The sequence below is a fragment of the Phocoena phocoena genome, chromosome 1 (genome assembly GCF_963924675.1).
Source record: "Phocoena phocoena chromosome 1, mPhoPho1.1, whole genome shotgun sequence".
NCBI classification, from domain to species: Eukaryota; Metazoa; Chordata; class Mammalia; order Artiodactyla; family Phocoenidae; genus Phocoena; species Phocoena phocoena.
Window position 1 is genome coordinate 154,253,112 of NC_089219.1, and position 72,089 is coordinate 154,325,200.

At 39.9% G+C, this 72,089-nt stretch overlaps 1 pseudogene; it reads left to right on the forward strand.

The window, feature by feature from the left end:
• The first annotated feature begins 12,865 nt into the window (after nucleotides 1-12,865).
• LOC136118175 (centrosomal protein of 78 kDa-like) lies at nucleotides 12,866-33,222 on the forward strand (annotated as a pseudogene).
• The last annotated feature ends 38,867 nt before the right edge of the window (nucleotides 33,223-72,089 follow it).

Below are 72,089 nucleotides of genomic sequence, written 5' to 3' on the forward strand. Positions count from 1 at the left end.
GTATTCAGTATTAGGATTATATAGACTTCATAAGATGAATAAAGGAGCATTCTTCCTTTGCTACTCTCTAGAAGTTTTTCTTTGTTAATATTGATGTTATCTGTTGAATAGAAGTTTGATAGAATTCACCTCCCAAATGATCTGGCCGGGTCTGGTAGTTTCTTGGTGAAAGACTGTAAACTATTGACTTAATTCCTTTACTGGTGAAAGAACTCCAGCTATAAATTTCCTCTTGTGTCAGTTTTGGTAAACTTTAGGAGCTAGGAAATTGTCCACTTTACAGAAATGTTCAAATTTACTGGCATTTCATATATTCTCTGTTTGTACTCTCTGCTATAACATTGTCCTGATTCTTTCTGTATATTATTTACTTATGTTTTTGTTTTGCTTAATCAAAGTATGTTTTTAAAATCTTATCAAAGAATATTCTTTTGACTTACTAAATCACCTCAATTTTATACTTTTTTCTGTTTTATTAAGTTCTGCTCATATCTTTATTGTCTATTTTTCTATGTTCTCAGGGTTTATTGTTTTCTCTTCTGATGTCAATTAAAACACTTGGTTATTAATTTTAATAAATCTTTTTAGTTATAAATAGTTGAACCTTTTTGAAGATTCCAGCTTAGTTGTACGTATCTAAGGGTCAGCTCCTCCTCATAGTTGCTGGCCTAAGGCTTAGTTCACCCTATAGCAATGTATATATTGACATTTTTTCCCCTTGACTTTCTGTGTTTTGCTACTTCTCACTTATCTTTGCAGAGAAGCCCTTTGAAATACCCTTAACTTATTTTACAGTCAATAAGTCTTTAAAATAATGTATTTTTAAAGATAAATCTACTTATATAATTAGGCAGAATATCTGATCTGCCATATTTTAAAAAACAGCATAATTTCACTCTTCTCCACGATTAATCTGCTGTATTACACGACCTTCGAGTTTTTAGCTTTATCAATGACATGTGCTTTAAAAATGTTTGAAAGATCCTACCCAGTCTTTTAAAACATCTTTGCTCCTTGTTTCAGTTCTAGTTTCATGTATATTTTCTGCCTGGCACCTGATTATTCCAACATCTGATGGCTGGCCTTGGGAATTTAATTCTGGTATTGATTGTTTTTGCTGATTCTCTCCACTTGTAGCTGATTTCTTCATTATTGTGTAAATTTAGATCATGAGCTCATGTTTAGCTAAACTTTATCTGTGGGAACGCTATAGGCCTGTGTTGAAGGTCTACCTCTCCAGAAAGGGTTTAGTTTTGTGTTTGGAATATCACCGATTTGGGAGCATTTTAAGTTAATTTCTTGGCTTCTGTTTGCAAGACCGCAACTAAATTTGCAACCCAAACACTGTGAACACAGATCGGCGGTTCAGAATTCTCAAGATTTCCTACCTGTTTCCTACCCAGAGCAGAGGCCAAGAGAATTTGGTCTTAGTCTCCCTTTGCCAGCAGATACTTTTTTCTCCTGGCACACCCTTTCATTAAAGGTGAAGCTAGGCATAGATAGGTTTAGTTCTAACTTCCCATCTAGTAGGGATGGAGTCTTACCTCCTGCCTCCCATGTGGTCATGGCCACTTAAAAACAAGTCTCTATACCAGGTGTGTCATTCAACTACGGCCTGTATTCCAAATCCAGACAGCTGCCTATTTTTTATGGCCTATGAGCTAGGAATAATTTTCACGTTTTAACTGGTAACATTTTAAATGGTTACCTAAGTACCTAAATAATATCCTCAATTTTGCCTCTTTGGTCTACAAAGCCTAAAATATTTGCCATTTGGCTCCATAAAAACAGGATTTCCAGCTTCTGTTCTAAGCTATCAAGATCTTCAATCCACTCTTCATAGAGCTATAACTCTCACACATGTACCACCCTTCCTTCATGGGTCCTGGAAATTTCGACTGCATACTTCCAAAATCAACCACGCACTTAAAAATAACTTGTGTACATTTAACCTAGCATACCTAACCCTCTTCTTTTAGGAGAGTTTTTCAACTAATCTTGCCCACCGTATTCTTCAGAACTTCATTAATAATGGCAAAAAACTGGGCTTACCTGGTGGCGCAGTGGTTGAGAGTCCGCCTGCCGATGCAGGGGACACGGGTTCGTGCCCCGGTCTGGGAAGATCCCACATGCCGCGGAGCGGCTGGGCCCGTGAGCCATGGCCGCTGAGCCTGTGCGTCCGGAGCCTGTGCTCCGCAACGGGAGAGGCCGCAACAGTGAGAGGCCTACGTACCCAAAAAAAACCAACCAAAAAACAAAAAAAGGCAAAAAATTAAAACAACTTAACATTCAACAAAAATGGGAAATGTTCATAACAATTATAGAAGCACATACAGTAGAAAACTATAAACTGTTATTGAAACAGTGAGACATAACTTTTTATTCTTAGAGAACTATGTTTATTTAGGTCCCTTTTGTTTAAATTAGTATATTTCTGTGTATGTATGTATACAGTCATGTATTTATATACACATACATTATTTGTATGATATATTTATAAACATATGAAATACATACCTATACACATACCTTTGATTTATATTTGTATACATACACAGGAATATAATTATATATTTATATACATTGAACTGAAAACTGGTAGTATACATGTATATCTTGTATAAATGTGTGTCTACGTGCATGTGTAGAAAAGCCGGTTGAGAGATATGGAAGCATGAGTTAGACAGGGTTCAAGATTTTAAAAGTAGTTATGTGTAGGTAGTGAGGTTAAGGCCCATTTGATTGAAAATATTGCATATTTTTACATCAATTGTTATGATGAACAGATTCCTATGTAAATAAAATTATAAATAGCTATACATACTCGTATGTGTAATATATAATTAAAATATATATATAGGTTTATATATGTATTATATGTATATTATATAATACAATTGTCTTATACTAATACATTATATATTGTGTTATATAGAATATATTAACTATAGTGTATTATATCAGATAATAATAACTACATATTTATATATTATAATTGTTTTATAATCAATATTACAGGATATATCATGTTAATATTATGAACATATTAACCATATAAATACATTTCATTACTCATATATTTTGTATATAATATATGCTAAGCAAAAATATATATTAATATAATACATAATTGTTATACATTAATGTAAATATTAATATATTACATTTATACATGAATATAATATTTAATATTGGTATATTTATATTATATTTAAAATATACATAGCTAATGCTCTTTAAAGGCATCTGCTACAAGAAGTAGAATGAGACCAGGAGTATGGCCAAAGCAAATTCTAAAAATATTAGATTACTTATATTCATTTATATGTCATTTTCCTGGAATGTGCATCTGGCTATTAGAGAAGACGCACAGCAAAATCAACAAAAAGTGCCCAAGAGGACATAGGATCCATTATTTATTGGAACCTCAAAGGAAACACAGTGCTATTCAGTCCCCCATCAAAGAGCCAAGAGCAAACCTTGAAGCACCCAGTAAAAGCCAATTCAAACAAAAAAGCTTTTCCACTTAAACTGGAAAAAGTTAAGTTCCCAAGAGATCCCCTACATCAACTACTGAAGCTCATTTGGCAGTAAAAACAATAATGTTCACCGAACAACAAGAAACCCAAAACAATAGTTGTTTTACCAAAAACAAAAAAAAGCAGCTACTTAGTGTCTTTACTGTTTGAAAGAAGGGGGTGGGAAGTGGGTAGAAGACCTGACAGGAAAGATAAAAAGAAAAGGAAAAGGAAAATAAAAGTTTCCAGTTTGACACTCAAGCTGTCTTCTGCATCCATTTTGTCAAGACCACCAAGTCAACGTGGAGGCATTTCCTCCTTCCCTTTTCTTTTCATGAGACTGATCACAACCAGCACTACATGTGTGAATGAGCTGTGAGTAAAGTACTGAAGTAGAGGACACCTAAAGTGAAACGTCCTCATGAATGTCCATGTGGCTGAGCAGGAAGTTAACCTTTCATAGATGTGCTAAAGAAGAAGAGCTGGGTTTTATTTTATTTACTTTTCCCTGGACTCTGCTGAATGACTGTCATCTACAAGTTCAGGCTACTTTTTCCTGAGGAGTAATGCACTGGGAGATCTGAGAGAACACTGAACAGTAGAGCTGTCTTTTTCTTGACCAGTTCACCTTAGTTTCCCAAACTCTAAGTCTTTCCCTAATTCCTTCTCCTTTTTATTGTAGTAAAATGAACATAACACAAAATTCACCATTTTGATCACTTTACAATTCACTGTACCATTCCGTGGAATTTACTGCTGTCACAATGTTGTGCAACTATCACCACTGTCCAACTACAAAACATTTTCATCACCCCAAGAGGAAACATACACCCATTTTGAGGAGTCATTCCCTATTTCCCTCTCTTCCAAACCCCTGAAAACCACTAATGTATAACATTTTCCATGTGTATGGATTTGCCACTGCTGGACATTTCATAAATATGGAACCATACAACATAGAGCCTTTCGTGCCTGACTTCTTTCACTTAGTTTCATCCATGATGTAGCATGTATCAGTAATCCATTCACTTTTATGGCTGAATTCCCTGATCCTGTTTTCTTCATACTGTTTGAATACAAAATTTAAAATAAGTTGAGAGTGAAGCTCTCTTTTAAGGGCACATCTACGAGGCCAATTCTTTTAAAAAAGGTGAAAATGGAGATATTGTTGTGAAATGATAATCGTTGAGAAGCCGCAGCCAATTTGATAATGAAAAGTTTCGGAAATGTTGCAAAAAATTATCTGCTTTATATTAAAAGCCTTTTAAGCAAGGATTCAGGAGATTGTCTTTTTTTGCAAGTAACTTAAATGAGTCAGAAGGAAATAACTGCCCTTTAAAACAGATTTTGAAAGGATTCTATTTATTCTTAATAGACGAATGGGAGTACAGGTAGTTCACATCCAATATGGACTCCCTGTCCAAACACTGTTTATCGTTTTAGCCACCACTATCGAATTATACTTCTTGAGAGTAAGGCAGCTCAATTCCTGCATATCACTTTTTAAAATTCATCTATCAAATCCATTAATACAGTATAAACAAGAGATGTTCATGCTTCAGTGCAGTTCAAATATCAGGTATAAAGAACCCTCAGTAAGAATCCTATATCACTTACCAGAATGTGGTCAGCTCTGGGGTGCTTTGCTAGCTGAAAGACACTTTCATTGTTAAGAGGATGGAGGCTGTTTAAGAGGGATGAGAGCCAAAAAATGTTAACTACGTGTATGTGTTAAGAACAGTGCTAGGTTATCTCATATTTTATATCAGTCAAGGCTCACCATTTTACATATGTGAAAAGCAAAGTTAAAAGTGTTTTAGTAGGGCTTCCCTGGTGGCACAGTGGTTAAGAATCTGCCTGCCAGTACAGGGGACATGGGTTTGAGCCCTGGTCTGGGAAGATCCCACGTGCCACGGAGCAACTAAGACCATGCGCCACAACTACTGAGCCTGCGCTCTAGAGCCCATGAACCACAACTACTGAAGCCCACACACCTAGACTCTGCGCTCAGCAACAAAGAGAAGCCACCACAATGAGAAGACTGCGCACCTTAACAAAGAGTAGCTCCCACTCACGGCAACTAGAGAAAGCCCGCGCATAGCAAGGAAGAGCCATCTCAGCCAAAAATAAATAAATAAATCTATTTTTTTAAAAGTGTTTTATTAACTTACTAAAAGGCATGCAATCAGTAAATCTGAGCAAGAATTCAATCCCAAATCTGTCACATTGAAGTTTAAGCTAATACTTGAGATTAATAAAAACAGCACTAAATTAAAAGTTCAGAGATATATTTTTATTTCATACTCTTTCACTAACACTCTTCGGAGAGAAATCATTTCATTTATATGGGCCTTAGTTTTCACAACTATAATAGTTGGAAGCTTGACTAGATGATCTGTATGTAGTCTTCCAATTCTAAAATGTTCTACTCATTTGGATTCCTACAATAATTGCCCTTGCAATACATGCATGCTGCTACCAAGTAGACATAGAGACTATTAGTTCCTTTTATATCCCTAGTGGGGAGTGCATTTTGACATCAGACTTACCAGTCAATAGTACAACCTGTTAATATAACTATAAAATAACAAAATAATCTGGTATTATTTCCTGTAAAGCAGAAGCTTCACATTGTCTGTGAATCATATCAGAATCACCTGTAGGTTTGTTTTGTTGTGTTTTAACATATTTATTGGAGTATAATTGCTTTACAATGGTGTGTTAGTTTCTGCTTTAATAACACCTGTAGGTTTTTAAACATAGAGGAAATCCAGAACCCATTGAATGAGAATCTTCAGAGACAGGACATGGGCATCTGGATTTTTGGGCTCCCATCATCCGTATATTTTATTTTATTTTTGCCTATGTGCAATATTTGTCACATCCTCTTGAATCTTTAAAAGTTTCTTTTTGTTTTAAAATTTTAGAATATTCCATAATCTTCACCTACTTTTCATAAGGTGTTATCTGTTTTGTTTATTCGATCTTGTGCTTCTCCTGGTTAAGACTTCTTTTTTTTTTTCGGGGCCCTGCCTCATGGCTTGCAGGATCTTAGTTCCCTGACCGGGAATTGGACCCCAGGGCCCCAGCAGTGAAAGCGCCAAGTTCTAACCACTGGACCACCAGGGAAGTCCCAAGACTTCTGTTTTAAATGACTTTTTTTCCCACTCTAATTCATTCCTGGGATCAGTTTCATGTTTGAACATTAAACCAACCTTGCATTACTAGAATAAAGCTACTTTGATTGTGATATATGATTGTTTTACATACCATGGATACAGTTTGTGCTTCTGCTTACACATTTTGCATGCATGTTCAAAAGAGAAACTGGCCTGTGATTCTATTCTTGTAATATTCTTTTTAGTTTCGATCTGAAGCTTATGTTGGCCTTATAAATATTTTGAGCAATATATACTTTTCTGTTTCCTGGAAGATTTTTATGTAAGATTACCAATATTTCTTCCCTAAATATTTGGAAGAATTTACTTGGAAAGCCATTTATCCCTGGAAACCATTTTCTGTAAAGGTACTTAATTATACAAACAACTTTTGCAGTAGATATAGGGTTTTTAGATGTTTTTTCTTTCTTGGGTTAGTCTTGTTAGCTTGCATTTTTAAAGAATTTGTCATTTTTGATGAATTTTCAAATTTATAAATATAAAATTATCATAATTTTAACAGCTTTATTGGGATGTAATTTACATACCATAATTTCAACACTTTAATGTATACAATTCAGTGGTTCTCAGTGTAACCACTAAAAGACTTGTGTAAGCATCACAACAATCCAATTTTAGATTTCTGTCCCCCCACAAAAAACCCATTACACATTAACGAGCTTTTTTCAATCTCCTCAACCCTCTCAGCCCTAGGCAACCACTCATCTACTTCCTGTCTCTACAGATTTGCTATTCTGGGCATTTCATATAAATGGGACCGTACAATATGTGATCTTTTGTGAGTGGCTGCTTTTACTTTACATAATGCTTTCATGGTTCATCCATGTTGTAACATGGATCAATAGATCATTCCTTTCTCGAGCTGAATGCTATTCTATTGTATGGATAGTCCACATTTTGTTTATTCATTTATCCGACTGACATTTGAATTATTACCACCTTTTGTTTTTAGAAATATGCTTCTATGAACATTCACGTACAAGCTTTTGTGCAGACATAAGTTTTTATTTCTCTTAGGTATATATTTAGTAGTGGAACTGCTGGGTCACAGGGTCACTTGCAGGAACTCTCAAGCTGTTTTGTAAAATGGCCGCACCATTTTACATTCCCACCAGCAATGTATGTGGGTTTCAATCTCTTCTCTTACAGCCTAGCATGTCATCTATGCTGGAAAACATTTCGCATGTAGTTGAGCAGGATGAGTATTTTACTGTTTGGTTGAGTGTTCTGTAAACATTTATTAGGTCTTGTTAATTCATAGTCTTGTCCAAGTCTTCTATATCGTTGTTGATCTTCTGCCTAACTGTTCTATCCATTATTGACCGTGGAGCACTGAAGCCTCTACCTAATGTTGTATGCAATTATCTATTTCTTCCTTAAATTCTTCATGGATTTTGGTATTTTCCTCTTCATGTATTTTGGTTTTATCTTATTCAGGGAAAATATGTTAAAAATTTTTGTATCTTCCCTTTTTTTATCATAAAATGTCCCTTTTCATATCTAGTAACATTTTTGTTTGTTTTAAAGTCTATTTTTTCCGGTATTAGTATAGCCACTTCAGCAATGCTTACGGTTGCTATTTGCATGATGTATATTTTTTCATCCTTTTACTTTGTACACATTAGACTTTTGAATCCAAGCAGTGTCTCCTATAGAAAACATTTTTTAATACCCAGTTCGACAATATCTGCCTTTTGATTGCATTAATTCATTTACATTTAGTTTTTATTATTGACATGGTAGGATTTATTTATGTCTATCATTTTACCTTTGGTTTTCTACATGTCTCATGTTTTTGATTTTTTGTTATTGTTGTTCCTCCATTTTCCTTTTATAGTAAGTAGATATTTTCTACTGTAACATGTAATTCTTCAATGATTTTTAACCACATTGTTTGAGTAATGGCTGCCCTAGGGCTTATGTAATACATTTTCTCAGAATCTCTTCAGATTTTTACTAGGTTCATTCCAGATAGAAACAGAAACTGTACTTCTATAGAGCTGTATGCCTTCCCCTCTTTTTTGTTTTTATTACATTTATATATGTTACATACTTAACAACATATTATTATAATTATTACTTCACACGCTTATTTTTTAAAGGAGCTTAGAGAAGAAAGTGTAGCAAATAAATATTTTTGAGTTTGTTGTGTTAATCTGTTTACCATTTCTGGTTCTCTTCCTTTCTTCCTGCGGATTCAGCTTATGATCTACTGTCATTTTTATTCTAATACAGCTTTGTTCTCACTGCCTTCGTTGTGCCATATCATCAAATATATGATATTTCTTTATGTTATATACAGAACAATCCAAATATAGTCATATTGTTTAGGCACTTACTTTTTAAATTAGTTAAGAGAAGAAAGGAGAAGGAATTTGAAATTACATTATATTTTATAATTCCCTACACAACTGATCTAGTCAGCATTCTTTGTTTTGTTTTTATGGCTTGAGTTACTGTCTGCTATCATTTGAAGAACTTCCACTAGTATTGTTTGTGAAGCCCGTCTGCTAACAATGAACTCATTCAGTTTCTTTTTCTGTTTCTGAGTTATGGTGAAGTATTCATGATAAGTTGTGGAGTGGTAGGAAAAACTAAAATGCAGTAGTATGATGTATGTTTTACTGAAGTGTCTTGGTCAAATTCTAATGATTTATGATAGAAATCACATAAAGCAAGCATCACAATTCTCCAGGAATGTTCTGTAGAATGCTAATGTTAATGATGAATATGTGATCCCAAATCATTCACTTGTATTGACCTTATCTCATTAATTCTTCTCCCAACAATGCCATAACTAGAGTTGAGTTCTAAAGTGTACCTTCCTCTTTTCCAACAGAAATGGTCCCACAATTTCAAAAAGTTCTCAAAAGTGAAAAAGCGCACACGTTTATCACGTTTGCAAATGCCAATGAAAATGCTAAGGTAACACTGTCCAAAATGCAATATTCTTCTGTGAGAGCACCCAACTTTAAACAAATACACATATTCTAAATACAGCTTAGATCTGTGACATGTTTTGGCCAATGAAATGTGAGCAGACATGAAGGCCTTCAAAGAGCAGCAGAGGCCTTAAAAGGGCTTGTGCAGTTGGGCTCACCTCTTAGGTTTCAGTGAATTTTGTGAGAAGACAGGGCCTGGGAGCTGCGGCCTCACAATTGGGCTCCAGAGGAAGATGTGTGTTACAGACCTCAAACTGACCCAAAACACAGAGCAAAACCAGCCATCTAGAGGTCTAAAAGAGAGCCACTGCAGCTAGCCCATGGGTCCAAGAAAAATAAATTTTTGTTTGTGTAACTGAGTTTGGTGCAATTTGTTCCAAAGCATTATCAGAGCAAGAGCTTACTAACACAACATCCTCCAAATCATTATGTAAATGGATGCCACCATGCCTACCGGTACGGCAATTGTGTGCTCAAATTGCGAGAATTCTTGAACTCTTGGTGCCTCTCCAACACAATGTACATGGCTAAATTTCCACAAATAAGTTCACTAATATACCACAAAGATCTCCCTAAACTTGTATTAAATGTAATGCAAAGTTCTTCCTTTTCATTTTCTGCTTCTACATAATTAAAATGCTTTTTATCAACGTAAAATGGCTCTTGCCCTTTGGCTTCTGTCGTTAGTCTTTTGAACACCTTGGCTTTTCAGCTCCTAGGCTGTAAGATTTGAATCAGCAAATGCCCCAAGGAGAAAGTTGCGTCTGTGTTTCCCTTCTCTCCAGAACTTGGCCCACATGTCTTGGTGTCTCTCTAATATTCAGAGGCTAGCGAACAGATGTTTTCTTACTTTATCCAGGTTTCCTAAAATTTCTTTAGACTTCACCTGATCTTATGTTATTATTCAACTATCATCTCAATTACCCCTAGGAAGAAAATTTACAATTTATAGAGAAAAGGGAACCCTGGTACACTGTTGGTAGGAATGTAAACTGGTGCAGCCACTGTGGAAAACAGTATGGAAGGTCCTCAAAAACCTAAAATTAGAACTACCATATGACCTCGCAACTCTACTCCTGGTTGTAAATCCAAAAAGAACAAAAACACGTGCTTTCAAAAAGATGTATTTGAAAAGATACATGCACCCCAATGTTCGGAGCATCAGTATTTACAATTACCAAGATATGGAAGCAACCTAAGTGTCATCAAGAGATGAATGGATAAAGAAGATGCTGTACATATAACCAATGGCATACTACTCAGCCTTAAAACAGAACAAAATTTTGCTATTTGCAGCAACACAGATGGACTTGGAGGGCATCGTGGTAAGTGAAATAAGTCAAACAAAAACAAACACTGTAGGATATCACCTATATATGGAATCTAAAAAATACAACAATCTACCGAATATAACAAAAGAAAATGAGAGTCACCGATATAGAGAACAAACTAATGGTTGCCAGTGCAGAGGAGGAGGGGGCAATACAGGGGTGGGGAAGTGAGAGATATAAACTACTGGGTGTACGACAGGCTCAAGGATGTATTGTACAACACAGGGAATATAGCCAATATTTTGTAATAACTGTAAATGTAAAGTAACCTTTAAAAAGTATATAAAAATTGTTTAAAAAAGAAATCATACAGAAAATTGGAAACAATTTAAATGTCCATCAACAGGAAAATACACATAAATTATTGTATTTCCCTTCATGGGAATCCTACATGGTGAGGAAAGTACATGAACTAGACAGATCTTTACGTGTCAGCATGGATGAACCTAGCAAAGATAACACTACATAAAGCAAATAACAAGAGAAAACATAGTAGACTACTATATGCAGTTTAAGAATACTTAAACATGTAGCCTAAATAGAAAGACATCCATGCCAGTGATGGAGACCAAGTTCAGAGGAGTGGTTACCCAGGGTCAGCTGGGGAGAGGCTGTGTTTGGGAAAGTGGTCACACCAGAGACTCTTCAACAGGAATGGTAATGTTTCACTTCACACGCTGGCTGGAGGACGGAGGAGTGTCTGCTATCTTATAATGTGACCACGCTGCATGCAAAAGCCATTGCTGACCACATCTAGGGGAACTGATGCGTGGGAGCTGGTAGTGGGTGGAGGCATCCAGAAGGTGGTGGTAGAAGAGGAACGTTGTACACGTAATGCCTAAGGCCTGACCAGAGGACGACCACTGCTCTAGAAACTGGACACAAATCCAACTTCTACGGCCAATCTTAGAAGACAAACTGAGGCACATTTAAAATTTTAACACTTTATGTGCGCAAAAATAGATTCAATTCAGGCACAACAAAGCGGAAAAGGTGAGGAGCACTCCAGCCACAGGAGCTGCAGAGATATTTATTTTAAAAGGGCAGAAGCAAAGCAAGGAAACGAGTGATTTGCTATGGCTTTAACGCCTAGTTGGTGGTTTGTGACTGGGTGTCCTCAGCGCTGTTCGTCACCCTGAGGCGTTGACAGGCTTAGATTTTGGTTGGTTTAAGTAGGCGGCCGCATCGCTAGAGCCACCGCAGGCTAACGGCCTCCTTGCAGGCTTAATTTACTAACGCCAATTGTCTGAGCCCTTCCTCTTACTCAGTCACTTCACTTCCTACGCCTCAGTTTCTCTTCCGTAAAGTGGATATTCAGTAGTAAATTCTCTGTGGAGTTGTCAGTACAAAACAGTGATTATTAGTAACCACGATCATGTTCTGAATGCACGGAACACGTCACCATTTGCCAACCACCGTGTCAAGTCAGCAGCAACGACAGAAATTAAGAGCTCTCCGCAGAAATTCACACATCCGTGCACCAGGTAACGGACCACAGGCAGACGTTCACTCAGCCTTTCCTGTGTCCCTCAGAGAGTGCACGCTCTCGCCTGGGCGGGGCGAGCACAGACACTTATCGGGAGTTTACTTTTAAAATGAGTTGATACAACCATGTCTCACTTTTGTTTGGATGAGTCAGCAAACGGTTTTTGGAAATCCCAAATTCTCCACACCCCCTACCTTTCGCGCTGCCCTGGTCTCGAAGCTCCCGCCCCTGGTCCTCAGGCCGCGTCCCCATGGGAGGCGGAGTTGCGTGCAGACGTACGTCGTGCGGGCAGACGTCCTGTAGCCCCGCCCCCACGGGCCCGACCGGAGGCTTAAACCGCAGCCGGGCTGTGCGGGGGGCCTTGATGCACGCGCCAACACTGGGCCGTGCAGGCGCTCCGGAGCGCGGCATGGAGGGACCGGCCTATCTGGAGCCCGTGGCCCTATGTCTTCTGGCTGCGACACGGGTCCTGCGCACGCTACGGGGCCGCAGCTGCCGGGCGGTGGGCGCCCGAGGGTCCAAGAGGCGAGCCGGGGCCCCCAGGCGGCTGTGGGCATCGTGTCCGCAGCCAGCGTCCCCGAGGCCGCGTCCGGGCCATGATCACTCGGTGAAGCTGCGCCAGGACAGCGCGGCCGACTCCTTCTTGCGCTTTGAGGACCTGTGCGTGCTGCAGGGCTCGGTGCCTCTGCCCTCCGTGTGCGCTTCCCTGCAGGAGGGCCTGCTGGACCTCAGGCCGACCGCCTCCGGGGGGCGCACTGGGCGCTGCTCCTGACCACCCGCTGCCCCTGATCTGTATCCAGAGCTTCTTCCAGCCACGGCTTGTCAAGACAGGTTTGTACTTCCCGCTTCCAGGGGCCCTCGTGTGGGCGCTGAGAAGCGGGGTTTTAAATGGTTAAAGGTGGAGGGTGGGCACTAGAAGCGGTGCCCAGTGCCCGGGTGTGCGTGCACTAGATGGGGCGTGCGGCCTAGGACTCCTGCCAGCTCGGGGACCCCGGCCGAGTGCCTTAAGGCTTCAAGGTCTCAATGTTCCCATCTGCAGCATGGACTTACCAGGACCCAGCCTCTGTAGCGGTTACAAGGATGCACTGTGTTAATGCTTCTAGACTCTACAAAGTAGAACACTTAGCACAGTTTGGAGCATCGTTAATTGTTGCACAGATGTTAACTGGTCTGTTGAATGACTTTGCCTGGTACACACCAAAGCGATTAGGAAATGGATATATCCCAGCTTCATTTCCTTTCCATTCAAACAGGGCTCAGGAAAAAAAAAATTTTTTTCAATAGGTGTATCATATATAGTGGAAAGAGCACCGGTGTCAAGGCAGCTTAGGGTTTGAATTCCAGGGCTTATGCTCTCTGTGGCCTGGACAGGTTTCTTTTGCACTACAATCCCCACACTTGTAAAATGACATTAATAACCACTCTTTCTGTGGGTTCTTAGAATTAATTAAGCAGGTTATGTGTGTAAAGTAGCCTGGCACTTGAATGAGTTGTCAGAACCAAGGGCTGCTGGAGACAATGCTTCTGCCCTAGGTAATCTTCCCTTCTACTGGGCAGCAAGTAAACACAAGCACAGGAGTCAGTGCTCTGGAAGAAGTGAGTTCTGCTGCTACAGAGCACAGAATCTCTTTTTTCTTTAATTTTTATTTTATATTGGAGTATACTTGATTTACAATATTGTTTTAGTTTCAGGTGTACAGTAAAGTGATTCCATTATACATATATCCATTCCTTTTCAGATTCTTTTCCCATACAGTTTATTACAGGATATGGAGTAGAGTTCCCTGTGCTATGCAGTAGGTCCTTGTTGATTATCTATTTTATATATAGTCGTGTGTATATGTTAATGCCAAACTCCTAATTTATCCCTCCCCCCCAACTTTCCCCTTTGCAGAGCACAGAATCTTGGAAGGGAAAGTTCAGGGTAGGCTTCTTGGAGGAGGTGCCATCCTTTCTAAGGATATGTAGAAGCTCCTGGGGTAGCAGGAGGGAGCAGTGTGTGTCAGAGTTTGAGAAATATAAGAAAATTTGGCAAAACTAAGGTACAGGACTGGAACTCAGGGTTTGGGAAAGAAATGAGAGTTGATACTGGGAACTTAGTGGGGCCCAACAGAAAGGGGCCTTGTTTGTCATGTCAGAAGTTTGGATGTTTATCCTGAAGTCTGTGGGAAACACCAAAGAACAGTGAGATGGACTTCTGGTTTAGAGGCTCACTTGGACCTCCATGTGGAAGGCAGTTGATTGGGTGCAGGGTGAATTGTAATCTAAGGGTCCCACTTAAGTTATAAAAGGTGGGACTGGGTTTTGCAGATGTGAGAGAGAATGGGTGAGGCCTGGTGACCAGTTAGAAAAGGGTAGGCAGCAAGCGTGGGTGACAGTTTACAGCTGCATCTTTTTGAGAGATACAGAGCACAGGAGAAAGGGATTGGGGGTGGCGACAGGATATTACTTCATCTTCAGTGCTTTAGAGGGGCCTGGTAGATTGGTCTGGGCCCAAGGTACAGATCTGGGCTTTTTGGGAGGACAGGTGTTTGAAGGCATGGTAGAGACTTAGGTTACCCACAAGAAGATCCAAAGAATTATAGTTCTGAGAGTTTTTTTAAGTGGGTATATTTGAGGATGTTTATAAGCTGAGAGAAAGTAGCCAGCAGAGGAAGGGTGTAAAGATCTAGGAGAGGAAGTGATTGTTCATTTGTTTTTGAAAAGCTGAACACTTATCGTGTGCCTGGTCCTTTTCTAGGATCTGGGGTTCACACCATCTGTTATCTCTTCTGCAACGACAGTTCAGCTCATCCCCTGGTGAAGAGGAGTCAGATTATTCTTTGCATCCCATTCAGGTATAAGAACTGTTCTGTACCTCCAAAGGGACTTTACTTAACCAGAGTAATAAGTTAGAAATCAAAAGAAATTATAGCTGGAAGGGACCTGAAAGGCCACGGTACTTAATTTTGCCTAATATTTTACATTGAATGTAAGAAAAATTTATTGTAGAGCCCATTCTCTTCAGAGTTCCTTCACTGAACTTTCTTTATGTCTTGCATCCAGTGGGTCTAGTTTGTAGATTTTGGCCTCCTCCTAAATTTGCTTCTTCATCCATATTACATTTTGCCCAGACTGTGGCAGAAACTCCTGGGTGGTTTTGCGGCCCCTGGGTTCAGTTCCTCTAAGTTCATCTGCCTACTCATGTTGAGTGATCTTCTACCATAAAAAGATGTGCTTAAAATAATGCTGCTAATGGCTTGCCCACACAGAGTTAGTGCATACTAGCTGCCCAGCGTGTGCTCTGCACAGAGGCGTGTAGTCTGAACTGTGTTTGGCCAAGCCTCATAGGGCTCTTTGCCATGAAGAAGGGGAGCTTTTTGTGATCACTCCCTTAATCTAATTGGTCCTTCAGTAGCGGGGTGCCTTTTTCTAATCAGCAGAGGCACCTTTACTCAGCCAGTGGTAACCCCAGGCCTCATCACCTGTGGGATACAAGCCATGCTCTCTCCCAGGCTTGCTTCGGCCAACATCTCTATTTTCCTTTCTGTCTCTTCTCACACTTCGACCCCTAACCTTTAGTCATCCCCACCTGCAGTATTTACTGTGCCCAGCAGGTGTCAGGCTTGAGTATGTTTTCACAGATGTTCCCTCTGCAGTTAATGCACCTCCTACTCCAACTCTGCATAGCCTCATCTTTCTAGATTGTACTTCAGGGTTATCATGAAGCCATCACTTAGATATAACTTTTTGCCTCCATAGGAACCTCTGTGCCTAAAGCTTACGTTTATTTATCTCATGTGATTGAAATTTTGAGTTTATACATCTTCCTCCTTAATGAAGGCTTTAAGGGCAGGAGTCGTTTCTAATCCTTAGCACAGAGCAGATGCTTTTTTTTTTATTTAGATGCTTTTTAATGATGATAAAATGTATGGTTTAAGTCACTCATTTTACAATAATTTTGCTTTAGGTTGTGACAGAAATAAAGCTTACAGAAGTCGTGTTCCTGCAATAAGAAATAAAGATGTGACCTCCAGCTGTGTAAAGCTCTTAAATGCTGTGTAAGTGTGTTGGGTGCGCTAAGGAGCCTGGAGCTAAGTGGGCTAGTTGTGAGAGAGAGAGACTTAACTATGTTAACAAAGGTAAGCCTTCATTGTGTCCTGCCAACATTTGGTAGTTGCTTTTGGGGCAAATGAAACCAATAAAAGTTTAAACTGTTCCTCCCCATTAAAGGGATTGAATAATTGGCTTCTTTGGTGCACCTGTGTCTTGTGAATTGCCCAGTTGGAGATGGAGGTTTAGAAAGTGAGTTTCAGCCTTGTTTAAGTCTCTTCCCATTAGACTGGTCTCGTGATTTCCTACACACCATGTCTGTCTACCTTTTCCCGTCTACCTTTTCTTGGTGGTGTTCATACCTGGATTGTCTCCTGTACCTGCTCAAACCTTGGTCCATTCTCATTTGTACCATGGAAGTTTGTCATGCTGGATAGTGTCAGAATTAATCTTACTTTTGTGTTAAGCCACAAACCACATGTTTTGTATATTTTTTGTTTTTTCTGTTTGTTTATATTTTTATGGTTTCTCTTCAAGAAATATTATGGGAAGGGAAATAGCAAGATGTAAGAGCAAAAAAGTCATCATTCTCTTTAAATTGTTAGAACATCTATCTGCAATCATAATTATAATGCACTGTGGTATGTGTTAAAATAGGAAATATGTAACATCCCATAGGAGCAGCAAATTCAGTGGTGTTGGTGAGGGTGTGTCATGGAAGTAACCACAAAGCAGGTGACTCTCGATTAGGGTCCTGAAACATTAGTGTCCCTTCCCTGTATCCAGTAGTGGTCTGGAGGGGTCAGGAAGCCTGCCTTTCAATTTGAGGGAACAGAGGTTTTGAGGTCCTCTCTCTTCTCTTTAGGTTTTTCTTTTTTTTCCTTTGTCTCAAAAGTATGTAGTACTTTACTGAGTGGTTGGGAAGAAAGTTTGCGGTGTCTAGTGTATTCACTTTTAGTAGTGAATAGAATTAAACTGTTGCTGTAAACTGGAATAACACTTTGTTACTGACAAGCTTTAGAATGCATCAGTTCATCAATTACCTGTTTGGGAAGATTGTAGTTAATGATTTTAAGAATGTGGCTGTAAACCTCCAATTGACTCAAGAAAAGCAAATAAGTCAAGACTGACAAATGTATAGGCTCTTCATCTTATTGTGTGTGTGGTTTTTTTTTTTTCCTTTTAGTTACTTGTCAAGGTATAAAGAACTCTATCACTCTTAAGACAGTAAACTTCACGGGGTATAATTTGACATGGCAGGGAGCAGATTACATGGCCAAGATCTTAAAGGTGATTTTATGTTTAAACTTTCATGAAAACATATGTGATTGAAGCACATTAACATATTGATACAGATGTAAGTTAATTTTTGTCTTTTAATACATGTGAGTGCATCTTTTGTAGAAAGAATATGACCAAATGATGATGTGAATTGCTGTTGCATAAACTATAGTGTTGAATCCCCAGTCTTTGCACTTGAGTTTAACAACTCTGTGGTTTCCTAGCTTCTTCCTGAGACACTTAATCTCAGGTCCATCCTCCTCATACAGGGTGGTAAATTAGAGAATGATTAATATCACCATTTAAAGAAGTGAGACTGAAATCTCAAGCATCCTGAACATAGGAACTGAAGGGGCCTCTCAGCAGTTCAGAGAGTTATTACCAAGCCAGTCGGCTGAATTCTGTTCAGTTTTCTCCATAGCAGAGCCTTCCAGGTCCTTGTTTTGAGCTTATTTATTTTTATACACAATTCTATATGGATACTGTATGTAATACTAAATAGTTGTATTAACTGGGTTTAACTGGTGATGTATTTACATAAGATCTTTGTTTTGTTGATATCTTTTTAGGGGCTTTGCATTCATCAGAGCTCGTGTTGTACGTAATCAGTTGTTGGTGTGTAGCTATCATATTTATGATATAAAGGGCTTGAACTGGGAAAGGTGGATGGTCATTCTTATTGCTTTTTAAACTGACAGAGCCTTACAAGAAGCATTTCCCTCTCTGAAATAAATCATGTAAAACATGTTTGGCCGCTCTCCCAACGCAACGGTGTAGTTGTGTGGATTTGGCACACAACTGGCAGCCTTGTGGTTGTCTGTAAACAAGGAAGCCTGTTGTCCAGTCCGCAAATCAGCTGTTACCTGTGAAACGAACTTGACTGCCATTTCTGACCCCTCACATGGAGCTGTCATACTCAAGAACGTTCATATGTTTGCAAGAAACGTGGTTTGCGGGCTATGTGTACAAATTCCTGATCTGAAAGCCAATATAAAGCAAAATCTCCCAAACCTCTGCTCTCTCACCAAGGCCACACACATTCCCTAGCTTATGGCCTCATGGCAAGCTAATACTGTCAGTATCAGATTCTCCTTCCCAGTGGTTCTGGGAGACTGCATAGTTGCTCTGTGAAAGGCACCACTGCTGAGGTTGAGAGAAGAGCATCCTGGGTGTCAGTCCTGCCCTTGCATGCCCAGAGGGAGGGGTGTGCGCCTCGCTCTCCTGTTAGGGTTTTCCTGTGCTGCAGGGCTTGCTGCTTGTTGTCAGAATGATGTCCTGGTGACTTGTCTTCTGCGTGGTTATATAATCCCAGCACACTTCCTTATAATCTGTAGACTTTTATGGGGTTGTGGCCAGGTCAGGTTTTAAATGTTTGGAAATGTCCAGTTGAACAACATTGCAGTGGCAGTGAATCTTGATGGGAGAATTGTATTACTGTTACCCTAGTTTTGGCTTAAGGGTGATGAGAAGATGAAATTTCTGATGGGTCAGTTTTAGTTATGTATGTGTATGTGATTTACTTTTATGAATTCTAACATCTATTGTTCCCAGCTTAGATATGTTGACTTTCTGATTATTCTTCTGATTCTTTATCAGTCCCTTTACTGATGTATTTTCCTCCGAAAAACTACATTTTCTTCCAGACTGTTTTTGTCTGATGGTGAAAAATAAATTTTTCATTTGCAGTCTAAAGTTGATCTGAGAAAAAATGGTTACCTTGGATCTTCCCTTGGCTTCTGTGAAAGAAACTTAATAAAATAATATGGGCAATTCCCATTACTAATCCTAACTGTGTACAACAGAGGTCTGTACAGTAACATAGCAAAAATAAATTACTTAGTCATTGCCTGTTTTAGACTAAGGAGCAGTGAGAGACATTTATAAATAATGATACCTCAGATCACTTTTGTTAAATGTCCTCTAATATTTGCATATTTGGTATCTGGCTTGTGTTGTCTTTTATACAATCTTGTCTTCTTTCTTTGCACTTTAACAAGCCTATGGTTTCCTATCTCCTTCTTGTGACACTCAGGTCCATCAGAATTTCCTGTGACTGTAACAGTAGAGTCCTTCCCCCTCAGAAATCGAAGAGGTCGATGATTCCTCAGAAAGTGTTCGGGAAGAGCCAGAGAAAATCAGTTTGAAACAAGAAGCATTGCCGGTACACAGGTATCACTTTAAAGCTATAGAGAAGATTATTTTTCAAACGGAAGCCTGATTGCAACACGGCACAGCTTGTGTGAGGGTTCTGTTTTCTCCTCCCATCTGCGTTGTATCTCCTTGACTGGTTAAGCTTAGACCAAGGTGAATGGGGGACATTTGAGCTCTAAGAAATAAAAATCAAAACATGTCGTTAGTAATATATTTTCCTTTCTTTAGAACCTTAGTATATTAGATTTACGGAGAACCTTAGTGATCATAAGGTAAGGAAATTGAGTTCTGAATGAATATAGTCAGCTGATTCAGTGCTCTTGTTTTACAGATGAGAAAATTGACAGTTCTAGTTGAACTCTCTTTTTACAAGAGGAAAATATGGCCTCATTTTAAATAAAAGTAAAGTTGAAAAAAGTTTTGATGTTGATATTCTCCTTTCCTAAAATAAAAAATATCAAGAAGCTACATTCTATTACCAAATAAACCTGACCTCTAATGTCATTGCATACTTTTGTTTCTATGGACAGAAAAGAAAAATTGATTTTCATAAGAAACTTTTGCACCTCAAAAATAATATATTTATTTTATTTCAACTTTAATGCAGAGCTGAACATTTCTAGTAAATAAAGAAACAACATTTGGGGGGGACCTTGTCTTTGTGCTACAAAGTCCATGTTTAATTTTTAAAAATTATTTAATATGATTTTCTTTTCATATGAAACTTGACTGGTTTCAGAACTAATTATCCCATTATTATAGGACTATGGGAATTAACTCTTTGATTTTCAAAAGAGAAAGTTAGATTTTTATTTTTTTAATTAAAATTAATGATAATATAGAGAAATTTTAAGAAAAAACTTAGAAAATTATGAAATGTTAGAGTAGGAGAAATCTATATTTCATGTAGAGTTACCCCCTTTCATTTTATAAATGAGCACCTACAATTTGTAGCACGTAAGTGGTTTATTAGTAAATGGCAGAGTACGACAAGACCCTAGAGCATCTACCCGCATTCCTTGTCATTTTAGATGTGTTGTATTCATTTCCTTCATGAGTAGACCAAGAGATTGTATTTCTAATAGCAATGATAGATACTGGGGAAGACCAAGAAGTTTACACACTGGGACCACAGAATAGCAGATTCAGAATGCACTGAGAACCCTTTCAGCTCTTCTCCGTTTTGACAAGACACTACAAGGATGGTATCAAAGTGTTTAATTATATAAGCCCAAAACAATCAAGAGATTTCAACATAGTTTTGAAAGATGGAAGACAAGTGGAAGAGTGTGAAACTGAAGCAGTAGAACAGAGGAAAAGCATCACCTAGAATATGCACAGCGACCACCTGCAACTGAGGAGGATTCTGACCCCACCTGCAGAAGTAGCCCAATGCTCAGATGCGCATGTAGGAGAGAGGGTGGAGTTAGTTAAAAGTGTGACTGAAATAGGGGAGCTTATTGAAGGGTTGTGTTTGGAGGAGTGGACTCCCAGCCCCGCCCTCACGCTCCTGAAATGAGATGCTTTCATTTTGAAAACAGTGAAACTGGTGAGAACTAGGGCAGCTATTATGAGTTTTTACACCCTAGAAAATTGTGTTTGGGGGGGATCCTATTACAGTTACTCCCTGCTTCTTCCTGCATAAGAAGCCAATCAATCAATCGTTGACTTCAGGGAGCTTTCTGCACTCATTCTTAAATAGAAAATAACTGTCATTTGCCTGATAGTTGAGTAAACTTCCAACATGAGAGGGGGAAAAAGAGTGAAAACATATCCTGGTAGGACCAGGGACAATTGAGGGAACAAAATAATTTAAGAAAAAACCCTAATTAGTATCCTGAGAGAGGTTTAAAAAGAGCTAGCAACTATAAAATAAGACTAGGGTGTTAATCAAAAAGAGAATGGTCAGAAAGCAAGAGAGGTCTCTTGGAAATGAAAATATGGTTGCTGAAATAAATTCAGTAGGAATTTAAAAAATTTCTCAGTATATGAAAAAGAAAGACACAATGGAAAATGTGATAGCAATATGTTAGAGAGGCTGCATCTGGGAGATCCCACATGTTACTATTAGAAACTCCAGACCCAGAAAAAAAATGGAGGGAAGCTGTCAAAGGGCAACAAAATTCCTCACAGCTGAAAGTAGACATCAGACCTCAGATTGAAAATAGTTACACAAGATGAGCAAGAAGAGACTCATACCTAGGCACCCTTCATTGTGAAACTTTAAAATACTGAAAAAATAAAATAGAATAAAATACTGAGAGGATACATCCATTCCAGAGAGAAAAATACTGGCCACCTAAAAAAAAGAGTTAAAATCTGACTTTATCATACTTGTCATCAGCACCATGGATCCTGGAAGGCATTAGAAAGATACCTTCAAAGTTTTTCAGGCACATAATTTTCACCCTAGGGGTTTGTATCCAGCCAAACTATCAGTCATAAGTGGAGGCTGAAGAAGATACTTTGTACACAAAGATATTTGAAAAATTGACCTCCTGTGCTACACCTTAAGCTATTTATAGAAAGAATCCAGCAATATGAGGCAATAAACCAAGAAGTAGGGTACTAGGGGATTCAGTGCAGAGAGCAGCTAGTCTAGAGTGGAGAGGCTTCTGTTGATTGTGTGATTGAGAGCTTAGAAACACCTTGAGGCATATTGTACTTACTAGCTATTAGGCACTGTTGGAAGGGAGGAGGGAGAGGAAGAGGAGAAGGAACTTGAACTCCAGAGGAGAAAAGGCTATACTGACATAAACATGAAGCAAACTAAGCTATGGTTGATTTTTAACCTACTATTGGTGAGGAAGAGAAGAATCCACTTAAACTTGACACTATAGATGTCCCCCTTTTCAGCGACACACGGGGCTAATGACCACCTATCTAATTTGTTGTCCACACCAGAACACTTTAGTAGTGTAAGGAGGCGCTCTAATGCTGTAACATCAGGACAACAGGTATAAACTGGAACAGCCCAAGGCCGCTTGGGGTATGTGGTCACCCTGCACAAGGGCAGTGACACTGACACAGTATGGAACGAGGTGTAGTCTATACACAGAGACAGTACATCTGCAGTGGGCAATATTAATTTCATTGTAATAATGGCAATACTGTCTTGGTTTGCAGCTTTTATTGTCAACTTGCATGTAATAACAAATAACTAACCTAAACTATACTTAGTATGTATTTGTATTAACTTGGTATGTACTGAAATGTATTGTGTACTAGTATGTACTTAGTATGTATATATTAGGCTCTAAGTGTTTTTGCATATATTAACTCATTTAATCCTCTGAATAGCCTTATGAGGTTGGTGCTAATATCATTACCACTTTTTTTTTTTTTTTTTTTTTTGGTACGCGGGCCTCTCACTGTTGTGGCCTCTCCCTTTGCGGAGAACAGGCTCCGAATGCGCAGGCTCAGTGGCCATGGCTCACGGGCCCAAGCCGCTCCGCGGCAAGTAGGATCTTCCCGGACTGGGGCACAAACCCGTGTCCCCTGCATCAGCAGGCGGACTCTCAACCACTGCACCACCAGGGAAGCCCCATTCCCACTTCTGAGAAAAGGAAGCTAAGACAGGGAAGGAACTTGCCGAGGCTGTACCTAATTTAGGGTTGGATCGAGGCTTTGAGTTTAGGCTCTCTGCCTGTTCTCTTAAACCTTACTCCCTACTGACTCTCAAATAACAGAAGACTTAACTGCACATAGAACAGAATATAAATTTCAACTTTGACAACGTAACAGCTAGGTTTGGAAGGTAGACAGGAGGTACAAAAAAGGGAAGATGGTATGAATGTCCTCATTTTAGAAAGCGTGACGTTGAGAGAGGTTATAGTTGATCAACAATGTAGGTTTTTAAGTATATCACTACAAGTCAAAGAGATCCTGAGCAGTGGAATAACTAATGATGACATAACTTTACTAAGCAGTGTGGAAACAGTGTAAAGGAACTAAACCCTTACTTAGTAAAATAGAAAACGAACAGCTAATGCCTCCAATTTAGTGAGAAAATAGTCATGTAAGAGTATTACTTGGAAATGGAGAAGAATTCAAAATAACAATAGTTGGACCTCCCTGGTGGCACAGTGGTTAAGAATCTACCTGCCAAGGCAGGGGACGCGGGTTCGAGCCCTGGTCCGGGAAGATCCCACATGCCGCGGAGCAACGAAGCCCGTGCTCCACAACTACGGAGCCTGTGCTCTAGAGCCTGCAAGCCACAACTACTGAGCCCACGTGCCACAGCTACTGAAGCCCACGCTCCTAGATCCTGTACTCCACGACAAGAGAAGCCACTGCAATGAAGAGTAGCCCCTGCTCACTGAAACTAGAGAAAGCCTGCACGCAGCAACAAAGACCCAACACAGCCAAAAATAAATAAATAATAAAAATATAATAAAAAATAACAATAGTAAACGTCATACAAAAGGAAATCCAAACAGCCAGTAAACACAGAAAAGTTTACGACTTCATTAAGTAATAAAAGTGAGTCAAAACCAATGAAACTACATGCCAATCAGTTTGACAAATACATAAATAAAGTGTGGTAGTATCAGGTATTGTAGACCTGGAGTACTATGGGAATCTTCTACCCTGTTTATACTGGAGTATAAATCGACACAACTACTTTGGAAAGCATTTAGCACTCTCCATCAACTGAAGGTATATAAATAGCCTGTGAGCCAGCAGCCATCACCCCCGCCCTGTGTAAATGCACCAGAATAACCGGTACAGCAGGATCCCTGTCCATGATTTGCATTAGCACAAACTGAAAACAAACCAAATGTCCATTAAGAGTCAAAAATTAAATAAATTTTGTGTATTCGTACAGTGGGAAAACTATCAAGCGATAAAATTGAATGAACTAGAGCTACAGGCTGCAATGTGGATGAATTTTTTAAACCAATGTTGAGCGAAAGAAATAAGAAAAAACTTCATATACTATGATCCTCTACATAAAGTTAGATGTTGACAAAACTAAACTCTTTTGTTAGGGATGCATGCAGGTTAAAGGAAATGATTGTCAAGAAGTGAGGATGGTGTTTAACCTGGAAGAGGGAAGGAGATTGTGATGAGAAAAGGATATGGGGGGCGGGTTTGAGATGCTGACAAGTATCAATACTTTCAGATTCCAGTAGTGGTTATGTAAGTATTTCTTTTTATTTGTCACATTGACAATTTTGTCCTGAGCACTTCTCAGTACACATTATCGTATTTTACAATTAAAAGCCTGAGTAAAGAATCGGTCGCTTCTTGAGTGCTGGATGTGGGAGTGGGATGCGACCATTTCATTTTAAGCCCTTCACTACTGCTTGCGTTCACATGTTATTCATTCAGCGTTAATTGAACATATGCTGTGTACCAAGCACTCTTCTAATTTTATATGTGTTTTAACTCATGTAATCCTCACAAGAGCTCTGTGATGTGGGAGCTTATCTCCATTTTATAGATGAGGAGGTTGAGGCCTAGAGTTATAGAACTTGTCCAAGGTTATATAGCTAATGGGTAGTGCCAGGCCCATTTGCCTCAGACTCTGAATTTTTGCAATACAATCTAAAAGAGAAATTTAATTACTAATTATAAGCCAAAAAATTGCACATTAAAGATGACAAGTTTTCATCTATCCAGTTAGAGAAAAACACACAGTCTGTCTTTCACACACGTACATCTTGTATTGGCAGGGATTTTCCTTATTAAGCAATTATTTATTGACCGTCTACGTTGTGCTAGGCACAGGTGCTGGGAATAAACACTTAATAAAATACACCCCCTATCTTCAAATAACTTGGACTCTAAGTGAGGAAATAAGCCAACAGTTATAGTAGAGGTTATATACCAAGTGATACATCGCTGATGGATGGCAGTATAAAATCTCAGACATCTTTTGGAAAGAAGTTTGGAGATAGGTACCTCAAAGCCTTAAAAATGTTCATTTGCTTTGACCTCAAACTCATTTTTATGGATTTATTGCAAGAACGTTATTCTCAATACGGAAAAAAGCCTTCATGCATAAAAACGGTTATTGTCTGATAATATTGAAAAGTTGGAAAGAATTTAAATGTGTAAAATGGTTAACCAGTAAACCCACTCAGTGGAATATTTTGTAGCCCACACAAAAAAATCAAGGTTATGAATCCCCTGATTATATGAGAAATTATTGATTTCAATGTTAAATGGAGGAAAGGTGAACATAAAATTTGATATCCAATACGATGGGAGCTTTGTCCCAGAAAAATCACCCTAGCCGGTGTACAGAAGGGAGGAAGGAGAGCAGATGACAGGAAGGGAAATTATTCCAAAGCCTTATCATTAGTCTTACTTAAGTAATAGAATATCAAGCAATTTTACTTTCTAACTTTTTTGGTTCCATATTTCCATGTAAGGGAAATGAATTACGAATACTTTGTAGTAAGAGGACACAGTTTTTCACAAAAATGTAACACTGTTCTAATTCTCTCCACTAGAGGGAGAAACTATTCCAAGTAATTGCACTTTGATGTGCTATTTAGAACCAGTCAGGATGTTTTACTCTACTTTCCTCTGACTGTGGTGAGGGTTGGTTTGTTTGTTTGCTTATTCGTTTAGAATTTCTTTGAAATTGGTTTTAGAAGGTTTATTAAACCATTATATTGAAAGTAGAGGAATTTTTCCATTTTTTCCCCTTTTTCCCCATTGAAAACTTGGCTGGCTTTAGTAATGAAACATTAAAGAATTTGAAGTTCTTAGACTGTCAGTTTTTTAAACATGATCTGACTATAAAAATATATGTTCATTGAGCAAATTTTTGAAAAAATGGACAACTCATTGAAGGAAATAAAAGCCACCTCTGCATGTACACACACCTAATCTGCTCTTTTGTCTTAAAGAAGTATGAAAAATATTTTGTCATGTCACTAAATACTCTTCTACATCAGAGAATTTGGTTAAGCTTATGCACCGTTTCCCAGGAAAAACGCAGAGATATATTTTGAATGTAGAACTCCTGAAGCCCATTCATTAACTCTGGTTGAGACCTGTTGTCATTATTTTCTTAGTGACTTCATAGTGCATTCCTTCATACGGTGAGCTGTGTTTGTTTAAACCAATCCCAATTTGGAGGCTCTTAGCTTTCTTCTAGGGTTTGGTTATAAACAATCTTATGACATCATGTTGGTAGATAAATCTTTGCCCACATCTTTGATTTCCTTAGGGTAAACCCCTGATGTAGGATTGTTGTTAGGTACCAAAAGCTACTCTCCAGAAAGTGATACCAGCTCCTCTCCCAATGACGGCATATAACAGAGTTCCTCATTCTTTAAGTGATTGTTCAAAGCAGTTAAAAGGTATAAATATACCGTACTGTTTTCATAAGTATAGGAATTCTGATTGTTTATTGCTGCATAAGAAACCACCCCGAAACAGTGGCCTAAAACAATGACAGTCATTTATTTTGTTCATGAACCTGGAGGTTGAGTAGGATATTAATTCTTTTACTACACTCTTACAGACTGAAAACAGTACCTATTTGACTAGCTCACAGTTCTGCAGGTCAGAAGTCCAGGCACAGCGTGACTGGGTTTCCTGCTCAGATACACACGGGAACATGTGAGTTCCCTCCTGAGAGTGTTAAAGCACGTGAAATTTAAGTGTAAGACATTGAGCCCGAAACGTTGGATGTTCACCATAGTTTGTGTGGGTCACAGAGCTGAAATCTAGATGTCAGTCAGGCTGTGTTAGCACCCAGAGGCTCTGGGAAAGAATGGCTCCAGGCTTCTTTGGCTTGTTGGCATAATTCAGATTCTGCAGTTGCAGGACAGAGGTCCCCATTTCCTTGCTGGCTGTCAGTCGAGGGATAGTCTCAGGTCCTAGAGGCCTCTCGCTTGCCTTCCCTACCGCAGCATTGGACTTCTTCAGAGCCAGCAATGGAGAGCCTCCCTCTTGTCCCTTTTGTACTTCAATTCAGGAAGAGTTCAGGTCCTTTTCATGGGGTGCCTGAGTAGGCCACATCCACCTAGAATAATCTCCCTATCTTAAAAATTCAACTGATTTTGAACCTTAATTCCATCTGCAAAATCCCTTCACTACAGCTAGATTTAGAGTTTGTTTGGGTAAGTGGAAGGTTTGTGTACTTCAGTAAGTAGGAGTCTTAGGGGCTCTGTTAGAATTCTGCCTATTGCAAGCAGTGTACCCACTTCACGGACCGAAGTGTCTTATTTCCTGAAACTCCTAAGGGAGTTTATCAGTGTTCATTTTATTTCAGTGACCTTGGTGAATGGGAAGACTACCACCTCCGTGAGCAGGAATGGCACCCAGCTTCCTGAGTCCACAGTGTGGCTCTGCTACTTAGTGGTGTGACCTTGGCTGTGCTGCTCTACTTACTCTACTTCTCTGCCTCTGTTTCCCTCATCTGTAAAATAACATGGAGTTAGTGATCGTTTTTTCCTCGTAGGGTTTTTTGTTTTATAAATTTATTTTATTTATTTATTTTTGGCTGCGTTGGGTCTTCGTTGTTGCTCGTGGGCTTTCTCCAGTTGCGTCGAGCAGGGGGTTACTCTTTGTTGCGGTGCGGTGGCTTCTCTTGTTGCGGAGCACGGGCTCTAGGCACGCAGGCTTCAGTAGTTGTGGCACATGGGTTCTAGAGCATAGGCTCAGTAGTCGTGGCACACGGGCTTAGTTGCTCCGCGGCATGTGGGTTCTTCCCCAACTAGGGCTCGAACCTGTGTCCCCTGCACTGGCAGGCGGATTCTTAACCACTGTGCCAGCAGGGAAGCCCCCTCTTAGGGTTTTGATGGTTAGATTATCTAATACCCAGGGAACTCCAGGAACAGTGCTTGACTGTAAATTGCTTTAAAAGTGATTACTTTTTAAAAACATGCTTTTGAATCTGCAATTATGTAATTCAGGTATGTTAAGCATGTTCATTAATAGGACTTCCTGCTATAAAGAGACCCACAAATAAAAATAGAATTTTTCTTTCTTGGTCTTAACTTCTTATTTCTGACTTACTATGTTATACGCATATGTCTTTTATGGTGGGCTGCCACAAATTTATGTTGGAAAGAGTGGAATTTAAATAAATCTTACCTATGCTAATTTGATAGATTTTGATAATTCGTTTCACTAGCATTGTATGATATTACCAGTAGCAGACTAAAATCTGAGTTCACTTCTGGCTCTGCCCCTAAATCCTGATGAGACCAATAGCTGGAAAGGCTTTGGGATATTATACTATGAATTAGTTATAATATTGACTCTGTTTGTTTAGGATAACCTGGAGGAGTGCCTAAAGCAGTTAAAGGAGGAAAGAGTAATGAGACTGAAGGCTGATAAACGAGTCAGTGAGGTAAACAGATTTCTTATTCTGCTTTAGAGAGTGTTTTGGTTTTATTTTGATTTGATTTTAAGCCATATCCACATAATTTGTAAGCTTTAAAACTGTAATATGTTGCAAATTGGTTGTGTCATATGGACTTTTGCATTTACTGGTATTTAGTGATCATATGATCTATATTCCAGAAAGCATGTTTTTAAAAATGGGAAAATCTGCTTTTGTGTATGTGTGTGTGTGCGCGTGCGCGCGCACGTGTGCTTTTTTTTTTTTTTTTTTTTTTTCCGGTACGCGGGCCTCTCACTGTTGTGGCCTCTCCCGTTGCGGAGCACAGGCTCCGGACGCGCAGGCTCAGCGGCCATGGCTCACGGGCGCAGCCGCTCCGCGGCACGTGGGGTCTTCCCGGACCGGGGCACAAACCCGCGTCCCCTGCATCGGCAGGCGGACTCTCAACTACTGCGCCACCAGGGAAGCCCCGCACGTGTGCTTTTATATGACATTAGCTTATTTCCTGTTCATGATTCTTTGATTCAAGAAGGCACTTTTTGTGCATATACTGTATATACAGTAACATAAAAGACACGATGAGACTCTCCTGGCAATGAATTAGGAAAGTGAATCATTTAAATAAATTTAAGATATTGGAAAACTTCTAAGAATGCAATGAAAGATAAAAATATATACTATGAGAATTACATTAGGGAATGTGCATGAAAGCAGGGCATAATCTAAAAAGTTCTATCTAAATATAATTTATCACAGGGTGAGCGTAGGGAGGAATTTTTGAAAGTGCATCCATTGGATTGGCGGACACTCATTCAATAAATGTTGAGCACCTGTTCATGTAAGGCAAAAGGGGCATCATGAACATTAACGGCCTTTCTGAGAAATACTAGAGTTGAGCTTATAGGGGGTTTTAAGTGCATAGATGATGAGCGGAAGGGGAAGAGTGCACGGGGGGAGTATTTTCAAGAAGCCAAAGAAAACACTGGTGATTGTACATTTAATAAATTGGGTTGGGTATGATTTAGGACTTCTAAACGTAAGCATTAGATACTTTGCTCACTAAAGTTAATTCTTAACATTCAGCAGAGTTGTAATACGTTTTATTCAAATCAGATTCTATATTTCATTTTCTAATTTAAGAGAAACTTAAAGCAGGTCATTTTCTAATGTGGAATGAGGCTCCATTATGAATTGAACTAGTTTGAAATGTGATATTTTGTGAAAGATCATTAATAAAACGGTAACTTTGGTTTATTTATATACCACCTAAGTGTTATATAGGAAACTTTGTTGGGTGCCTGTGGGTTTTGGTTACTATGTGATATGGTCTCTGTCTTTACTGGTGGAGAATTAGGTTAATTACAAATTAATTACAGTTTGAGTGTTTTAGTTTTGTTCCTTGAAAATAGGCAAGACTACTTCTGATGACAATGAGAAAAAATCATGTCAGACATTTTTAGTCTTCTTTATACCTGGAACATGAAAATGCCCACTTAAGAAATATGAATTTCTCTTTGTCTGCAGCCCTTCATGCCCACTCATTGACAAGTATGATCCTGTATGATGCAGGTGTTTTGGGCAGCATTGAGAATTCTTTTCAGAAGTTCCATGCTTTCTTGGATCTCCTTAAAGATGCTGGGTTAGTTCATTTCTCTTCATGGCGTTCTTCTCTTTGCGACTATAGTGGTAGTTTGCTGAGGAAATGGAGCAGTTTTCATCACTTCCGTGGCCATATTTAGTGTAATTATAGGTAATATAGTTGACTTTTTAAAATAAGGAGTTAAATTTGTTAATAAATGCAAATAGGGAAGCCTGCTTTGGTAGAGTGGGGAGCTCATTATAAAAGAGTAACCTGTAAATAGAGTAACTAGTAGGTGTAGTTTTTTGTAAAGACTAAATTGAAGACAGTTTTCATTGAAAATACTCGGGAATGCATAAGAATTTTCCTATCTTTCACTTATTTTGCTTGTTTGATAAGTTTGAATTAAAGTTATTTTTGCCTTAGACATAAAAAATATTATTAATCTGCAGGGGAGATATAGGTTCGTGGTTCTCAACCATGAGCAATTTTGCTGAAAGAGGGAAGTAGAGATTGATAGTTGATGGAGTGGTGTTTTGTCAGTGAATGAATTGGTGTTGGTGTTGGGAAGGAAGGAACAAACACATTCTTGGAAACTGGAGGAAAGGTGGTAAAGAAGTGTGGGAATAGAGGTGTGACAGGCAGTGGACGACATGCATGGTACATGTTGAAGCTGCTAGTGAGACAGTGGGATGTGTCTTAGAGGATGAATCTGGAAAGGGCTGAGATTTTGGGGGAGAGAGAGGCTTGTAGTCTGGAGTAGGATGTTGGCTTTTAAGATTTTAGAAGTATTTCATGATTGTAGGTCTGGGGAAATCTAAACTGCTCTTCTGTGATTATAATAACCTTTGTCTTTTCTCCTTTCCTCCTCTGGTCCAGGCTTGGGCAGCTGGCCACAATGGCTGGTATAGATCAGTCAGATTTTCATTTACTAGGTCGTCCCCAGATGAATTCTACTGTTAGTAGTCCACGTAAAGAAGAAAAGAAGGGACTTGAAGAAGAAAAATCAGAATCAAAACAGGGTGCCCCAGGACAAATGCAAAATATCCAAGTAAGTGGACAGAATAGCACTTAATGATTCTAAGAGTGATTAGCAAAAAGGAAATGACCAAGTCAGGGAGAAAACAATAATGATCAGTCTCTAATAGTTCACATGCTCAGGAGCTAGAAGACTCTGGAATCCTTTCCAAATCTGAGATTAGTAAATGTGTGCCCATTTCATGATACTGTATTGTTGTAAATAAGGAGACTGGAAGTTCTTTCGAAAATTTATGAGTTAAAGAAAACTCTCCTTAATGAAGAAAGAAAACATTAGAGAAAATATTCCAGATTTTAAATTATATAAATGTCTATTCTATTCATATTTTACTTCAGTTTCTATTTGTATGCAGTCAGCTTACAATGAAGGAACACTAATGGAGGTACACATACTGATATAATTTTTAAAATAAGTAATCCAGACATAGCTAATAGGTAACATATGACAGTGAATCACTGGTTATGGGAATGGGAGGGGAAAACCTGTCAGCCTTTCCTCTAGCCTTACTTGGAGCCCCCATCAACCAATCTCAGACTGGTCTTGGGAACTGACAGCTTGAGAACACAGTCTGGTCACAAACTATATACTGTTTGCATGTGCCTGGAGGATAGAAAAGAAATTAATTATCTTACAGAATAGGGTTTTATTTTTAGTGAGGGAAAGGAAATGGATAATAACTACCCCAGTCACTAAAGTCTGAAAATGTAGCGGACATAGTCTTGGATATAGCTAGGTTAAGCTGAGAATCACTTGGCAAGATATCATTAGAAAAAAACTGGCTCTGAAATCTTCTGAATATTGACTGTTAATAATAAGATCACAGAGTAACATTGAAGTTTTGAACTCTACTTTTTAATGGTTGGCTTTGTTCATCACTGAATTTTTGTCTTGTCTTTTGTTTTTCCATCCAGTTTCAGAAAATTACAGGTGACACTGGGATTCCTTTGCCTCTCGACTCCTTCCATGTCCCAGTGTCTACTCAGGAGGCCTTAGAAACTTCCAAAGACAACCTGGAGGTTCCAGTCACAGAGTAGCAGCAGGAGTCTTTTGAAGATTGCATTGCTAGAACATGTTCTCCCTTCAGCAGACGTCATTTCTGGAACTGGAAGTCAAAGAAAAGAAGAGGAATTATCTAGAAATAGCAGGTCTTCTTCAGAGAAAATGAGCAAAGCAGGTGAATATACCAAAAAATACTCTGCTAGGAAACAACCTGGGAAGGACCTGCATTCCTGCTCTGACTCACCTGTAAAGCGGAAAAGCAAAGGAATTGGGCAAAATAATCTTTGGTTAATAAACCAATTAAAAGTGAGTCTTCGAAAAACCATTTCTATTAAGAAAGAGAGTAGAATAGTGACTTTCATCAAAGACAACTAAAAGTAAACTCAATCTACTAGAACATTCTGAAAGTGATACTCCTGGATCTGATTGTGAATTTCAAGAAAGCATCCATACTCTATCACGCCTAACATAGGTCTAAATCTTTTAAAATTATGTTTTTGCCTTCAAATTTTAATAAATTACTTATGTTTTTATTATAGCATATGGTGGTTTCAGTTACTTGACTGGAAACCATTACAGAAAGATTTATCTATACTTTTTTATTATAATGAAAGTTTTGGCGTACTTTTCCTTGTGACACTTTGCACCATTCATTCAGCTAGTGTTTACTGAGGGCTTAATATGTACAGTACTTTTCTGGGTGCTATTGCTTTCAGCAGTGAACAAAATAAAGCCTTTATTCTCCTGGAACGAGCACTCTGTGTTGGGAGAAAATATAAACAACAAGCAGGGTAAGGGTTAAAAAGAGATGGGAATAATAAATGGAATAGTTTTACCATTTGGTTAAATGTCAAACTATTATAAATCACATGGCCAGAAGCCATTGAGGTATTTTAATTCACAATAACCAGAGAGCCTCAAACATTTACCAAGGCACTTAACCGTGTTTATGGATTACAGCAACGCTCTGAGGTAGGGAACTGTTACCATCCCCATCTATAGATGAGGAGTCTGAGGAGACATTATGTGAGTTGCCCAGAATTACACAGCTGTAAGTAAGTGGGAAGCTGCGATGTGACCCGAACCCATGCTTTTTTTTTTTTTTTAATGTATGCACTTTATTATGTTTCATTTGTTTCTGATTTATGTGAATTTTTTCTTTAAAGATTTTTTCTGATATCGACCATTTTTAAAGTGTTTATTGCATTTGTTACAGCATTGCTTCTGTTTTATATTGTGGTTTTTTGGCCGCAAGGCATGTGGGATCTTAGGTCACCCACCAGGGATCGAACCCTCACCCCTTCCATTGGAAGGCGAAGTCTTTCCTTATGTGACTAAGTCCCCCTTATGTGACTATTTTTATGGCAATTTTTTTTAATTTTATTTTTTTATTGACGTATAGTTGAATTACAGTGTTGTGTTAATTACTGCTGTACAGGAAAGTGACTCAGTTACACATTTATATACATTCTTTTTCATATTCTTTTCCATTACAGTTTATCACAGGATATATAGTTTCCTGTGCTCAACAGTAGGACCTTTTTGGTTGTTTTAAAATACATCCACTTTTTAAAAAATAAATGTATTTATTTATTTATTTATTTATGGCTGCGCTGGACCTTTGTTGCTGCACGCAGGCTTTCTCTAGTTGCGGTGCGCAGGCTTCTCACTGTGGTGGCTTTTCTTGTTGCAGAGCATGGGCTCTAGGTGCATGGGCTTAAGTAGTTGTGGCATTGGGCTTAGTTGCTCTCTGGCATGTGGGATCTTCCCGGACCAGGGCTCGAACCCGTGTCCCCTGCATTGGCAGATGTATTCTTAGCCACTGTGCCACCAGGGAAGTCCCATGTAGGACCTTTTTGTTTATCCATCCTGTATATACACCAGTTTGCACCTGCTAATCCCAAACTCCCAATCCAACCCTCTCCCACCCTCTCCCCCATGGTAATCACTAGTCTATTCTCTATGTCCTTGGTTATGTTTCTGTTTCACAGATAGGCAGAACCCAGGCTCTTAATTACTTTGTTATCCTGTTTCCTTGTTAAGAGAAGAAGGGTTTAAGGAAGGCACCGAGAGAGAAGGCAGTGAGCACTAGAAGTGCAAAACAGTGGGGCTGTCAGAAAGCACACCTGTCTCCTTCCCCCATCGTGAGCAGATTTTTTAAACGGCAGAGTATGTGATGACACATCTCTGGATTCAATTATGTCTCCCTGGTAAAACATGTACAGATAAGTCTTTAGTTCATTCAGACTGAAAGGTGAGAGCAGAGAACAGCTGGAGTGTCAGATTTCTTCTAGAAGTTCCTGCCTGATTGTTACTAAGAGGGCTACTACAGTACTAGTTAGTTCATTAGTCATGGATTGGGTGTTAGAGGAGTGAAACGATGAGCAAAATGTAGCGTTGGCCCTTTAGCAGTGGGGTGAGAGGGGAAGACACACAGCAGATGTCTCATCCTGCACGTGACATGCTGTGACGGGCATATTCAGGGCGTTTGGTCAGTGTTTGTGGAAGAAGAGGGGGAGCTGTGAGGCAAAGAAAAGTCATCAAAGAGGCAGTCTCTAAGCTAAGTCTTAAAGGACTCGTGAAAAACTGGTGAGTCAGCCGGTGAAGGGAAAGGACACTCAAGGCAGAGAGGATAGCGGAAGTCCAGAGCCGTGAGTGTGCGAGGGGTGTGTTACGGAGCCACAGGCACAGGCTCTGGAGGATCAGTGCAGTGTCACCAGGCAGTGGCAAGTGCCCCTAAAGGAGGCCGCGAGGAGGAGGAGAGCGGGTCTTAACCACCCATGTGCGTGGAGCTGGTTTCCTCAGAAAACAGCTAAGAATGGAAAGGACAAGTTCAGGTGGCATTTTAGACCACTGACGTCAGTATGGATGAGGAATTTGAAGAAGCCTGGAGACAATTATGCCCCAGTCTTCTGAGGAGCAGTGTTTTTATTTTCAAGTGGAACTTTCATGCTGCCACCTCCTCACCTGTCCCTACTGAAAGGTTCATAGGCCGGCAGAAGGGAGAACCTGGCTTAAGTAAAGTTAATCAGGTTTCTTTACGGTACATCTCCTCGGGGCTGCTGTAGGCTAGTGTTCATTCTGGATCGTCACAGCAGGCGCATGGTACACAGCCACCCTCAAAGCTATTTGACTCTAGTGTCCTTTTTTAATAGAAGTGTCTAACAACTGGTTCCACCAAACAGCAATTTGGTAACTTCTAGACCAGGTAATAGCAAGAAGAAAGGGGTCTGAAATAAGGTATAGATGAAGGGAGGAAATAAGTTCTAATTGTATTTAGGAAATTACAAGCAAGCCTTGATCTTGGGAAGTAAGGAAGAAGTAGGAGGCGGAGGCTGAACCCCCATCTGTGTGACTAAGGTTGGGTGGTGGTATCATTGAGTTTGGAAATAGGGGATAAAGAACTGAATTGGGGAAAAGACTTTAGTTCTGGGCATGTTGAATTGTAAAGCACCTGTAGAATTCAGGAGACAGACTGGTAGATAACTGGACATGCACGTGAAGACATGGAAAGATAAAAATTTGAGTGTCATCAGCAGTCATTAAAATCATGAACATGGATGAGATTTCAGAGAATTGTGAGTACTGACAACGTTTAAGTAATAAGCAGAGAAAGAATTCTGGGAAGGAGAGAGGTGATAGAGTTTCAGGAAGGAGGAAGTAGATGACAGTGTCATCCTTCAGAGAATGTGAGTGTCCATTGGATTTGGGCAGTTAGGTCCCCAGTGACCTTAGAGCAGTTCAGTGAAGTGGTGGACAAAAAGCCAAATGGCAATAAATTGAGGGTGTAGGGCTGCCTGTGGGGGCCAGGTGAGGCTAGTGAAGACAGTGGGAATAGGCTACTCTCAAGGAGTTTAGATGAAAAGAGAAAGTAATTAGCAAAAAAGAATTTTTTAGAATGAGAAGGACTTATATTTTATACGTTGAAATGAAGGAACCGATAAAGGAGATCCTGAAGATGTAGATAATAATTTAGAGAATTGGGGAAACATGACATATGAATAAGAAAAATACCTTGCACAGTATATAAAAATCACTTGTATCCTTCGAGTTGGATGGATACTGGTAAGTTTGGGAGGAAATAAACGTAAGAAGAGATAGAAGTTAAATGAGTTTATACTGATAGCCTCAGTTTTCTTTGACCCAGATTTTTCAGAGACACATATATACCCATACATAATTACAGTTTTAAAATTCTTTCATAGTTACATGTTTTATTAATCACGTCTGAGAAAAGTCATTGATTTTCATTTTGTACCGCATTATCTTGTAAGGACAAGATACAGTGACAACTTCCAAGCGTTTTGCATATCAGAGCTGAAACGGAAAGTATCTCCATAATTGAATTTTCACTTATTTGTAATAAGTTTATCCTTAGGAGGATACTTTCATAGTGTTTGGTCACAGATGAGTTTGGGCATTGCTATCACTCAATAATGTTAAGCATCTGTCAGGCTCTCTCCTATACTATATATTATTTTTTTCTCTGTGAAGCAAATATTTATTGGCGGCCTGTGGCAATAAGATACACCTAGGTCCTCTTTCCTTGGTATATTCACAAAAGCCTCTGAAACTAAATTTCCAAGTCAGGCCATACTAAAACCTGGCATAATAAGTTTTCATCGTTAATAGTTTTTTTGTGTTTGTGGGGGTTTTTTGTTTTTATTTTTTTGAAGCAAGGATAAGACACTGCCTTAACTCAGTAGTTGTCCATTGATTAATGTCAAAAAAGACATTGATGAAGCATGGTATTTTGAATATCCTTTCCACAGAACAGGTAATGGGCCATCCCGAAACTCTGGTGAGATGCTTATCATTTTCAGATTTTGGAGTGGCTGAGAAAACCCTATTACACCTTGAATTATCACTAGAAACATGAATTCAGCCAAATAAAAACAGTGCCTCTGCCTACTGAGGTTGTCAATTTCCATCTTAACAAAAGTGAACATTTCTCCTTTAGATTAAAATCAAGAAAATCCTCTCTGTCCAGGATTCAATAATGGGGTGCAAGAAAGAGGAAAACTGAAGCTATTCCCTCTTTACACCTGAACAGTGAATTCATTCTGATATCAAATATTTGTTATGATTCTGCTATGACCAGGTGCTTTATTGTGTTTAGAGATCAAGTTACTGTTCATTCTTGGTAAGTAAGAAAAAATCCATGTTTTAGGACTCTGAATAGTAACTTTATATATTGTATATATATATTAAAAATAAATATATATATTATATATAATATATATTCCACCTATTCAACAAAATTGTAATTTTCATCATCTCTTACAAATGGTGAACTGTATCTACTCTTTGGAAAGGGCTTATAGGGAATTAAAGTCTCCGTATACTTTCTATATAAGACCATAGAAACCAAATTCTCAACTGGGAGCAAACTTAGGTTTTGCTATGAAGGTTTATGCTTGCCTGGCCTTAGAGTGGTTGGCCAGGAACTCAAGGTGGAGTTTCTTTCCTCTAAGTTACTTTTTCACTGATGCCACCCTGAAAAAATTTGGAGGGAGTATTTTTTGAAATAGCTTTATCTCAGTAACCCTTTAAAAATGCTTCAGGGTATGGGGAACATAACTGTCAAAATGTTCAAGCAACTCTTTTCGATTTAAGTGTAATTGATCAGGAGCAATACAGGAAGGAGCTGGGTACAAAAGACAAAAGGCCTGAGGCTATTTCATGTATTGTTTTTGGCTTATTGTACAAAACAGAGAAAGTCTCATACACTCAGGCAGTCAAGGTCCACTACTGTTCTCTCCTTTTGGTAGAAATAAAAGAGAGCTAGTTTCTCAATAGCAGCATTCTATCCTTAAGTGGGTACACAGTGATATTCTAATGGTCTCTGGAGCAGAGAATAATTCCGTGGCAGGTCTGACATCCAGTCACCGGGTTCTCTATAACTTAGTCTTTCATGGCCAAGGACTATAATCATTATTTCCATTTGTATTTAGCATCTCAAAATTGAAAGGATTCCATGGACAACAAAACAGTAAGTGATTTCATGAAGTGTTTTAGTATGCATAAAATAATAAACTATAAAAATACAAATCATCAGTAAAACTTTTTCTTTCCGGAGAACTATATTCAGAAATTAATGTAAGCATCTAAGGTGCGCATGTTTTTTCACCCATGATCATGTTTGTGTGTGTGTGTGTGCATTCCACTGCTACAGGAGACATGCAAAATAATATAAGATTTGCTACTATATGAAGTACTGGTTTCTCCCAAGAACTGTGCGCTCGCAGGGTTCGTTCAGGAAGGTGAGTGCTCTACCACCACATCACAGTCATATCTCATCACCTTCGGCAGGAATAATTTACAGTTTAACCTTACATGCAGGCATATTAAATTAGTATTACTCATCAGAACTTGCTTATTAATAAAACGAATTAGCCACTGGAGAATCATGTTTGGAAATTCAATGACAATTTTACATTTTAAATAAAGGCTCAGAAATATTATTGCAGAGCAGGTGGTACAGAAAACTGTGGTCAAATTTGACATTCATTAATAATTGAAGTGTGGAACGTAACAGGTGAAAATTGATATTGATTTCTTTCGTCTAATATTTGGAAGAGTTCTAAAAGGTAAATAAAATGAGATAACAAGACATATCAAGTCTCAATGATTTGTTTGATCACCTCCTCCCCACATATCACTCCTTCACCTACCATGTTTTGAATAATTCAGTGCCCATAGTCTTTCCATTTCAGTGCATTATAAAACACACTCAAGCTGGGTTTCAATCATATTAGACTGAAAGCTGAACTTTTTATGAAGGATTATTTAAAAACGTGTCGAGCCCAACAGCCTTTGAAACCAAACAATCCTGGGAATTCAGTAAGGAAATGTCAACACTGTGGAGAACTTTTGGATTCAGAAAATTCAGTAATCCTACTTGATGTATGTTAACCGTATCAATATTAACAACCTTCTGCTTGATTTTAACACTGATTTGAGAGCTGAGTTACTACTGGTCTTGTATTTTAACTAGTTGTGAAAGCACTGAGAGAGTTGTTCTTGGGTTGAACTTGACCTGTCTCTGGGAATGCTCTCTGTTCTATCCGTCTTGAAAAGCTTTTGAAAAGCAAGTGCATTTCTCTGCCTTCTTTCTTCTCATCTTCACCCCTTGGGAAAACAAAAGATGCTCAAATATAGATGTGAACACTGCAGATGCTCTTTTTGACAATGGTGTCTTTCAGCTTCCCAGTGAAAAATTATATTGCTGACCACCCATTTGACTGAAAAGTGACTCATTTTACTGACAGCTATCTGGCTTGAGATGCCAAAAGAAACAGGTCATTTCAAATTTCCTTTTTAATTTTAAGTCATAGCTTTGTGTTGCAACACTACTTGTTCAAAAGTTAGATCATGAAGGTTCCTTCCTATGACCTCCAAATAATCAAAATGTTCTTCAATAGGCTATATTAAAAGCAAGCAGAATATTCCTAATTATCAATCTTTCTCTTGAGTCATATAGTTCTTGTAATTTCAAGGAAGAGAAACTCAAATGTAAAGTGTTACAATAGCCAAGCCTACCAGCACTGTTATCTAACCATTCAGCAATTTTCTCTGCCAAGTCACTCTGAACCTTAGACTACTGAGAATGTGTTTTTAATTAATTTTTAAGGTTCTCCTCTTTTGAGTTAAAAAATGGTCACAATTTTTACAAGTAAAATTAAAGAAAAAACACAAAATAGAACATCTGAGATATTTCCATTAGGCATTATCTATATATAAATATATATAATTTTAATATCTATACATATATAAAGGCACTGGGATGAATCTCCATCTTCTGTGTCAGTGGGACATAGGTCCATTATCTTAGGAATAGGGAACTCCTTTCACAATGGAAGTGAGGAAATTGGCTGGACCATCCTTCTTGAATATAATTCCATGAAGCCACCATTTAAGGTCGTCTGGATCTTGGTTCCTTCTAGCAATCTACTACTCCAACAGTGTGTAGTTCATCAAATTCAGGTCTTTCTGAAGCCAGGCTAGAAATACAAAGTGAGGTGGACGACTAAGGTAACTGACCAAAAAGGAGGAAAGGAAGACGAGCAAAACAATTTCCCAATTTCATTTTTCCCATATTCTCTGTGCTTGACAAGGGAAAAAATATTCGGGTCTGAGTTCCTCTCATTCTTAGCCATTGTTGGTTCAAAGTCTGAGAAAAAAAAAAGGTAAAAACAAAAATATGGAGTCCAGAATTCCGTTAGCTCTCTTGCATGTAATATCACAACTTAAAAAGTTCTTCCAAAATGGAGGAATAAACTTTTAAAACTATAGCCCAATCTTTTCAATCTAAACAAGTAAACACTAAAAATATATTTTAGAAATCCAGCAAACACAATAACCACAGTCAAAGCAAAGGAAGGCTTATGGCTTGCCAAATGACAGTGGCTGTCTACAAGAGAGAGAACGAGAATACTCCAAAATTCTATCTGACCTGGCAGAGCTTAGCACAGCTACTCTTCTTCTTTCGTAAAATCAAGGCATAAAGAAATTGAATAAAACTTGCCAAAATGTCACCTGGTGCCTCCAAAAGCAGATTAAAGAAGGGAGTGTCCAGAAATCAGGATGAAGAAAACTACTTAGAGAAGCCCCTTCTCCTATCAGTGGGCCACCAGGGTTTATCTGGGTAATAAAATGATAATAGGCCTTTTTGGTTAAATTTCAGTTAACATTTTAAAAATATCCATCAGAATGACAGGCATTTCCAGAAGTATCAGTTTTTTTAATCCTCACCCTTTTACAAATGTGAAAACTGAGGCTCAGTATAGCTGTCAAGGGATTTTCCTAAATCATTGAAGCTGTAAATTTGGGACTGAAGTCTAAATCAGTTTCTCAGTTTATCTTGGCTATCTTCTTAAAATTCTGTTTAGGGACATGGGGAGGGCGAAGGGTAAGCTGGGACGAAGTGAGAGAGTGGCATGGACATATAGACACTACCAAATGTAAAATAGATAGCTAGTGGGAAGCAGCCAAATAGCACAGGGAGATCAGGTCGGGGCTTTGTGACCACCTAGAAGGGTGGGATAGGGAGGGTGGGAGGGAGACGCAAAAATGAGGGGATATGGAGATATATATATACGTATAACCGATGCACTGTTATACAGCAGAGACTAGCACAACATTGTAAAGCAATTATACTGCAATAAAGATGTTAAAAAAATATATAAGAAAGCTATACTATAAAATAGATACAGTGATAATATATCTGAGAGGTGGAATTATGGCTGCTTTTTATTTTTTTAATCTATTTTTGGATTATTTGATTACATGATTTCTATATAAAGAATATGAATCTCTTGTGTAATAAAAGTTACTCAAAACCAACAAAACAAAACAAAACAAAACAATTCTGTTTAGGAAGAGAGGATAGAATGAAGGTTTGAGCATAGAAATCATTCTGGAAATCACTGAAGATAGTGGGTCTGTAGTGCAGTTTCATTTGTAGTGGGTTTGGCTTATATTCTTATATTTGGTTTTATTTCTATACAACTATCAAAGAAGGAGAAAGAAGTTAGGTAATATTTGCATTTGCAACTAATCAAAGCAGAATTGCTTTTAGCTTTAACAAAAAGATCATCTGTGATCTCAGATTAACATCTTTATTATTAAATGGAGCATAAATAACATTTATTGGCTAAGATTATTTGCAATAAACAAGACTGTTTACTGTTCACCACCTAGCATCTCACTGAGATGCTAAAACCTTATACTAAGCTCTCATTTTACCAGAGTGAATTTAAATTAACTTCAGCAGCCAGAATTAATGAAACCGGGTAAATGATGCAAAGATATTCCACAGGGTATTCTGTTTTAATTAGAGATAGAAAATGTGAGTCATTAGAGGTTTTAAAAAATGTTGCATTGTATTACTTTCTCATATTTTGAATCTAGGAATATAGATGAAAACTAAAACATGTTAGCCACTTCAGTTCAGTTTTAATGTATATCAGCTCTGAATTTATATTGAGTGAATAGTAAAGAGTCTGAATGAAGAACATAATCTGGAGGCATTCAGGTACAAGTCCTAAATTTTATTAGAAGTTGAGTATCTGTTAATTAGCAGGCAGCTATATAACTTAACTATAAAGCCACTACAATTCAAACATTGTAGCACTACCACATGAATGAACACATATACAAATTAAACAGAAAAGAATATCCACAAATAGTTCTTAGTATGTCTGGGAAGTTTGATTGTGATAAAGTCAAGTTATAATCTTTAAAATTGATGCCTAGAAAACTACACATCCATTTAAAACTCAAGTCTGTACCTCACACTACATACCAAAATAAATTACACCAGTTGCACATGTAAGAAGCTTGCAAGTTGCCACTTTACCCTAACAAGATGCGTCTTTTACAAATGCTTTCTCCCACACTGTGGCTTGTCTTTTCATTCTCTTGATAGTGATTTTCACAGAGCAGAAATTTTCTATTTTAATGAAGTCTACCTTATCAATTCTTTCTTTCATGGAGTGTGCCTTTGGTTTTATATTTTAAAAGTCATTGCCATACCCAAGGTCATCTAGGTTTTCTTCTATGTTATCTTCTGGGAGTTTTACAGTTTTGTGTTTTACATTTAGGTCTGTGGTTCATTTTGAGTTAATTTTTATGAAGGATATAAAGTCTGTGTCTCGGTTTTTTTTTTTTTTTTTACTATGGACATCCAGTTGTTTCAGCACTATTTGATGAAAAGACTATCTTTGCTCCATTGTATTGTCTTTGTTCTTTTGCCAAAGACCAGCTGATTGTATTTATGTGGGTCTATTTTGGGGCTCTTTATTCTGTTCCATTGATCTATTTGTTGTTTCACCAATACCACCCTGTCTTGATTACTGCACCTTCATAATAAGTCTTCAAGCTGGGTAGTGTTATTCCTTCAACTGTGTCCTTCAATGAGGTGATAGCTATTCTGGATTTCTTGCCTCTTCATATGGACTTTAGAATCAGTTTGCCAATATCCATAAAATAACTTGCTAGGATTTTGATTGGGATCGCACTGAATTTCTATAGATTAACTTGGAAAGAACTGACATTTTGATAATACCGAGTCTTCTTATTCATGAACATGCAATATCTCTCCATTTATTTAGTTATTCTTTGACTCCATTCATCACGGTTTTGTAGTTTTCCTCATATAGAGGTTGTACATATTTTATTAGATTTATACAGAAGTATTACAGTTTTGACAATGCTAATGTAAATAGTGTCGGTTTTTTGTTAAACTATTCCACTTGTTCATTTTTGGTATATAGGAAAGCAATTGCCTTTTGTATATTAACCTTGGATCCTGCACCCTTGCTATAATCACTTATTAGTTACAGGAGTTTTGGGTCAACTCTTTAAGATTTTCTACATAGATGATCATGTCACCTGTGAACAAAGACAGGTTTATGTCTTCGTTCTCAATCTGTACACCTTTTATTTCCTTTTCTTGCCTTACTGCATTAGCAAGGACTTGCAGCACAATATTGAAAAGTTACAATAAAGGAGGACATCCTTGCCTTGTGCATAATCTTAGTGGGAAAGCATTGAGTTTCTCTCCAGTAAGTATGATGTTAGCTATTGGTTTTTTTGTAGATTGTATTTATCAACTTAAGAAAGTCCCTCTCTATTCCTAGTTTACTGAGACTTTTTATCATGAGTGCACGCTGGATTTTGTCAAATGCTTCTTCCGCATGTATTTATATGTCTTTTTTCCTTTATTTGTCTTGGTTGGATTATATTAATTAATTTTCAAATGTTGAACGAGCCTGACACAAATCCCATTTGGTCATGGTATATAATTGTGTTTATACTTTTTTGGCTTCGATTCACTAACATTTTGTTGAGACTCTCTGACACAATTTTTATCACATTTCTACTATAAAAGGTTTGGGATTCTAACGAATTTAAGCTATTAATTAGTCTTATCAAATTGTGCTTTTTATTCAAAGATACACCACAGCAGAACCCTGAGGGAATGGATGGTGAATGGTAAGGCCTGAATTTACACTTCTTTTATTCTTTATACCCTGAATCCTTCTCTCAGCAAGTGTTCACGGTTGATGTTTATTGTTTTGGAAATTAGACATAGCTCACTCCATTCATTCGTTCAACAGATTCTACAGCAGAAGGGAGGCTCCTAAGGAGGTAGGGTGTATTAGTGGGGCTGCGGGTTATTACAGGGAATGCAAGCAAGGCCTCATAATGGAGACGGTGATATTTGAGAAAAGACCTAAAAAAGTAAGTGGATGAGTACTGTAGATAGTAAAGACAACAGCAATTCAGGTAAAGGGAACAGCAAGTGAAAATGTCTTCCTACTATACTTGTTGAACATCAAGGACTAAAGAGTATAAGGTGTTTGGAAAAGAGTGAGCAAGGAGTAGAGGTGGAGGAGATGAGATCAAATATATAATGTGGAGGGTAATCATGTAGCAACTTTCCAGCATTTTAAGAACTTCAGCTTCAACTATGAGGAAGGGGAAGACACTGAAGTCACATAATTCTTCTGACTTAGATTCTCAAAGGGTTCTCCGGCCACTGTGTTAAGTACACAGTTCAGAGGGATAATAATTAAGATGACAGACAACGAAATCTTAATCCTGAGTGGTAACAGTGGAAAAATCGAGAAACTGTCAAATTCTGGTTCTATCTCAAAGATAGGGCTGACACATTTTGCTTGTGTATTGGATGTGAAAGGAGAGAGAAAGAAAAACGTCAAAGATGAACCACATTTTGTAAATGAGCACCAGGAAGAATGGAGCAGCGCTTTTCTGTTTTGGAAAGTCTACAGGAAAAGCATGAGTGACTATGTGTGTATTTGATTGCAAGCTATATTAAGTTTGGGATGTCTATTAAATGACAAAACAGAGATATTCTGTTAGTAACCAGTCTTGTTAGGTGGACCCAGTCCGTAAATGACAACCATCAACCTACCTAATCTGCTCAGTTTGAAGCCCCATAAAGGATTTGGGGGCATTAGCGTGAAGAGGGCTTCCTTTTGCGTTTGTGTGTCATTTGCTTTGACACTGTGGTTAGGCTAAAGTAGCACCATTCTGGGCTTTCATCTTTGGCAACTTTTTTCTCACCAAGCTTTTTTATTGGGTTGACGCCAAATGAGTATTTGCCTGATTCTTCATGTCCTGATTCTTTAACTATTTTCCTAGTTTGGACAGCCACAAATTTGGTTAGTATTTGTTAATTTCACCCTTCAACTTGGACACACTTGAAGCGAAGTGAAATCCCACCACACTGATGGTAGACTCCATCTGAGCATGCTCAAAAGGGCACAGAAGGTTGTCCACGGGGAGGGTACTATCAGAGGCTGATTGACAGTATCTGTGTTGTAGACCAACGTAAGGGCAAACACATGCGGTTCTTACGCTTTCCTGCTCCTGATAATAGGCAATGGCAGGCTTTGGATCACAATGTTTGAACCCAGCAGGAATAGTGTTGCATTATATGTGGCATGACTATGATAAGGGGTATGTATGTTATCTAGCATGTATCTTCTTTTTTATGCTATACAAATACAAGGCTGTCACTTTCTGAGACATTAAACTTTCTCTGGCTGTGACAGATTAAAAGCAGTTGCCAAGTTAGAAACATTTCTGAATTAGGTGATTTGGGTTCCTTGACCAGGTTAAAAAAAACAAAACAAAACTGTTTTTCTTCTTGGTTTCACATTTAAACAATATGAGTTAGTCTAAACTATATGACCAAAAAAATCGAACTACTAAAATAACAGGCTCTTATCATTATTATTTTGATATAATAAATAATAGAGGGATATTGTTTTACTAATAATTACCAGCATTTAGTAACGACAAGCCAAACATTAAGCCTTTAGGAAATTTGTGAACTCCTTCATTTCTTACAATTACTCTGTCAGATTGGTACCAGTATTTATCCCCATTGATGAAGAAACTCAGTTTCAGAGGAAGACACTGAGGCACAGAGAGGTTAAATGTAACTTGTCTATAACTGCCCTAGCTGCTATGCTAGTCGGCTTCATCAATCACTATCACATTTCTTTAAATGGACTTCAGATTCAGATAAACAATTTTTCCTGGTTGCAAGGAAATCATTTAACAGGCCCACATTGCAATGCTTGAAATGCAAGTCTGAGCCCAAATCTGAGAACCTTAAACCATATGATCACTAAAAATACTGAGTATCAATTCTGAGGCTTATAATACGAGTTTGCATTTAAGATAACAGGCCCTATTAGGAATAAGTGTACAAATGGCATTCTAGGAGGGAATATAGCCAACAGGTGTTTTAAATTCCTTTAGTGGCAGTGAAAAAGTATGAAGGCATTTCCTGCAATACTAAATGAGCTGATTTGCTTTTGGTGGGTAAACACTGAACTTTGTTTACAAAACTTAACCTGAAAGTATTTTCTAAGTATCCTGGTATTACTGAAAGTTAGCCTTGTTATCTCCTTTAACAAACAAGAATGGTAAGACACAGTCTCAGTTAGTATAGTATGGATAAATCATTTGCAGTCTTGGGTAAACTTGTACCGTAACAAGTGTCTTCAATTTGGGGAAGACATGAATTCACAATTGCCATTCTCTATGCATATTATTGCCATATAAACTAATTCCAGCAAAAGAAAGCTATAGTTAGGTAGAACCTTTCATAAAGTGATGCAGTCACTCAGGAATACTTTATAACCTAAACCGACTGGACAGTCAGTAACCAATGAATTATCCTAATGCTGATTCATCTCAGAGGTCCTTTATTCCAACGACTTTCGCTGCTATCCCTCTCTTTTCCTTTTGGGATTAAGAACTACGCATAAAGTCTTAGTTACTCAAAGGTTCACCTTGTACCTCTCCTGTCATACAACTCGTCACTTTCCCCATCATCTGCCGCCAAATGCCAAAAAGAAATCTGAGTACTCTGTGGTCATGGCACAGGTATTTCTAAAGAGAGGAACACCTGTTCAAAGATCACAAATCCGAGAATAAATATATGGGGAAATGAACTGGGGACATGAGTGGAATCAACTGAAACTGTGAGAGGTCAGCAGGGCAGATATGTGGGTCTATATGTGCCTTAAAGAATAATGCTGTCTATGAGAAAATACACTTTAATGCCCCAAACTTTAATCCAATTAATATCTGGGAATATATTTCAAGACCACTTGTATATATGTGTATGTACATAAGGTTAGCATTGTATATTATTTGTGTTATGCTCTCCCTTATATTCATGGGAATATGTTGCCTTTAAAGTTTAAACTTTCTTGTTGATTTTGTACATGGATGAAGGTTCACACAGTAAGAGAAGTTCAAGGATTTCTTTCTCCAATACCATTGATATGAATTCCTATTACTTAATTTCTTTTTGATAGATTTTCAGATGACAGTCCAAGATAGTTCTGCCAATGGAAATCACAGGACTACCAAATATGGAAAAGACTTTGGAACACTTACAGTGTGTTTTCATGGTCTGCATCAGAATTCTACAGAAGGTGTTTGGCTGAATTGGCAGTGAAATGAGAATGGAAAGTTAGTGTGTCGGTTACTTTTCAGTGTGGCATGTTTTTTCTACTATTCTACTATGTATTAGAAATTACGTAAAAATCAGGAGAAGAGAAATGGTTAAGAAAAAATATAATGTCATGTTAAAGACATTCGGCACTTACCTAGACTCACAGGTAACATGAGAGAACATGAAAGCTGGCTTGTGAGAGCTAACCTTGTTCCATTTCCCTCAGTGTCTTCATGAAAAGCTTTGAGGCTCAAAGAAGGAAGTGACCCTGCCAGGTGCATACCATGAATCAGTGATGAAAGGGAGACTCCTTGGCTTCTGTAGAGCCATGCCTCTGTGCACACGGTATTAAAGAAGCATTAATTAAATGTCCTTTTACCTAACAACGTGGAGCTTAATCATAGGGTTTGGGCTTCTTGTCTCTTCTTTTCTTTTGCTTTCTCTTTTACATCCTTGGGGGCCTTAGTTTTTAGTTGCTCTCTTGAACTGGATTTACAAGACATTTATTTTCACTAGCCCTTATTTTTTCGGATTGTAGGCTGAATTTTTAAGAAGTTGGGGAAGGATACTGAACTGCCAAAAGTTAATAGATTATTGGCAAAGGTATAAAAACAACTAGAATGCCAATTTCCCTGTGTACTTTAGGAGTAAAAATAGTATTTGTAAAGTGATTTCAAAATGTGCAAACATTACCTGTGGGATATAACCTATGGGTGAAGAGCACTAACTCTAAAATTAATTTGCCTGGATCTTTCTTCCCCAGCTCCACCACTTATTAGTGGTGGGAGTTCAGGAGTGGTACTTCTTTGTGTTTCACTTCCTCTTTGAAAATTAAGGGCTTAATAACTTCACCCATTTTACAGGGCTGTGGCGTGGAGTTAATACATGTAGAGTGGTTAGGAATCCATGCCACTCTTAAGTCTTTTAAAATCAATCTTACTATTGTTGTTACTACTATTATTAATTTGTTAGCTGTCCTTGAAAAAGTTTGCCAGCAGTACTCACTTGCTTTTCTTTTTGTTTTATATTCTCTACATCCCACTTAAGCGTTCTACCAATCCTTAAGAGGCTCTTTTCAGATATTTTACACCTCTTTACTTGTTTGTCACAGCAAAAGTATAAGGAGCGTGGCTCCCCTTGATCAAACAAACCAGAACTTTGGTTTTCTCCCATTCATACACATTGGTGAACAGATGTGAAAAAACGACTCCATGGGGCTTTCAGTCTGGAGCCAAACATCCAGGCTCTGTGTTACTCGACACTATTATGCACACATGTTGGTCCCTTAGGACCCAAAAGAATCTCAACTAAGCCCATCATTATTTCAGGAATATGACAAATGCTATATGTGAAGTAGTTGAATGTAACAGAAATACAAGAAAAGGCAGAGGTGTTTCGTATCACAACTTTTTGAGAAATGCTCAGAGCTCTAAGATGTAGCTGAGAATTCCCCCATCAGCTAATCCTTTCAAAGTGACCATAAATACATTTTTTCAGCAATGGCAATAACGCGGTGACTACACTCCGCAATTCCTCACAGTGTCAGCATTAAATACATTAAAAGGGTAAGTTAAAATATCTGATTGCTTCTGACATAACCCCGAGATCTCTTTTATTTCTATAGTCCATCAATTATAATGTGGAACATTAAGACAAATTATTTCTAAACACTAACGAGGAATGTAGCAACAAGTGGCAGACAATCAAGGGGAATTTTGCCATAGCATGGTGCTTATTTTTTTACAAGCAGGAGTGCAAACCCAAAGGATGTAATTTAGAGGAACCTCTGTGCTATTATCTAGGAACTAGAACAGGAAGACTGAGAGAAGATGATTCTGGGTAAATCAAACCGTTTTCTCCTAATTACAGCTGACTAATAGGGAGCAAACTCCCATGGAAGGCTGTGATCTGCTTGAAGAAAGCTATGAGGTTGCCCTGGTTAGGGTCTTTCATATACAGTTATTCAAGCTCAGACTTGATCATCTGTCCGGGATGCTACAGTAGGGAGAGTTTTGCCGTAGCTCTGAGACTCAGCAAGATCACTTCCAACTCTAAAACCTACAATGTTAATTTAATCACCAACACCAGCCATCGTTAAGAGCGACCTTAAATAACTCCAAATCTGTTCATCTACTCACATATTCTTTACACAGTCAACAGACCTCGAGTGATTACTACCTGCCAGACACAGTTCTAAGACACAGAATAAGGGATAAGAAAGGTAACAACCTCTATCACTGTGGGGCTTGAGTTCTTTGGGAAGAAGTTCATCTAAATACAAAGAGACACCAAAGATAATATTTGTTTTTATTATTATTCTGTGAAAGAAGTAAAGTAATCTGATAAATTGGGACTAAGTTAGGCTGGTAGGACAATCAAGGAAAAAATATCTTTAAGAGATGAGTGCCAAAGAATAGAAAGGAATCATTTATGGACAATTTTTCTGGAATATTTCCAAAACTTCGGAACAGCAAATACAAAGGCCCTGAGGCAAGATGAAGCTTAACTACAATCAAGGAAAAAGAAGAAGCTAAATGGTTAGGTCAGGAGATAACCACACAAATTTACACCAGGTGGTCCCTAACTTCAAGTTTATGTGGATATATTCTTGAGGTGAGTTAGACATATATATCATCCAAAAAACAAAAAGAAGTTGACTCCACAATTACCCTGGAAATTCTGAGTGAGACTTTTACAAAGGCACCACCATATTAAAGATCACAGACATCATTCTCCAAACTCCACTCTGGCCATCACCTGCAGGCATTTAACAGGGGTGTTTAATATCCTCTCTAAAATATTGGGCAGGAAGAACAAACATCCTAGCATGTCTGCACTGTGCACCTAGTGTCCTACAATTGAAAAGTAGCTGGAGCTCACCCTGCTGATGGCTTTGCCGGTTTTTCTTTTTTAACCTTTTATTAAGAATCCCATCTCTTTTAAGAACTGGGATATATTTTTTGAGGGAAATAAACTATAGGAAAATTCAACTGACAGAGATCATACTGTACTTGACTTTTCTGTTCTTTGCTACATTTGTTTGTTGAGACAAACGTCTGTTCTTAGCCTTTTTTTAATGGCTCTGTTAAATAGAACGGACACACAGTACACTGCACATACTTAAAGAACACAATTTAAGTTCTGAAATATGCATATACCCATGGACCTGCCAACATAATCAAGAGAAGGAACATATCCTCACTTGCAAGTGTTTTTATGCCTCATTCATAAAGCCCCTTTTGCCCCTCACATTCCACCCCTCCACATCCCCAAGTGACCACTGATATGCTATCATATCAGTCTATGGTTAGACACGTGTTCGCATTTTTCTAGAAATTTACATAAATGGATTCACACAGTGAGGACTCTTTCATCTGGCTTCTTTCACACAATGTAATGATTTTGAGAGTAATTCATATTTTTGTGGGTATCAATAGTCAATCACTTTGCTTTGCTGAGTAGTGTTTCACTGTATGAGTATACCACGGTATGTTTATTCATTCGCCTGTTGATGGGTGCTCGAGGTTGTTACAATTCTTTTTATTAAAAATAAAGATGCTGTGATGATCCACGTACAAGTCTTTGTATGAACATATGCTTTTATTTTTCTTGCATAAATATCTAGGTGCAGAAAGCCTGGATCATACCGCAGGTGTATGTTCGACTTATAAGGAAACAGCCAAACTGTTGACTGAAGTGACTGTACCATTTTCCTTCCCACTAGCAGTGTAAAAGACTTGCAGTTCCTACACTGCCTCACCAATACTTGGTGTGGTTGGACTTTTCTAATTTTAGCCATTCAATACATGTGTAGTGGTATCTCCTGGGGCTTTCATTTTCATATAGCTAATAATTGATTACACTGAGCAACTTCATGTGCTTATTTGCATCCGTACACCTCCTTGGCAGGATCTCTTTTTAAATATTTTTACCCATATTGTTAATTTAAAAATTTTTTTCTAATTACTGAGTTTTGAGAGTTCTATATGTGTTAGAGACACAAGTCTTTTCAGGTATATAATTTGTAAATATTTTCTTCCAACCTGTGGCTTTTATTAATAATGGCTTCCAAAGATGAAACCCAATTTATCACTTTTTTTCTTTTATGGATCTTGTTTTTGGTGTCATCTCTAGGAAATCTTTGCTTAACTCAAGGTCAAAAAGACTTTGTCCACGTTTTAGAGATTTATGTTTTGATCTACATTTAGTTAATTCTTCATGTGGTGTGAAGTAGGGATCAAAGGTCATACTTTTGCATACGGCTATCTATGCACAGTATCCGTGTGCTATATGCTTCTGGCACCATTGGTCAAGAAGACTATCCTTTCTCCTCGAAATTGGCTTTGCAGCTCTGTTGAATAATCAGTTGTCCTTATATGTGTGGATATGTTTCTGGGATCTACATTCTATTTGATTGACGTATTATATGTGACTCTTGGTTATAATATATTCTTTCATGGATGTCTTTCCACTTGCTCATGTAAATAGTCTCCCAGTAATATAGCCTTACCATTTTACTGGACATACCTAGGTATACCTGAGATGCATTTGATAAATCGATGGAACTTGCACTCAAACTAGGGTTACTTTCCAAAAACACTTAAAATGTTCAGGTGTAAAAACTATGTACTCTACAGCCTTCCTGCCTCAACCAAGAGTATGTTAACACATCCCCACAAGCTATTTTGCACGTGTATAGGGCTGTAGAGTCTGGGGAGCATGAGAGTGGTATGTGCTGTCTAGCCCAAAAGATCATCATAGAACGCAAAGGAAACATTAAGGAAATAGGAATCATCAAATGCCAAATGTTAAAATATTTCTCATGCGTTTTTAATATTTACATTGAGATAAATAAGCAAATTGTTATAAAATAAAATACAAAAATTTAGAGAATATTTCAAAATGCTCTTTCTTGCCAGATGCAACCAGATACTAGGAATAAATAGAGGAATTTTCTGGAACCAGCTTGTCTTTCCTTTTTTTATCAGCATTGAGTGATGGGGTTGTATTTTATTCAGTCTATTGTACATGTGGGTGTGAATAAGCTGGAACTTCTCTCAAAAAGAGAAATGAGCAAAGAATATATGTTGTCAACTTGTCTAAAACAGTTTTTCATGTTTTGACTCATTTTTCTTTGTATTGGCATTTCAAGGGATTTTGTTTTTTAATTTGACTATTAAGAAACCTTGATAATTTCAGTGATATCCCATGAAGATAATATAAACTGTAATGGAAAATGAAAAGATGATAATAGCAACCAGCACTGTGATATTTCTTGTCAGTGTTCTTTATTATTTAGAATAGTAACAAACCCCATATTAATTTGACTTTTTGAACTTTGGCCTTTACTTTGGTGGAAGAAGTTCCTTTCACTTTGCTTATTATCTGTTTGCAATTAAAAACAATTAATGGGGGCTTCCCTGGTGGTGCAGTGGTTGAGAGTCCGCCTGCCGATGCAGGGTACACGGGTTCAGGCCCTGGTCCGGGAAGATCCCACATGCCGTGGAGCGGCTGGGCCCCTGAGCCATGTTCGCTGAACCTGAGTGTCCGGAGCCTGTGCTCCACAATGGAGAGGCCACAAAGATGAGAGGCGCGCGTACCGCAAACAGAAAAAAGGCAAAAAAAAATTAATGACCATACTTTTATATGACCATCTTAGAGTTGTATAGGGGGAGGATAGTTATGCAACTATTTATATATCTATGGGTTCAAGAAAGTTTAAAGGCTTGATATTTGAATCCTGTGGAATGTAGCCTCCTTTCCCAGAGGGAAATGAACATATACATGTACTAACTGTAGTTTATAATAAAGCAACACCTGTTCGTAGAGGCACCTTCTATTCCAGGCATGTTTAGGTATAGGGAAGGGGAACAAGAGCTATAAAACATAAGTCTTGTCTATAAGGAGTTTACAGTTTAGGGGGGTTGAAGGCACTCAATGACTCAATGAGGATGAGCCCGATGCAGGTGGCTACAAGGTCGCCCTTGGATAAAGTCTGCTTTAGGAAAGACCAGCTTACTCTTACTCTGTTAAACTCTTTAATGCAGTGTCCAATAAACCTGAATATCAAGCTCAAATGCCACTTTAGGAATGTTTCCAGGGGGGTAACAGTCAAGAAGTTAATATGATTCCCACACACTTGACACAACTCACCAGAGGTCTTGAATTCGGTGAGCATATTGACCTCCTTTAAGAAAGATCACCACTTAAACTGTGAATGCTAAGTTCTAAGAGAATGAAGTAAGTAATAAGCGATATTCAGGTTCAGAGGTGGAAGAGAAAAGAGGTCTCACCTTGAGTAGAACATTTTGTTGGATTCTCCAAACTGGCAAACAATGAGGAGAACATTAACCAAGTAAGACTCTGAATAAGTTGAGAATTAACATGAAAGCCTCAGATGGTGGTCAAAATGTCCCCTAGATATAAGGATACACTTAGGCTGAAAGGGAAACTATTGAAAAAGATACAGAAAATGTTAAATATTTCACAAAAATTTATTAGAATAAAATAACTTAGCAAAGTTTGAAGAATATGAAATCAACATATACACATCACTTGCATTTCTGAACATTAACAATGAAGAATCTGAAAAAGAAATTAGGAGAACAATTCCATTTACAATAGCATCTAAAAGAATAAAATACTTAGGAATAGGCTTAACCAAAGACATGAAAACTTGTACGTTGAAAACTACAGCGTTGGGCTTCCCTGGTGGCACAGTGGTTGAGAGTCCGCCTGCCGATGCAGGGGACGCAGGTTTGTGCCCTGGTCTGGGAAGATCCCACATGCTGTGAAGCGGCTGGGCCCGTAAGCCATGGCCACCGAGCCTGCGCGTACGGAGCCTGTGCTCCATAACGGGAGAGGCCACAACAGTGAGAGGCCCGTGTACCACAGAAAACAAAACAAAACAAAACTACAGCATTATTGAAAGAAATTAAAGAAGACATAAATAAATGGAAAGACATCCTATGTTCATGAACTATTGTTAAAATGTCCATATTATACAAAGCTATCTACAGATTTAATGCAATGCCTATCAAAATCCCCTATTTTTGCAGAAATAGAAGAAACGACTCCAAAATTGATATGTAACCACAAAGGACCCTCAACAACCAAAGCAAATGTGAAGACCTCACACTTTCTTTTGAAATGGAGTTTTCTTGTTATTGTGGGTTAAAAATCCAAAGTCATAAATATCCATAAATTATCCTCCTAAATTTACATTTTGGTTCATTCTCAGTGACAGGCCTTTCTGTGCCTGAGTGGCAGTGAGGGCTGCTTCAATATCTGTAGCTTGGACTTCTGTCACTGACATGGTGTGGGTATCCCAGAGCCTTGGCTCTTTTATCAGTCGATCAAGTCCCGCATGAACCATGCTCAGAAGGGCCCCACGCTTGCTTGGTTTCATGCTCTGCTATTGCTGTCTTGAAATTCTTAATGATTTTATCTTTGAACTTACGTTCTGTAAGTAAAATTTATAGGACAATAAAATATACGCATGAGCAGAGGAGACATGTGCAATATTTGTGTCTGCCACCATTCCTGCTGCCCCATTCACATCTAGTTTTCACCCTGCTTATGCTGTGCTTTCTATGACATGCTTATTTGGTACCCATTTGGAGTCTTACTGAGTTCCACCAGAATTCTGTGCTACTGCTCACATCCAAGACTAAGTGAAGGTGTTAACAGCTCTGGGAGGCCATGCTTTCCATTTGAATCTGAACCTACTTCTAACACAGAAAGAAAGCAGTTGTTTTCTAAAAAACAAGAATGTCCAAGGAATCTTATCATAACCTTTCTTACTCGTGTTACTTCCCAATATTAGCCAAACATTCTACTGAAAAAGATGACATATGTGAAAAAGAGAAAAATATGTTAACAGATTCCTAATTACCCAAATGCCCTATATCTGTTTCAGTAAGTATCATTATATATTATGGAAATTTTTCTCAGTGACAGAGAAAGACATCCTGGCTGAACATCCCCCTGCCCATGACACAGAGATGATGGTCTCAAGCTATCTTGAAGGTGTTGGAGCCCATTTATCAGTTACTAATATTAATGGAGGACAAAACTTAATACTCTGTTTGCTCTGTATTTGTTAAATCACCTCCTCCCTTCATTAAAATGGATCGCCCAGGGCTTCCCTGATGGCGCAGTGGTTGAGAGTCCGCCTGCCGATGCAGGGGACACGGGTTTGTGCCCCAGTCCGGGAAGATCCCACATGCCACGGAGCGGCTAGGCCCGTGAGCCATGGCCGCTGAGCCTGCATGTCCGGAGCCTGTGCTCCGCAACGGGAGAGGCCACAACAGTGAGAGGCCCACAGAGTGGAAAAAAAAAAAAAAAGGATGGCTCATAATTCAGTCTGTAGTGTGTGTATCATTGGAAACTGAACTAATTTTTGTTGGTTTTATTAATGTCATAGGTTTCTAGGGAGGGTCTACTCAATAACTAAGTCTAGTTTCTCAGTTACAAATAAATTATGATGTAATTTTGCATAAATTAAGCTCATCGCAAAGGAAGAATACTGATAGTTGCTACTACCCCTTCCTTGAGGGACTCTCGTAAAGCACTAAATAAAGTAACAGAGGTGTATATGCATGCATATATTTTTTATATTTGTACACACTTAAAAAAACTCTACAGAATGCATTATAAAACTCTTGATGCTGTGTGTCCCTAGTTCCCAGCTCTCTCATTAACACTATTTAAATGAACAAAATGTTATCTATTAGGATAGCTATCAGAGTACTCCAAATACTACTTCTGCCCTGAGCAAGTAGTCAACGTTAGGAAGCCGCTATCATCCAGTCACCTCCCACTTCCTTCCCCAAAGTAGAGGGAGGTGAAGGTCCCATCCCATGCCATGGTGTTCTCTGCCCCAACTGCATGCTTCTCCCTGCTGCTGGAGAGGTCAACAAAAGAAGTGCTGGGTGAAGACCACCGTCCCAAATCACCAGGCTCACTGATATCTGGGAAGGAGCTGCAGTGTGAAAAGTCTTCACACATCCAATCAAAAAGCTCCTCTTCCCTGGTATCTACCAGCAGTAGGCCCTACAAGAGGAAGATTCCCCTGCCACTTTTTCTGCTGCTGCCAGGGCTGAGGTCGTCCCCATCGGGGATCGAGGCATTGACATGGGATCGAGATGAGCTGCTCCCTCCTAAGCTTCCACGCTTAGCTGCTGTCAAAAACCCAGGTACCATGGAGAAGAACACTGAGTGTCAGTGGAACAAGATCCTGAATAATATAAGGACGGTCAAGGAAGACTGCAGTGCCCCTCAGCCTGCCTCTTCTCTCTCCCCACCTGCCTCACAGACTGCAGACTCCCTGCCCCCGGCCGCTCACACTTTGCAGGTCCCTGCTACTACCACCGACTTGGCCGACCTCTATTCCACGTCCCCCATCCTGTCTGTCCCTCCTCCATCCCCAACGCCTAATATTGATCAGGAAACAAGATACACAGTCCTTAAGTTGCCAGTCCTGCTGATTCTCTTCCTGCTTCAGCTTCTGGTCCCATTTGGGGAATTCCACTAAAGAAGAATGAAGGCCCTTTTCATTCAGTCACAGCCACACACCTCTTATTTCTGACCTCCCTCCACCTCCTAGCATCCCAGCTTTCTCCTTCCAGCCACCATCCCACGAAAAGGAACTCCCAACACGCATTTCTGCAGATTTTACCCTTCCTTTATACTTACCTACCCCTCTTCCAGTCCCTACCATCAATCCCCCTATTTTAACTGGGCAGCCCATGACTTCTATGGCAATCCCTTCCACGAGAATGGTCACGGCATCTGGAAGTTTCACCTTCCAGTCTATTGCACACACTGATGTCTACATGGACACTACTGCCTCTTCCAAAGCTGCTATGTTTAGGTCTCCCCCAGGTCGCAGGGTGGACCAGAGGCACCCTGCGGAGGTCCGAGTGTCTATCACCCCAACTGTGCCGATGGTCCCCTGAGACACCCCAAATTTTAACCATCCCTTTGGACTCCAAACCAACCTTCAGCCCATATGTGGGACGTCTGATGGGAAGCAGAGAGCCTATCCCCCTACTGTTCCTGTTATCCCCAGCCGCCCATTTACTGCTTCAGCTCCTGTTTTCCCCAGAACACCATTTACAGCTTCGCCGTCATCAGTGCTTCAGCAGGCAGCAGCTCTGACACTGAACCTATGGACAACACACCTCCTACCTAGGCTATCATTTTCCATTCGGCCCCTGTTTTCCTCAGCCCCTCATTTATGGCTTAAGCAGGCAGAAGCTGTGACACTGAACCTATGGACAACACACCTCCTTCCAAGGATGTCATTTTCCATTCAGCTCCTGTTTTCCCCAGCCACACATTTATAGCTTCAGCAGGCAGAAACTCTGACACTGAACCTATGGACAACACACTTCCTTCCCAGGGTGTTATTTTCCATTAGACTCCTGTTTTCCTGAGCTCACCATTTAGGGCTTAAGCCGTGATGGGTACTTCAGCAGGTAGCAGCTCCGAAACTGAAACTATGGACACAAAACCTCCATCCCAGGCTGTCATTTTCCATTCGGGTCCTGTTTTCCCGAGCCCCAATTTAAGGCTTCAGCAGGAAGAAGCTCTGATACTGAACCTATGGACACCACACCTCCTTCCCAGGCTGTCGTTTTCCGTTCGGTTCCTGTTTTCCCCATCCACCCATTGTCGTCTTCAACAGGCAGAAGCTCTGACACTGAACCTGTGGACAACACACCTCCTTCCCAGGGTATCATTTTTAATTTGATGCCTGTTTTCCCCAGACCCACACTTAAGGATTTAGCAGGCAGAAGCTCTGACACTGAACTTATGGACACCACACCTCTTTCCCAAAGTGTCATTTTCCACTCGGCTCCTGTATTCCCCAGCCCCCCATTTACGGCTTCAGCAGGCAGAAGGTCTGACAATGAAACTATAGAAAACACACCTCCTTCCCAAGCTGTCATTTTCCATTCGGCTGCTGTTTTCCCCAGCCCCCCATTTTCGGCTTCAGCAGGCAGAAGCTCTGACACTTAACCTATGGGAAACACACACCCTTCCGAGGCTGTCAGTTTCCATTTGACTCCTGTTTTCCCCAGACCCCCATTTACGTCATCAGCAGGCAGAAGCTCTGGTAGTGAACCTATGGACAAAACACCTCCTTCTCAGGTTGTCACTTTCCATTGGGCTCCTGTTTTCCCCAGCCCCCAATTTACGGCTTCAGCAGGAAGAAGCTCTGACACTGAACCTATGGACAACACACCTCCTTCCGAAGCTGTCATTTTCCATTCAGCTCCTCTTTGCCTCAGCCCCAAATTTACGGTTTCAGCAGGCAGAAGCTCTGACACAGAACCTATGGACAACACACCCCCTTCCTAGGCTGTCATTTTCCATTTGGCCCCTGTTTTCCTCAACCACCATTTAGGGCTTCAGCTGTCATGGGTACGTCAGCAGGTAGCAACTCTGACACTGAACATATGAACACCACACCTCCTTCTCAGGCTGTCATTTTCTATTGGCTCCTGTTTTCCCAGCCCCCCATTTAAGGCTTCAGCAGGTAGAAGCTCTGACACTGAATCTATGGACAACACACCTTCCCAGGCTGTCATTTTCCGTTCGGCTCCTGTTTTCCCCACCACCCCATTTACGGCTTCCGCAGGCAGAAGCTCTGACACTGAACCTATGGACAAAACAACTCCTTCCCAGGCTGTCATTTTCATTCGACTCCTGTTTGATCCAGGCCGCCATTTATGGCCTCAAGTGTCAGAAGCTCTGACACTGAAACTATGGACACCACACCTCCTTCCCAGGCTGTCATTTTCCATTCGGCTCCTGTTTCCCTCAACCACCATTTAGGGCTTCAGCCGTCATGGGTACGTCAGCAGGTAGCAATTCTGACACTGAACATATGAACACCACACCTCCTTCTCAGGCTGTCATTTTCTAGTTGGCTCCTGTTTCCCAGCCCCCCATTTAAGGCTTCAGCAAGTAGAAACTCTGACACTGAATCTATGGACACCACACCTCGTTCACAGGCTGTCATTTTCCATTCACTTCCAGTTTTCCCCAGCCCCACTTTACGGCTTAGGCAGGAAGAAGCTCTGACCCTGAACCTATAGAAAAAACACGTCTTTCCCAGGCTTTCACTTTCCACTTGGCTCCTGTTTTCCCCAGCCCCCCATTTACGACTTCAGAAGGCAGAATCTCTAACAATGATCCTATGGACAACACACCTCCTTCCCAGGCTGTCAGTATCAATTCGACTCCTGTATTCCTCAGACCCCAATTTACGTCGTCAGCAGGCAAAAGCTCTGACACTGAACCTACGGACACCACACCTCTTTCCCAGGCTGTCATTTTCCATTCGTTTCCTGTTTTCCCCAGGACCCCTTTACGGCTTCAGCAGGCAGAAGCTCTGATACTGAACCTATGGACAAAATACCTCCTTACCAGGTTGTCACTTTCCATTGGGCTCCTGTTTTCCCCAGCCCCCCATTTACGGCTTCAGCAGGAAGAAGCTCTGACAATGAAACTATGAACAACAAACCTCTTCCAAGGCTGTCATTTTCAATTCGGCTCCTATTTGCCCCAGCCCCCCTTTATGGCTTCAGCAGGCAGAAGCTCTGACAATGAACCTATAGAAAAAACACCTCGGAGACGGGGGAAGATGGCGGAAGAGTAAGACGTGGAGATCGCCTTCCTCCTCACGGATACACCAGAAATACATCTACACGTAGAACAACTCCTACAGAACACCTACTGAAGGCTGGCAGAAGACCTCAGAGCTCCCAAAAGCCGTGTGGATGAAAGGCTCTTGGTGCTCCAGCCCAGGAGGCAGGGCTCTGCTTCTGAGGTAGGAGAGCCAACTTCAGGACACTGGTCAACAAGAGACCTCCCAGCTCCACATAATATTAAACGGTGGAAATCTCCCAGAGACCTCCATCTTAACACCAGCACCCAGCTTCACTCAACAACCAGCAAGCCACAGTGCTGGACAACCTATGCCAAACAACTAGCAAAACAGGAACACAACCCCACCCATTAGCAGAGAGGCTGCCTAAAATCATAACAAGGCCACAGACACCCCAAAACACACCACCAGACGTGAACCTGCCCACTAGAGAGACAAGATCCAGCCTCAACCAGCACAACACAGGCACTAGTCCCCTCCACCAGGAAGCCTACACAACCCGCTGAAACAACCTTAGCCACTGGAGACAGACATCAAAAACAACGGGAACTACGAACGTGCAGCCTGCAAAAAGGAGACCCCAAACACAGTAAGATAAGCAAAATGAGAAGACAGAAAAACACACAGCAGATGAAGGAGCAAGATAAAAAGCCACCAGACCTAACAAATGAAGAGGAAATAGGCAATCTACCTGAAAAAGAATTTAGAATAATGATAGTAAGGATGATCCAAAATCTTGGAAGTAGAATGGACAAAATGCAAGAAACAGTCAACAAGGACCTACAAGAGCTAAAGATGAAACAAGCAACGATGAACAACGCAATAAATGAAATTAAAAGTACTCTAGATAGGATCAATAGCAGAATAACTGAGGCAGAAGAACGGATAAGTGACCTGGAAGATAAAGTAGTGGAAATAACTACTGCAGAGCAGAATAAAGAAAAAAGAATGAAAAGAACTGAGGACAGTCTCAGAGACCTCTGGGACAACATTAAACACACCAACATTCGAATTATAGGGGTTCCAGAAGAAGAAGAAAAAAAGAAAGGGACTGAGAAAATATTTGAAGAGATTATAGTTGAAAACTTCCCTAATATGGGAAAGGAAATAGTTAATCAAGTCCAGGAAGCAGAGAGAGTCCCATACAGGATAAATACAAGGAGAAATACGCCAAGACACATATTAATCAAACTATCAAAAATTAAATACAAAGAAAGCATATTAAAAGCAGCAAGGGAAAAACAACAAATAACACACAAGGGAATCCCCATAAGGTTAACAGCTGATCTCTCAGCAGAAACCCTACAAGCCAGAAGGGAGTGGCAGGACATACTGAAAGTGATGAAGGAGAAAAACCTGCAACCAAGACTACTCTACCCAGCAAGGATCTCATTCAGATTTGATGGAGAAATTAAAACCTTTACAGACAAGCAAAAGCTGAGAGAGTTCAGTACCACCAAACCAGTTTTACAACAAATGCTAAAGGAACTTCTTTAGATAAGAAATGCAAAAGAAGGAAACGACCTATAATAACGAACCCAAAACAATATAGAAAATGGGAATAGGAACATACATATCGATAATTACCTTAAATGTAAATGGACTAAATGCTCCCACCAAAAGACACAGATTGGCTGAATGGATACAAAAACAAGACCCTTATATATGCTGTCTACAAGAGACCCACCTCAGACCTAGAGACACATACAGACTGAAAGTAAGGGGATGGAAAAAGATATTCCATGCAAATGGAAACCAAAAGAAAGCTGGAGTAGCAATTCTCATATCAGACAAAATAGACTTTAAAATAAGGACTATTAAAAGGGATAAAGAAGGACACTACATAATGATCAAGGGATCGATCCAAGGAGAAGATATAACAATTGTAAATATTTATGCACCCAACATAGGAGCACCTCAATACATAAGACAAATACTAACAGCCATAAAAGGGGAAATTGACAGTAACACATTCATAGTAGGGGACTTTAACACCCCACTTTCACCCATGGACAGATCATCCAAAATGAAAATAAATAAGGAAACACAAGCTTTAAATGATACATTAAACAAGATGGACTTAATTGATATTTATAGGACACTCCATCCAAAAACAACAGAATACACATTTTTCTCAAGTGCTCATGGAACATTCTCCAGGATAGATCATATCTTGGGTCACAAATCAAGCCTTGGTAACTTTAAGAAAATTGAAATTGTATCAAGTATCTTTTCTGACCACAATGCCATGAGACTAGATATCAATTACAGGAAAAGATCTGTAAAATATACAAACACATGGAGGCTAAACAATGCACTACTTAATAATGAAGTGATCACTGAAGAAATCAAAGAGGAAATAAAAAAATACCTAGAAACAAATGACAATGGATACACAACGACCCAAAACCTATGGGATGCAGCAAAAGCAGTTCTAAGGGGGAAGTTTATAGCAATACAAGCCCACCTTAAGAAGCAGGAAACATCTCGAATAAACAACCTGACCTTGCACCTCAAGCAATTAGAGAAAGAAGAACAAAAAAGCCCCAAAGCTAGCAGAAGGAAAGAAATCATAAAAATCAGATCAGAAATAAATGAAAAAGAAATGAAGGAAACGATAGCAAAGATCAATAAAACTAAAAGCTGGTTCTTTGAGAAGATAAACAAAATAGATAAACCACTAGCCAGACTCATCAAGAAAAAAAGGGAGAAGACTCAAATCAATAGAATTAGAAATGAAAAAGGAGAAGTAACAACTGACACTGCAGAAATAAAAAAAATCATGAGAGATTACTACAAGCAACTCTATGCCAATAAAATGGACAATCTGGAAGAAATGGACAAATTCTTAGAAATGCACAACCTGCCAAGACTGAATCAGGAAGAAATAGAAAATATGAACAGACCAATCACAAGCACTGAAATTGAAACTGTGATTAAAAATCTTCCAACAAACAAAAGCCCAGGACCAGATGGCTTCACAGGTGAATTCTATCAAACGTTTAGAGAAGAGCTAACACCTATCCTTCTCGAACTCTTCCAAAATATAGCAGAGGGAGGAACACTCCCAAATTCCTTCTACGAGGCCACCATCACCTTGATACCAAAACCAGACAAGGATGTCACAAAGAAAGAAAACTACAGGCCAATATCACTGATGAACATAGATGCAAAAATCCTCAACAAAATACTAGCAAACAGAATCCAACAGCACATTAAAAGGATCATACACCATGATCAAGTGGGGTTTATTCCAGGAATGCAAGGATTCTTCAATATACGCAAATCTATCAATGTGATAAACCATATTAACAAATTGAAGGAGAAAAACCATATGATCATCTCAATAGATGCAGAGAAAGCTTTCGACAAAATTCAACACCCATTTATGATAAAAACCCTCCAGAAAGTAGGCATAGAGGGAACTTTCCTCAACATAATAAAGGCCATATATGACAAGCCCACAGCAAACATCATCCTCAATGGTGAAAAACTGAAAGCATTTCCACTAAGATCAGGAACAAGACAAGGTTGCCCACTCTCACCACTCTTATTCAACATAGTTTTGGAAGTTTTAGCCACAGCAATCAGAGAAGAAAAGGAAATAAAAGGAATCCAAATTGGACAAGAAGAAGTAAAGCTGTCACTGTTTGCAGATGACATGATACTATACATAGAGAATCCTAAAGATGCTACCAGAAAACTACTAGAGCTAATCAATGAATTTGGTAAAGTAGCAGGATACAAAATTAATGCACAGAAATCTCTGGCATTCCTATATACTAATGATGAAAAATCTGAAAGTGAAATCAAGAAAACACTCCCATTTACCATTGCAACAAAAAGAATAAAATATCTAGGAATAAACCTACTAAGGAGACAAAAAACCTGTATGCAGAAAATTATAAGACACTGATGAAAGAAATTAAAGATGATACGAATAGATGGAGAGATATACCATGTTCTTGGATGGGAAGATTCAACATTGTGAAAATGACTCTACTACCCAAAGCAATCTACAGATTCAATGCAATCCCTATCAAACTACCACTGGCATTTTTCACGGAACTAGAACAAAAAAATTCGCAATTTGTATGGAAACACAAAAGACCCCGAATAGCAAAAGCAATCTTGAGAACGAAAAAAGGAGCTGGAGGAATCAGGCTCCCTGACTTCAGACTATACTACAAAGCAAAAGTAATCAAGACAGTATGGTACTGGCACAAATACAGAAAGATAGATCAGTGGAACAGGATAGAAAGCCCAGAGATAAACCCACGCACATATGGACACCTTATCTTTGATAAAGGAGGCAGGAATGTACAGTGGAGAAAGGACAGCCTCTTCAATAAATGGTGCTGGGAAAACTGGACAGGTACATGTAAAAGTATGAGATTAGATCACTCCCTAACACCATACACAAAAATAAGCTCAAAATGGATTAAAGACCTAAATGTAAGGCCAGAAACTATCAAACTCTTAGGGGAAAACATAGGAAGAACACTCTATGACATAAATCACAGCAAGATCCTTTCTGACCCACCTCCTAGAGTAATGGAAATAAAAACAAAAATAAACAAATGGGACCTAATGAAACTTCAAAGCTTTTGCACAGCAAAGGAAACCATAATCAAGACCAAAAGACAACCCTCAGAATGGGAGAAAACATTTGCAAATGAAGCAACTGACAAAGGATTAATCTCCAAAATTTACAAGCAGCTCATGCAGCTCAATAACAAAAAAAAAACAACCCCATCCAAAAATGGGCAGAAGACCTAAACAGACATTTCTCCAAAGAAGATATAAAGAATGCCAACAAACACATGAAAGAATGCTCAACATCATTAATCATTAGAGAAATGCAAATCAAAACTACAATGAGATATCATCTCACACCAGTCAGAATGGCCATCATCAAAAAATCTAGAAACAATAAATGTTGGAGAGGGTGTGGAGAAAAGGGGACACTCTTGCACTGCTGGTGGGAATGTGAATTGGTTCAGCCACTATGGAGAACAGTATGGAGGTTCCTTAAAAAACTACAAATAGAATTACCATATGACCCAGCAATCCCACTACTGGGCATATACCCTGAGAAAACCAAAATTCAAAAAGAGTCATGTACCAAAATGTTCATTGCAGCTCTATTTACAATAGCCCGGAGATGGAAAGAACCTAAGTGCCCATCATCAGACGAATGGATAAAGAAGATGTGGCAAATATACACAATGGAATATTACTCAGCCTTAAAAAGAAATGAAATTGAGTTATTTGTAATGAGATGGATAGACCTAGAGTCTGTCATACAGAGTGAAGTAAGTCAGAAAGAAAAAGACAAATACCGTATGCTAACACATATATATGGAATTTAAGGGGAAAAAATGTCATGAAGAACCTAGGGATAAGACAGGAATAGAGGCGCAGACCTACTGGAGAACGGACTTGAGGATATGGGGAGGGGGAAGGGTGAGTTTTGACAGGGCGAGAGAGAGTCATGGTTATATACACACTAACAAACGTAGTAAGGTAGATAGCTAGGGGGAAGCAGCCGCAAGGCACAGGGATTTTAGCTCGGGGCTTTGGGACAGCCTGGAGGGGTGGGATGGGGAGAGTGGGAGGGAGGGAGATGCAAGAGGGAAGACACATGGGAGCATATGTATATGTATAGCTGATTCACTTTGTTATAAAGCAGAAACTAACACACCATTGTAAAGCAATTATACCCCAATAAAGATGTTAAAAAAAAAAAAAAAAACACCTCCTTCCCAGGCTGTGATATTCCATTCGGCTCCTGTTTTCCTGAGCCCCCCATTTAGGGCTTCAGCCCTCATCAATAATTCAGCAGGTAGCTGTGATAGTGAACCTATGGACACAACACCTCCAACAACAGGCTGTCATCTTCAATTCGGATCCTGTTTTCCCCAGTCCCCAATTTACAGCCTCAGCAGGCAGAAGCTCTGACACTGAACCTATGGATACCACACCTCCTTCCCAGGCTGTCATTTTCCATTCTGCTCCTGGTTTCCTCAGCCCCTCTTTTACGGATACAGCCGGCATGGATACTTCAACAGGTTGAAGCTCTGACACTGAACCTATGGACAACACACCTCCTTCCCAGGCTATTTTCCGTTCGGCTCCTGTTTTAGCCACCACCCCATTTACGGCTTCAGCAGGCAGAAGCTCTGACACTGAACCTATGGACAAAACAACTCCTTCCCAGGCTGTCATTTTCCATTCGGCTCCTGTTTTCCTGAGCACCCCATTTAGGGCTTCAGCCGTCATGGGTACGTCAACAGGTTGAAGCTCTGACACTGAACCTATGGACAACACACCTCCTTCTCAAGGTGTCATTTTCCACTCGGCTCCTGTATTCCCCAGCCCCCAATTTATGGCTTCAGCAGGCAGAAGCTCTGACACAGAACCTATGGACAACACACTGCCTTCCCAGGCTATCATTTTCCATTCGGCTCCTGCTTTCCTCAACCACCATTTAGGGCTTCAGCCGTCATGGGTATCTCAGCAGGTAGCAATTCTGACTCTGAACTTATGAACACCACACCTCCTTCTCAGGCTGTCACTTTCTATTTGGCTCCTGTTTCCCAGCCCCCCATTAAAGGCTTCAGCAGGTAGAAGCTCTGACACTGAACCTATGGACAACACACCTCCTTCCCAGGCTGTCATTTTTCATTCGTCTCCTTTTTTTCCCAGGCCGCCATTTATGGCCTCAAGTGTCAGAAGCTGTGACACTGAAACTACGAACAACACACTTCCTTCCCAGGCTGTCATTTTCCATTCGAGTCCTCTTTTCCCGAACCCCAATTTACGGCTTCAGCAGGCAGAAGCTCCGACACTGAACCTATGGACACCCCACCTCCTTCCCAGGCTGTCATTTTCCGTCCGGCTCCTGTTTTCCCCACCACTCCATTTACGGCTTCAGCAGGCAGAAGCTCTGACACTGAATCTATGGACACCACACCTCGTTCGCAGGCTGTCATTTTCCATTCGCTTCCAGTTTTCCCCAGCCCCACTTTACGGCTTCAGTAGGAAGAAGCTCTGACACTGAAACTATAGAAAAAACACCTCTTTCCCAGGCTTTCACTTTCCACTTGGCTCCTGTTTTCCCCAGCCCCCATTTACGCCTTCAGAAGGCAGAATCTCTAACAATGATGCTATGGACAACACACCTCCTACCCAGGCTGTCAGTATCAGTTCAACTCCTGTTTTCCCCAGACCCCAATTTACGTCGTCAGCAGAGAGAAGCTCTGACGCTGAACCTATGGACAAAACAACTCCTTACCAGGCTGTCATTTTCCATTCGGCTCCTGTTTTCCTGAGCACCCCATTTAGGGCTTCAGCCGTCATGGGTACATCAACAGGTTGAAGCTTTGACACTGAACCTATGGACAACACACCTCCTTCTCAAGGTGGCATTTTCCATTCGGATCCTGTTTTCCCCATCCACCCATTGTCGTCTTCAACAGGCAGAAGCTCTGACACTGAACCTGTGGACAACACACCTCCTTCCCAGGGTATCATTTTTAATTTGATGCCTGTTTTCCCCAGACCCACACTTAAGGATTTAGCAGGCAGAAGCTCTGACACTGAACTAATGGACACCACACCTCTTTCCCAAGGTGTCATTTTCCACTCGGCTCCTGTATTCCCCACCCGCCCATTTACGGCTTCAGCAGGCAGAAGGTCTGACAATGAAACTATAGACAACACACCTCCTTCCCAAGCTGTCATTTTCCATTTGGCTTCTGTTTTCCTCAGCCCCACTTTATGGCTTCAGCAGGCAGAAGCTCTGACACGAACCTATGGACACCACACCTCCTTCCGAGGCTGTCATTTTCCATTCGTCTCCTGTTTTCCTCAGCCCCAAATTTACGGCTTCAGCAGGCAGAAGCTCTGACACAGAACCTATGGACAACACACCACCTTCCTAGGCTGTCATTTTCCATTTGGCTCCTGTTTTCCTCAACCACCTTGTAGGGCTATAGCCGCCATGGGTACGTCAGCAGGTAGCAATTCTGACACTGAACATATGAATACCACACCTCCTTCTCAGGCTGTCTCTTTCTATTGGCTCCTGTTTTCCCAGCCGCACATTTAAGGCTTCAGCAGGTAGAAGCTCTGATACTGAACCTATGGACAACACACCTCCTTCCCAGGCTGTCATTTTTCATTCGGCTCTTGTTTTATCCAGGCCGCCATTTATGGCATCAAGTGTCAGTAGCTCGGACACTGAAACTATGGACACCACACCTCCTTCCCAGGCTGTCATTTTCCGATCGGCTCCTGTTTGTCCCGCCACCCCATTTACGGCTTCAGCAGGCAGAAGCTCTGATACTGAACCTATGGGCAACACACATTTTCTGAAGCTGTCAGTTTCCATTCGACTCCTGTTTTACCCAGACCCCCATTTACGTCATCAGCAGGCAGAATCTCTGACACTGAACCTACGGACACCACTCCTCCTTCCCAGGCTGTCATTTTCCATTTGGTTCCTGATTTTCCCAGGCCCCCTTTACGGCTTCAGCAGGCAGAAGCTCTGATAGTGAACCTATGGACAAAACACCTGCTTCCCAGGTTGCCACATTCCATTGGGTTCCTGTTTTCCCCAGCCCCCCATTTATGGCTTCAGCAGGAAGAAATTCTGACAATGAAACTATAGACAACACACCTCCTTCCCAAGTTGTCATTTTCCATTCGGCTTCTGTTTTCCTCAGCCCCACTTTATGGCTTCGGGAGGCAGAAGCCCTGACAATGAACCTATGGGCAACACACATCCTTCCGAGGCGTGAGTTTCCATTCGACTCCTGTTTTCCCCAGACCCCCATTTACGTCATCAGCAGGCAGAAGCTCTGACATGAACCTATGGACACCACACCTCCTTCCCAAGGTGTCATTTTCCACTGTGCTCCTGTTTTTTCCAGGCCCCATTTTATGGCCTCATGTGGCAGAAGCTCTGAGACTGAAACTATGGACAACAGACTACCTTCCCAGGCTGTCATTTTCCATTCGGCTCCTGTTTTCCTGACCCCCCCCATTTAGGGTTTCAGCCATCATCGGTACTTCAGCAGGTAGCAGCTCTGACACTGTACCTATGGACACAACACCTACATCTCAGGCTGTCATCTTCCATTCGGCTCCTGTTTTTCCTAACCCTCCATTTACGGCTTCAGCAGGCAGAAGCTCTGACACTGAAACTATGAACATCACACCACCTTCCAAGGCTGTCATTTTCGTTTGGTCTGTTGTTTTTTCCAGGGCTCCATTTATGGCCTCAAGAGCCAGAAGCTCTGACACTGTAACTATGGACACCACACTTCATTTCCAGGCCGTCATTTTCCATTCGGGTCCTGTTTCCCCAAACCATGATTTACGGCCTCAGCAGGCAGAAGCTGTGCCACTGAACCTATGGACACCACCATTCCTTCCCAGGCTGTCATTTTCCATTCTGCTCCTGGTTTCCTCAGCCCCCCTTTTATGAATACAGCCGTCACGGGTACTTCAACAGACTGAAGCTCTAACACTGAAACTATGGACAAAAGACTTCCATCCCAGGCTGTTATTTTCCATTTGGCTCCTGTTTTCCTCAGCCCCCCTCTTACTGATTCAGCCGTCATGGGTACTTCAACAGGTTGAAACTCTGACACTGAACCTCTGGACAACACAACTCCTTGCCAGGCTGTCATTTTTCATTGGCTGCTGTTTTCCCCAAACCCTCATTTAGGGCTCCAGAATGCAGAAGCAATGACTCCGAACCTATGGACACCACGACTCCATACCAGGCTGTCATTTTCCATTCTGCTCCTGTTTTCCTCAGCCCTCCTTTTACGGATTCAGCAGTCATGGGTACTTCAACAGGTTGAAGTTCTGACACTGAACCTATGGACAACACACCTCCTTGTCAGGCTGTCATTTTCAATTCGGCTCCTGTTTCCCCTTCCCCCTATTTTCGGCTACAACAGGCAGAAACTCTGACACTGAACCTGTGGACAACACAACTCCTTCCCAGGCTGTCATTTTCCATTCGGCTCCTCTTTGTCTCAACCCCAATTTAGGGTTTCAGCCGACATGGGTACTACAGCACGTAGCAACTGTGACACTGAACCTATGGACAACACACCTCCTTCCTAGCGTGTCATTTTTCATGTGGCACCTGGTTTCCCAAGCCTCACACTTACGGCTTCAGCAGGCTGAAGCTCTGACACTGAATCTATGGGCACCACACCTTGTTCCCAGGCTGACATTTTCCATTCGGTTCCTGTTTTCCCCAACCCCCCTTTACAGCTTCAGCAGGCGGAAGCTCTGACACTAAACCCATAAACAAAACACCTCGTTCCCAGGCTGTCATTTTCCTTTCGGCTCCTGTATTTCCGAGCCTCCAATTTACATCGTAAGAAGGCAGAATCTGTGACACTGGACCTATGGACAACACACAACCTTCCCAGGCTGTCATTTTCCATTCGGCTCCGGTTTTCGCCAGCTCCCCATTTACGGCTTCAGAATGCAGAAGCTCTGACACTGAAAAAAATATGGACAAAACAACTCCTTCCCAGGCTGTCATTTTCCATTCGGCTCCTGTTTTCCCCAGCCCACTTTTTACATCATAAAGAGGCAGAAGAGTGACACAGAACCTGTGGACAGCACAACTCCTTCCCAGGCTGTCATTTTCCATTCGTCTCCTGAATTTTCCATCCCCCCATTTTCCACTTCAACAGGCAGAAGCTCTGACACTGAACCTGTGGACAACACACCTCGTTCCCAGTGTGTCATTTTTAATTTGACGCCTATTTTCCCCAGCCCCACACTTAAGGATTCAGCAGGCAGAAGCTCTCATACTGAATCTATGGACACCACACCTCTTTCGCAGGCTGTCCTTTTCCATTCGACTGCTGTTTTCCTCAGCCCCCCATTTACAGCTTCAGCAGGCAGAAGCTCTCTTAGTGAATCGATTGACAACACACCTCCTTCCCAGGTTGTCACTTTCCATTGGGCTCCTGTTATCCCAGCCCCCCATTTACGGCTTCAGTAGGCAGCAGCTCTGATACT